This window comes from Euprymna scolopes, chromosome 17 (genome assembly GCF_053919585.1).
Source record: "Euprymna scolopes isolate OS-2025 chromosome 17, ASM5391958v1, whole genome shotgun sequence".
Lineage (NCBI taxonomy): Eukaryota > Metazoa > Mollusca > Cephalopoda > Sepiida > Sepiolidae > Euprymna > Euprymna scolopes.
Genome location: NC_136498.1, coordinates 7,210,879 through 7,282,967, shown reverse-complemented (window position 1 = coordinate 7,282,967; position 72,089 = coordinate 7,210,879).

Genomic DNA, 72,089 nt, shown 5'->3' with positions numbered 1-72,089 from the left:
TCAAATTTTTCATGAAGGCATAATCTACATGGGTCGTCTAGGTCTCTACAGGTGTTTGCTTGTCTTACTATTTTCCATTCGACTACCGGCGAACGTCCGCTTTCCTTGCGTTCCCAGTATTTGTTTGCTAGCGTTGTTTTCATACGGTGTTTTTTTATTGTTTAATATACTTTTGTGGTCATACTATCGAGTTTTGAAATCTAAGGAAGTTATACCTACGTAATATTTGTTGCTATTGGGGTTTCCTTCGCAAATATTGTGGCTTGGTAAACTCTGCTTTTGGTTAGACATTTATTTTGAAGTGGGCAAAGTGTGGGGTATCTACATTTGCATTTTTCTTGTTCGTTATTAGTATGTTTATATTTATTTATAGTGTGGTTATTCTTGTCCGGATTGGTTTATTATTATTATTATTATTATTATTTTATTATTATTATTATTATTATTATTATTATTATTTCTGCTAGCTATATATGTGTCTTTTGTGTTAGTTTTATTTTTGTCATGGTGTCTTTTTTGTTTATGTAGTTGCTGTTGTTTACATTGTCTTTATTTAATAATTTGTTAGTATGTGCTTTAATTATAATCTCTAAATTTTTGCAGCAGCTGTAGGATAAGTTCAGGGTATTTTTATTGAACATTTTGTGTAATGGGTTGGTTGCGGGAAAGTTTTTTTCGATAAGATCTAGTAATTTATTGCCAAGTTGTTTTTTAACATTTGATTGTATGGGGCCGTATACCAGATTATATACTTTTTCTTCTATTTTGGATTTTATTACAGTTATTGGTGTTTCTTGCTCATATTTGATATCGATATTTTTGTATCAACTATTTTTTAGGGCCGTTTCATAGATATTGGTTGACCTGTTAAATACATTTTCATCGTTTGAGTTATTGCTGAATCTACTTACGATCGAGTTAGGAATCTCTTTTATAATTGATGGTGCGTGATTGAACTAAGGGTTTACGTATATTTGAGTAGCGTTATCTTTTAAGTATGGTTCATATGTGTCTTTTTCTGAAATTAACATAACGTCCATGAATTTAGTTATTTTTATGTTAGCTATTACGTCTATTATACGCCTAATTTTTTAATTTCCTTGTGTATGATTTTATTAAAGTTATATCCCTTGACCTTGTTGGAATCTTTTATTATAGCTACTCCATCATCTCTATATAGGCCAATATCCGTAATATCAAATATGTTTTTCAGGGTATATAGAATGAATAATACACTAAGATCTGATGCCTCTGCAGAATCCATATAACTCATCGCCAAATCAAACTAATTTTTCACTGTAGTTTTTATCCATTAGTTATTACTATTTACTAGAACTGATTTTCTACATTTTTTAATGATGTTGACTTCTTCCGAGGATATATCAGTGTATGCCTCGGCAAATTCTAGGGCAATGTTAAACAGTTCTTCGGATATCGACGGATATTATATATATATATATATATATGTATGTATATACATATTATATATTAGATATATACATATTATATATTAGATATATATGTATATATATAATTATATATTAGATATATATATATATTATATATATTAGATTAGATATATATATTATATAAGATAGATATATATATATATTATATATATTAGATTAGATATATATATTATATAAGATATATATATATATATATTAGATATATATATAAGATATATATATATAAGATATATATAAGATATATATATATATAATAGATATAGTATATATATATATTAGATAGAGTATATATATATATATATATATATATATATATATTAGATATATATATATATATATATATATTGGATATATATATTAGAAATATTAGATATATAAATATATTAGATATATAAATATATTAGATATATATTTTAGATATATATATATATATTATATATATATATATATATATATATATTAGATATATATATAAGATATATATATATAAGATATAGTATATATATATATATATATATTGGATATATATATATATATATATATATATATATATATATTGGATATATATATATTGGATATTTATATATATTAGATATATATATATATATATATATATATATATATATATATATTGGATATATATATATATATATATATATATATATATACTTACGGTGATGATCATATTTATTGGCACGGTAAAATAAAAGTTAAATTTTGTCTAATAAATTCTAAAAAAGGGATTAAATTAAAGAAAATAACAAAGTATATTATGTATTTATAACTGGCCTTTCCGATGCAGCAATCGGATTTTAGAAAAAATAAATAACAAAGGAACAACAAACATAATTGCAAAAAACCCTCGTTCAAAATTATTCGCACGGCTTTGTTTTTCTTTTAGTATCAGTATAATATCAATCAACTTCCGGTTTACGTGCTTTCTGAATTTGTTTATAGCCATATTATGCTTGTTTAACGCTAATTCAGTGAATAATTTTTTTCAGATAATTTTTAGATAGCGATTTATTTAAACTATTATAAGTGACTAAATTATAATTTTCAATCGCCATGGTTAAAACTAAGGAACACAGCGAAGACGTCAGGAAGCTTGTTGTAGCATGCCATACCAATGGGGGGGGCTATGATAAGATTTCAAAGAAGCTAAACCTTCCCAAATCCACTGTTAGAGCCATAATAAACAAGTTCAAATCGCAAGGCCACGTTATGAGTTTAGAGGGTAGAGGGAGAAAAAGGATTCTTTCCCCAAGAGATGAACGGAAAATTGTTCGACAAGTAAAACAAAACCCAAGAATCTCTGTTGGGGAGATTGTTGATGAACAGAGCACCTCTGGAGTGAATGTATCTCGACATACAGTTGGTAGAGTTTTGAAGAGAGCTGGTTTAAAAGCATGTCGTCCGAGAAAGACTCCCTTATTGAAGCCTATGCACCTGAAAGCAAGGCTAGCCTTTGCAAAACGTCATATTGATAAAGATGTTGCATTCTGGAAACGTGTTCTATGGACTGACGAAACGAAAATAGAGTTATTTGGCCATAATAAAGTGTCTTATATTTACAGAAAATCTGGCGAAGCTTTCCTGCCTAAGAACACCATACCCACAGTGAAGCACGGTGGAGTCAGTTTGATGTTTTGGGGATCCTTTGCTGCCTCTGGACCAGGGCGACTTGTTAAGGTCACAGGTAGCATAAAAAAGGAAGATTATGTTAAAATATTGGATGAAAACCTGAAAGACTCTGCTAAAGAGCTCTCACTTGGTCGTCGTTGGTGGTTCATGCAAAGCATTCGGCTAAACTGACTAAGAAATGGCTTGAGGACAATCATATTAATGTTTTGGAGTGGCCATCACAAAGCCCAGACCTTAATCCAATTGAAAATTTATGGAGAACATTAAAATTGAGGGTAATACAAAGGAAGCCTAAGAATCTTATTCAATTGGAGGATTATTGTCAGGAAGAGTGGGCTAAAATTACTACTGAAGAGTGCAACAACTTGGTTGTAAACTATGAAAAGCGACTGAGGAAGGTAAACAAGGCCAAAGGCTATACAATTGATTATAAAATAAATCGTGCCAATAATTTTGAACAAGGGTTTTTTGCAATTATGTTTGTTGTTCCTTTGTTATTTATTTTTTCTAAAATCCGATTGCTGCATCGGAAAGGCCAGTTAAAAATACATAATATACTTTGTTATTTTCTTTAATTTAATCCCTTTTTTAGAATTTATTAGAAAAAAATTAACTTTTATTTTACCGTGCCAATAAATATGATCATCACTGTATATATATATATATATATATATATATATATATATATATATATATATATATATATATATTGGATATATATATATATATATTGGATATATATATATTGGATATATATATATATATATATTGGATATATATATATTGGATATATATATATATATATATTGGATATATATATATTGGATATATATATATATATATATTGGATATATATATATTGGATATATATATATTGGATATATATATATTGGATATATATATATATATATATATATTGGATATATATATATATTGGATATATATATATTGGATATATATATATATTGGATATATATATATTGGATATATATATATATATATATTGGATATATATATATTGGATATATATATATATATATTGGATATATATATATATATATTGGATATATATATATATATATTGGATATATATATATATATATTAGATATATATATATATATATTGGATATATATATATATATTGGATATGTATATATATATATATATATTGGATATATATATATATTGGATATGTATATATATATATATATATATTGGATATATATATATATATATTGGATATATATATATATATATATTGGATATATATATATATATATATATTGGATATATATATATATATTGGATATATATATATATTTATATTGGATATATATATATATATTGGATATATATATATATATTTATATTGGATATATATATATATATATTGGATATATATATATATTAGAAATATATATATATTTATTATATATATATATATTAGAAATATATGTATACATTAGATAGATAGATATGTGTATAAGATATATATATATATATTATATATATAAGATATATATATATATATATTAGATATATATATATATATTAGATGTATATATATATATATATTAGACATACATATATAATATATATATTATATAGATGTATATATTATATATATATATATATTTTATACATAGTTTATATATATTATATATATATTATATAGATGTATATATTTTATATATATAATTGTTATACATACTTTCTATATATTATATATATATTATATAGATGTATATATTTTATATATATAATTTTTATACATAGTTTCTATATATTATATATATATTATATATATGTATATATTTTATATATTTATATAATTTTTATACATATTAAATACATTATATATATATTTATATATATATTATATGTATATATATATGGTTTATGTATATATTATATATATATATTATATATATATAGTATATACATATATATGTTTTATATATGCATATATATGTTTTATATATATATGTTTATATATATATATATATGTTATATATATATTATATATATATATTATATATTATATATACATATTATATATATTATATATATGGTATATTTTATTATATACATATATTATATAGGTAAATATTTTCTATATATATATATTATATGTATATAAATTTATATATATTATATTTAGTTTTGATACATTTAATAAATATATTATATATATACATTATATATATTATATATATTACTAGCATTTCAGCCCGGCGTTGCCCGGGTGTTTGAAGGTGTATGCTGAGCAAGAAAAAAAAAGAGTAAATTTTTTTTTGACCCCTATTATGACCCCTTAAATTTCATAGTTTGATCCAGGTTCAAGGAACCTATATCTTAAATTTCAAGTGTCTAGACCCAAAATTGTCGGAGGAGTTGGGTAGAGTTCTTAAAGGTCAAATCGTTGAAATTTGACCGCTTAACAGCAAAATTTCTGGCTGACACCCGTCACATCGATTTTCCCAAATCTCAGTACCCGGTATTTCAAATTTCGAGTCTATAGACTAAAAATTGACAGTTATTGTGTAAGGGAAATGTACACAGACAGACAGACAGACAGACACGTTCACTTTTATAGATATATAGATATATATACATGTTTTATATAGATATTTTATATAGATTTTATAGATATTATATATTCTCTCTATATATAATATATATATATTATATATATATTTTATTTATTATATTTATATATTTTATATAATATATCTACATTATATATATATTATATCAGATATGTATTATATATATATTATATATATATACGTTGTATATGTATTATATATATAGTATATATTTTATAAAGATATATATGTATATATATATATTTATATAGATTTATATTTTATATATTTATTTATATATGTATTGTATATATATAGATTTATATTATATATATATATTTATATATATATTGTATATATATATTTATTTATATATATATTGTATATATATAAATATTTTATATATATATATTTATATATATTGTATATATATGTTATATATATATACATATTATACATATATGTTATATATATTGTATATATTATATATATATTTTATGTATATAATATATATATTTTATATGTATTATATATTTCATGTATTATATATGTATGTTATATATTATATATATATCTGATATATATATTACTTGTATTGTATATTATGTATATCTTTTTATATATATTATACATATATATATATTATATAATGTATATACATAATTTATATGTATGTTATATGTATATATTTTATAAATATATTATATATATTTTTTATATATTATTATATATCGTATATATATATTTGCTGCACTAATTAATGTGTCAATCTTTTCCTGTTTATATAACATTTCAGTTTTTAATAAAAAATATAACTCTACTACTTTATTTGTCATTCACGTGTTATAGTGGTTTGTAAATTTTAGTTGCACAAAGCACTGTGAATTTTACAGTTACTACGAAGTTCTGCCATAACCCAACCGAGATCCGTTCTACTAAAACATTACACGATTGGATCATTTTACCACTCCAGAAAGTATCTAACTCTCGACGCAATTCTCTAGCTATACAGGAACCAAACGCATCGTACGATGAAGTACTGTTGCCACATGTGGGCAGGAGCCGCTGACAGAAACGTTTCCTGCTTTTGTCAGGATACAAAACTGTCTTTGTAATCTAGTGGGTGATGACATTTTCGCCCGCTTCTTAACAGAGAAATAACGTTGAGACTCTATTACTTGTTCCATCGTTAATTGTTAGGAAAGTGCTCGACTGAGCTTCAATCCAGGGTTCACCCAGCAAAATACATGCAACAAATACTCGGCTAGCTATAACAAACGCAAACATTTTACTGACTTTCGATTTATAGCAAAACATAAAGGAAAATCTAACGAGCAATGTTCTAGAATTGTCTCTTATTGGAACACAACACAGTAAGACTGCTTTCCAGTTGACTATAACATTTTCGTCTCCAAGTATAATGTAAATAAATTAATGCTGAACTTATAAGCATTTCACACTCATGTGTCACTATTGTCGATCCTCGTGGGGGTTTGTCAGTCTACTTGATACTCTTTAATGCTTATCCTCAAGCGGCAATTGACCCTGGATTAGCAGTAACTCATATAAAATATTACATTTATAGGTAATAGAAATATTAAGAAATTTTATGGTCAAATATTATATGCGCAGAGTTAGGCAGCATCGTGCCGTATATACTTTGTACCATAGTTTTTAGGAAAATGTTATCACAGCTGCTACCACCGTCATCTGCATACTGTACCATTTGCACGATACACACATCAATTTTACCGAGATCTACACATCCTTAATTATCCTCAGTGGACCACAGACGTACTCTGTTCATAGTTTATATGAAAACATGCAAAGAAAGGTAGTTTTCAAAAACTAAATTAACACAAAATATTTAAAGAATAATGTTATGGAATTTGTGTTATAACCCAGGAGACATTTTGTCTTAGTGTAGTCGTTAAGAAACGTTCTATTAACCTGTTTCCATTGAGGGGTTACTTTGAAATAAAATAGTTTCTATATATAGTTTATTAAATATTTTTAACATATTATTCAATGAGAGCGTACTCTGGAATTATATGAATATAGCTATTAACTTACGGCCGCCTTTTTCGTGTAGCTGGGCGTCCAAGCCTCTGACACTAAGATAGAAGAGGCAAGGTGGTAATCTGAGAGCAACACTCTAACAATATTTTAGTGTAAAACCGGAAGGTATCGGCGGAAGTAAATGCCGTCTTCTGGTTTTCTGGGCTCTGCATGGGATAATAAGATGTGCCAGACGAAAAATCTATCATTCATGGCCTGGAAGTTTCGGTGTTATTTTTCGCTATACCTTTATATATTATGTTAGACCTTCTTCGACTTCGTAACACCGCTGTAGCACTGCATTTGAACGAATAAATGTGGTCACCGCTATTTCGTCCAATCCTTAAGATGAAATTTTTTCAGATTTGCTTATATATACAATTATACAAATTGTTTATGTAACAACGAGTTTTATTCAAATTTGCTTTAAGTCAAATACACGTTTTACACAATTAAACTGGTATTTCGAAAATTAGCGTGCAATGTAAAAGTGAATACTGTATTTAAAATAATTACAAAAATAGCAATTTAACAACAATGTTTTTTATGCAAATGACGAGAATTAATGCAATAATATAGTTTGTTTCTCTAGCATATATTTTTATATATTGCGACATTAGCAGCTGTAAAATATGTCAGATGCATTGCAGAAGAACTTATATATATATATATATATATATATATATATATATATATATATCAAACAGACATGAGTTTGTGTAAAATTCAAATTGAAAGAAGCGTTTAAAACAATGATTGCGTAAGCATGGAACTATTGCGTGTGTAGGTGTAAACTAACTGTAAATACTGACCTAAAACTATTATAAGCAGCGCCATTTTTTAAGCATGTTTCAATAAATAATATAGACTATTGCTGTCTAGATATATGAATATTGTAATAATTGTAAGAATTGGCTAATGTTATTGGCATAGTCAGTATCGATCCAAGTACTCTCAAAACCGACCCAGATCCATCCTCAGGGGTGATTAACAGTGTACAGTTGCGTGTTTTCTTCCATTAAATAACGTTATTTATTATTCATTATTCTATATTACGTTTACACAAATTCTTTTTCCTCTTTTAAACCAGATAGGATTTAATAGAATTTATTTCCGTATCTTTTAATCAGTACGTGAATTAAATATGTTTAACATCATAGCTTCCTAAATTTTAAAGACACGTTTGAAAACAAATCTCCAATAATATTGTTGAAAATGTTATTAATAACGTATTGAACTGATTTCGGGCGGTTTATAATTTCACACAATTTTAGAAATGTAAAAGTTTAGTAATTGTATTATGAATAAAAACAAGTGTTTGCCAGATTGTTTTATCCAGAAATATTAACTTGTGTGTGTGTGTGAGAGAGAGAGAGAGAGAGAGAGAGCGACAAAAATAGATGGAGAGAGGCTTATATCACCTTTGCGTATAAACTCAACTTCCTAACTTAACGAAAATCAGTGACACACACGGGCAAGCATCGGGGTTACATTAGCCTTGGATTTCAAAGAGGTTAATTGGAAGACCTTTGACAGTATTCATCAGAACTTTTTTTTGTCTCCGATCTTTGACCTTTTGACCCATTCTTAAACTTAAACGTCAATTATTTCTAAAAGCGATTCTGTTTTGCAGATTCAAGTAATTTCCATGGACTTATTCAAATTAACACTAGCTAAATTAATCGCTATTGGCTGGCCCATAATAAGTGACATTTATATAGAGTTGTTTTCAATGTTTATATGTGTTTCATATTATAAACTAGGCTATCCTAAACTTACAGTTTTTTCTCATATATATACATATATAGTAGTTTATCTTTTTGGTTACAACTTCCACAGCATTTGACACGTTTGAAAAAATATTGTATTAATAATTATAATAATAATAGTATTAGAGATGAAATTATTGAGAATGTTCAATGGTGTTATACTGTACCAATTATAAATGCATATTATATAATGTTAATTTAATAGACGCTTTCAAACCGTATATATGCAAATAAAACATACTGAGTTTTCGATTGAGACTGGTTATATGTACGGTATTCTTAATTATTTCATTAATTTCGAGCTGTTCTTACTCATTCATTTCGATAAATTAATCAGTATTAAATTATTGTTTTGCATACTCCTGAGAAACGGAGATATTCATTTACCAAAAATTCCAAAATACGGACATGCATACAAACATATGTTTTATAGATTTTTTGCAACTATCTGGCACGTTGTGCTTTCCATATTGAATAGTCACCGTTTAATCAATACATCTTTTTATGTCTTTTGACAACAAAATTAGCGGGAAATTTTTCTCTTCCGTTTTCGTTTTTACAAATCGAATGTCGATTTATAAAGTCATACGACACTGAATGCGCGAACGTATTTTCAAAATCGATAAATATAGCCCGTTGTATAACAACATTATGAGATGAAAAAAGCAGACATTTATGTCTAACGTTATATTGCGAATTCAAAAAGCACATTAATCATAAGTTTATAATATTTTGTAAGGGAATATATTCAATGAAGATTTTCGCCCGTTTAAACCGACAAAATGTTTAGCGATTTGAATTAGAATCAGTATTTTATACCAAATTTATTGCTGAACATTACCAAATATGTTATTTTTTGCATTTAATACGAATCCTAATTAATACCTATTACTCCCCATATATGCATGTAGTGGATTCGATAATATCTACTGCATTCTATAACAATGATTTATAAGAAATTTCAATCTGATTGGGCTTGTACTTTTAGAAAGCTTCTCAAGTAAATGCGTAATTGTGGTAACTAATTATATAAATTACTCATGGTGTATCGAATGGATAATATAATCCAGTGTTCGGTGCATCATAACAACGGACCATAAATTTCAGCCAGATGGACCGTGTAGTTTTCTGGAACATATGGGACGGACAGACATACGTGCACATTAACAGAAAGATATAGTACTTTTAAAACATAAAATAATGTAACTTTTTTAAATATAATTCATAATGAAATATAATATATACTAAATATATGTGTTATGTGCTTTCCGTAAAAAATATATTTAAAAAAAAAACGGTTATTTTCGTAATTTCTTAGTACATTTCATGTATTTATAACTTTTGTAATTGCATTTTTTGTAGATATTAACGGTAGGAGAAAGCTTTATTCACAGTGGAGTATGAAAATCGCAAATTAATCGAGATAACTAGACCAACAAGTCAAACAAGCTGGAACAAAAGAAGCAGCTTTTAGATTAGACAATGTTTTGATAGTATCTGTTGAAAAGACTGAAACTAGTACGGATGGATGTAATGATATATATATATATATATATATATATATATATATAATTTTTTATTTTTTTAAAGTTTGTTTTTGAAATGTCGTTACTTTCAATGTATACCGTTTTCATTTAACTAGGAAATAAACGAAGGTTATAAAAATGAAAACGTAAGTCTTTGAATTTTCAACAAACTTTTGCACTATATATATATATATATATATATATATATATATATATATATATATATGGGTGTGCGTGTGTGTGTATTAATTGAACTACTGTTCTCATCTTGAATAATATTCTAACAAAGTTCTGTTCGATGAATCCTTCGAAGTTCTTTCAGGTGTATTTTGTTGACATCGAGAATCTTTCTGTCGAACTCGAGATCACGTACAGAATTTCGTACGGAACCCTTTATTTAATTCATGGTAGTCACATTTTCTCGTTCCGTCTGCATCATTGAATAGATATATTAAACAATTCGCAATTTTGTGTTGCCGCATTGCGGTTTAAACCTTCAAATGCTTGAAGAGTTAACACTGATTTTTACCAAGTATATTATACACTAGGCCACGCATATCTGGATACAATGTTAACCTCGATAATCTTTTTATCAAATTCGATAATCTTGGCATAATTTCGAACGAAACTCTTTATTTAATCTCCGAGCGTAGGATATTCTTGTTCTGCCAGACATCGTCGACAAAAGAAATCCTGCGTAATTCACAATTTTATCTTGAGTGTCGTCCGTGCTGGAGATTAATTCTTCAACTCCAGAAGATTGTAAATTGCAATCGTATTTAACAAAATATCATCTACGCAACATGTTCGAAAAAGACGAATCCAGTGAAGGTTCGCAAAATTCATTTGAAAATTGCTTAGAACCGAAGAAAAACTCATTATCCAAATAATAAGGTGACTAAGGAATGAGGTTGTTCCTTCAAAAGAGTTTTAAGTTAGATTGTAATTAAGAATTTGAAGGTTCAATTCTCATACCAGGTGGTAATATCTAAGAATAAAGTAAACTTAAATAAGATAAACTAATTTCCACCTGGACACACCTGACGGAATAAAAACAATTTACACTCGAGGATTATATAAAGAGCAAGTTTGCAATTATATCATAGTTCTTCTTCAAAATTTCTTAAATAAAAATTCCGCAACTGCCAATTTCACTTAACAAAATGGGGTGTCTATACTGAAAACCGTTCTTAGCATAGGGAGGTCGGTAGGGAGATCGGTTGTGTTCATTCTGAAAGCCGTTCGTAAAATGACGCGGTTGAGGGTTGAGCAACAACAACAGCGGTACTTTAATTTTTTACGCGGTGGAGGCTATGCTTCCACCGGGCAACGGTTAACTAGTAGTTCTAAAAAATAATAAACTTTATCAATAGTGTTTAATATCCTGAAATGTTTCTTAAGTTACTAAGACAATAAACCAATGAAAGAAATATATACGTCATTAATATATATTATTTCAATCGGTTAGATTAATTTATCTCTAACGATGAATCCAGGAGGATTTAAAAGTATTATAACTTACGATAAATATGCCGATTACATCAGCCAATTCCTGGCAGAATGAAGATGTTTTAGGGGGTTGGAAAGAATCAAAAATAAAATCAAGCCTAAAACAGATCTATTTTGTTTAATATATATATATATATATATATATATATATATATATATATATATATATATATCCCCTAAACCTCTGGCCTTCATGGAGTGGAGACAAAAACCTGCTGCTATGTTTCCAAAAGATCCAAAGCAAAACAGCGAGGGGATGGGTATAATTGTAAAATACAACTTTTAGATTTTTTAAAATTCAATTTTCACTCCAAACAAGGCACAGTGCCACTTTGAAGCACGGGGCTACTATCAGGGACTTAATTAGCAGGGTCATTATGAAGGGAGATGAGTAGAAAGACGTTTGTTAACATTACACTTGAACTTCTGCATATCAGTACAGTTGGGAAAGCAGAATCCCGGAATGGAGTTCCAAAGACCCGCAGTTCTGGGGAAAAAACTATTGGAGTAAAAGGTTTTCTTGCACCTAGGGATCTCTACTGTAAAGGGATGAGACTTAGTAGCTTGTCGGGTTTGTCGGGGGTAGTTACGTCGGGGAGGTACAAGTGTTTGCAGTTCGTCAGAGCATTCACCATTAAAGTATTTGTAGAACAGGCAGAGGGATGCAACATCTCGTCGATGGGACAGAGGCTGAAGCCTAGATGACAATTCAGGACCTATCAGGTTGGCGACCCTCTTCTGAACCCTGTCCAGGAGCGAGAGACAAGCAGCAGATGCACCAGCCCAGATGTGACAACAGTACTCCATACATGGGCGAATGATTGCCTTATAGAGGTATAGGATACTGTCAGGCGTAAGTAGTTTTCTAGCACGGTAGAGGGATCCAACCTTCCTTGGAGCAGCCTTGGCAATGCTCTCAATGTATCTATTCCAGCTCATATTCCCTGTAAACGTTAGGCCGAAGAGTTTAAAAGAAGTACTTTCAGGCAATATGTTCTTGGCCATTGCTATTGGTGGCAGAGAAGGTTTCTTGTAGTTATTGTAGGAAACAAGCTTAGTCTTAGCAGCATTGAATGTGACCATCCATTTTTGTCCCCATTCCACTACGGATTGGAGGTCATCCTCTAGTGTTTCTGCTATTTCCTTGGATATGTGTTCATTAGTTTTCCCCTCATATCTGTTATGATAAAAACCAATAAGGTTATTTTTCGAAAAACCTTGTATCTACTATTCAGTTGTTTCAACAGTTGCACAGGTTAGCGTGTTTCATTTGAGTTAAGTGATTGACTCTGTCTATTTGAATATTTTGAATGGTAGTGCAATTAAAATATATCTTGCTAATAATTCTTCGTAAAAGGAAACCTACATGCGCGAAAAACATTTCTATTTATATAAAGTATATGTATGTGTTTATTTTATTTCTGCTGTTTAGGACGTTCAAAACAGTGTCAAGTGCTGGTTTGGTGAAAGTGTTTCAGGAGAGGAAACTCGACTCGAACTTGGGGATTAGGTTTTCAGTCCATGTGATCAGCTAGTAATCAAATGTCACTTCTCCTTTTGCAGTTAGATCGGAAAATAAACTTACACGTTTCGAAATAATGTATAAGTAAGTTTACTCATGATTAGTGGGCATGATTACTCCTTCCTAAATGGTTCAAAGGTCATATTCTCTGGACATACATCTAATTACTTTGCCTGTTCTGGCCTAAAGCTTAAAGCATGGTATACTTACACCTAACATTGATTAATCCAATCTCGTCTGATAATGAACCACGCCATTACACAATTACTGCTACATAAATTGGACGATACGGGTCGCCTGGAGGAGAATGCTAATTAAAAATTAATGGTTTTTTTTACCCCCCGAAGATGGCCTCTAACCGTATTCAACCGTGACTATGCTGTCTTCGAACAAACTTGGAACAAAAGTTCATAGTGCAATGCAAAGAGAATCACGATCGATCAATCTGATTGAACAGCAACCATATAGTCATTGTCTGCGTAACAAAAGAGCGAAGCCATAAAATGTAACTTTTCAAATAAAGAAGGCAATGTAAAACTAAGAGGTGAGAAAACAAAAGGAGTATTAAATTTCCCATGATCAACAAGGTTTTAACCATATTATTGTTTAACACATCAACAAAAAATCGATATAAGTTTAACAGCGTTAAGAATAACTGGTAAAGTTACCTAACGCGTAGCGTAATGGTTAACGCAGTCAACTATAATACATATGGTTTGAGGTTGTAGATGTGTTCGTTGAATACATATATCTATAATATAAATCTGAATGTCTGTGTGTGTGTGTGTCTGGTCACGAATAGGCTCCTATATGGTTGACTATTTAAAAAAAAACTGATTACATATAATGATAGAAGATGTATCGAGACACAGGAATGGGTATGTTTGATCTGGCAGAATGGTGGTTCCTTAAAATGGTGGGGTCTGCATTCGCGCCTAGTCCACAAAGTATGGAAATAAAAAATAAAAATATTAAAAAAAACATTTACAAGTGTTTTTGATATAGATGTACATGAGAATCCTTTGATAAGTATGTTTTAACTTAAATAGGGATGATATAAAATTGTGGGGTCTGCGTTCGCGCCTGGCATCCGTAGAATGGAAATAGGCACAAGTTTTAATAAAGATTTTTCATATCTATCTGCGTAAGTATACTTTGATAATTATGTTTCAGTTTGAAGAAATATGGTATAATAAAATTATGGGGTGTTTGTTCGCACCTGACCTCCATAGAATGGAAATATGTCACAAAGTTTAACAAGGTTTTTTTTTTATATAGATCCACGGAATATTGTGATAAGTGTGTCGGTGTGAACAGGTATGGTATAATAAATGATGGGGTGTATCTATTTTATTTTTTTTATCATCATATTTTGTTTTGGTACCCCCAAATTTACGACCCTTCCTTAGTCCATTTTCTGTAGGCTGTTTTGAACCCAGTCAACGACGGGTACTTTTGCTAGTAATATATATATATATATATATATATATATATATATTTCTTTTATTTATATATGTTATTTAATAAAAATGCATTACTGAGATGAGTATTATTAATTTATTTATTGCGGACTATTATCCTCATTCGTTTAGTTGCTTCACGACGTTTCGGCCACCTATTTCTTTGGCCTGCGCCAGATGGTAACCGCGACGGGATAGGAACTGAGAATATCCTAACTACATCCTCAGCAATTACTGTATTTCGCAGTTGTTGTCGTCACATCACGTTTTCTTCCACTCTGTTCTCGGTTACCTCCTTACAAAGGCCAGAGGAATAGTTAAATGAACGTCGTGAAACAACAACGAATAAATATAAGGATAATAGTCCGACATAAATAAACAATACTAATCTCACTAATGAATTCAAATTAAATAATAAATATATACCATTTGGTATATAAACATATATATATATATATATATATATATATTTATTCAATTTTCACCCCAAACAAGACACAGTGCCACTTTGAATCAGGGGGCTACTATTAGGGACTTGATTAGCAGGGTCATTATGAAGGGAGATGAGTAGAAAGATGTTTGTTAACATTACACTTGAACTTCTGCATATCAGTACAGTTGGGAAAGAAGAATGCCGGAAGGGAATTCCAAAGATCCACAGTACTGGGGAAGAAACTATTGGAGTAAAAGGCTTTCTTGCACCTAGGGATCTCTACTGTAAAGGGATGAGACTTAGTAGCTTGTCGGGTTTGTCGGGGGTAGTTACGTCGGGGAGGAACAAGTGTTTTCAGTTCGTCAGAGCATTCACCATTAAAGTATTTGTAGAACAGGCAGAGGGATGCAACATCTCGTCGATGGGACAGAGGCTGAAGCCTAGATGACAGTTCAGGACCTATCAGGTTGGCGACCCTCTTCTGAACCCTGTCCAGGAGCGAGAGACAAACAGCAGATGCACCAGCCCAGATGTGACAACAGTACTCCATAAATGGGCGAATGGTTGCCTTATAGAGGTATAGGATACTGTCAGGCGTAAGTAGTTTTCTAGCACGGTAGAGGGATCCAACCTTCCTTGGAGCAGCCTTGGCAATGCTCTCAATGTATCTATTCCAGCTCATATTCCCTGTAAACGTTAGGCCGAAGAGTTTAAAAGAAGTACTTTCAGGCAATATGTTCTTGGCCATTGCTATTGGTGGCAGAGAAGGTTTCTTGTAGTTATTGAAGGAAACAAGCTTAGTCTTAGCAGCATTGAATGTGACCATCCATTTTTGTCCCCATTCCACTACGAATTGGAGGTCATCCTCTAGTTTTTCTGCCATTTCCTTGGATATGTGTTCATTAGTTTTCCCCTCATATCTGTTATAGAGAGTGGTGTCATCGGAAAATATACCCATCTCCGAAACAATTTTATCAGGGAGGTCATTTATGAATATCAGGAATAATAGAGGTCCAAGGATAGACCCCTGAGGTACTCCCGCATTTATGTCATATTGTTTGGATGTACGACCGTCGAGGACAACTTTGATTTTTCTATTACTTAAGAAGGATTTAATTACATTATGAATATATATTAAATATATCAGATAATAAATAAACGTGGATTTATAAAGACCGAAACATCCAACCTTCATCGCCCCTCGAAACCCGTGGTGCAATGGATAGAGACGTTGGGTCTGTACGGTTCAAGGTGGGAATGTCTGATAATAGCGGTTTCAATCCTACCCAAAGCCGGCTAGATGCTTACTTGGCACAAAACGTGGTGAGACGACAACGGCAGTAATTGCTGAGGATAAAGATAGGAGATTCGGAGTTCATATACCGTCGCGGTTACCACCTGACGGAGATCAGGGGAATAGTTGGCTGAAACGTCGTGACACAAAAACTAAAAAAATGTAGATAATAGTCTGCAATCAATAAATAAATAATACTTTTTACTTGTTTCGCTCAGCCAGTTACTAGTAACTTTGATCTCTTAAGGCGATGTTGCTTGCACCAAAGCTTAGTGCTCAGGAATGTGTAGCGACATATTTATGCTTATGTAAAACAAATAAAATCGATAGCTTGCCCTACTTCCGTATTGACCATTCTTGTATTGACTTCGTTATAACTTCATCGGTTACTTTATGGAATATATATATATATATATATATATATATATATATATATATATATATATATATATATATATATATATATATTTCTTCGTTTGTAAATATGAACTAATGAGCATTGCATATAATTCAGAACCCTCTTACACCTTAAATAATCGATTTCTACTGGTTGCTAACACAACGTTTGATGTTAAAAATAGAAGTTATTTATAGGGTAATGATTCAAAAGGGTTCATGGACATTCTTTCATTTAATTAGAAGTAACTGCCAAGTCTTTTTTTTTTCATTTTTAATGTGCAGTCTAAATTTAATTCTGGCAGATGTATGGAATAGAGGGAGTGTCTGTGATGTTTCTTAGATACACAGGCGGTTAATAGAGTCCATATACAAATCACTACTTTCGGAAAGAAAGTCATTAAAAAATGTTATGCAGTGTTTCTCTAGCATCATACTCCTACTACTACTACTACTACTACTACTACATTTAAGTAAATAACACTTATAGGTGCTAATGCACTTACTGATTCGTGCTATTTTTAAAATCGTATTTCCAAGTTTGATTAAAGTTTTAAAGTTTTTTTAATTCAATTTTAAGGTTAACGTACAGAATAGGTACAACACTTTTAATTCAATTGGAATTTCAATGACTCCATCTTTATTTCATCCCGACGAGTGTCCTGTTCTCGTTGTCAGCCATGCCGACACTCAAGATACAATTGTGAATAATATAGTCATGGCTGAGGGAAGGAGAACATGTTACCCCCGTGGATGAAATAAAGTGTTTCGTTCGGCATTCTATGCAGCTTTCTGATTTCGACAGAAAGATTCCCCGGTTCGCCAGATACACCAGAAGGTTCGGGGTTTGCTCGACCGATACATAATGACAATGACTGATATTATTTTAGAAAACAAAATATGTCATACGGATTATAAATAGACATTATAATGACGCATACAGGTATATATAGTCGTATATATCATAATATATAATAATAATATGATATATATATATATATATATATATAATTAACATAATATACATTTTATCTATCATATAGTAACCTAGTACTTACAGGTTCTTAAACTTTATATATATATATATATATATATATATATATATATATATAGTAGAAATGGTAATTAATAAAAACTTAAGAAACTGCTCAATACTGCTGTAGAGCATATATATATATATATATATATATATACCACGTTTTATTTTTTATTACCGTATCTTTCTGTTAAGATACATTATTGTTTCGGCTACACGGCCGTTTTTTTTTTTTGCCGTCTGTAGCGTCCTCAGACTTATATATATATATATATCGCATAAGTAGCCGTGGAAAAGCTGAATTCATACAATTAAACTTCTACTTTCGTTTTAATAACGTTCTACTTCGTCTGCGCACGTAACATATAAACCTTGCGTGTTTTCCCTTACTTTATAATTGACCTGATTTAATCATAAACAGGCATGATTATCTTAAGATCTGTTCACATTCCACTTAAGTTTTTTATTCCTTAGAATGTATGTGCAATAAAAACGTTTAACGGCAATGATAGTTGCATAAATACTAAGCTCACATTTCATTGCTGCAATATCACACATAACTGAACGTCGAGACGACCGACATCTACCGTTATTTTGCTAGCGAAATCTTGTTTAGCTGATATCACTCGAACAAAAAAAATAGCGTTTCTTTCGGTGCACCCGTGATGACAATTCCGTGAAAAAAAGTCGCTTTACAAAACCTATGTGTTCTTTGTACCGAATACCATAGCGATACTTTCTAGCTGACTACAAGCTATTATTTTTTTTCACGCATATATTCAAAAATTGTTGTAAAGCAGTTCTCAAATTATCAAATTCTGAATGATTTAAAGCATCCTCTGCAATTTTCCAAGTGTGTTTCTTTCCATCCATCTGATGAACGTACTAGCTTTCATCCGCCACTGTTTTGTGGGATTTGAATAGCAATTCCTCATTAGTACCAAAAAGTTGTACGTTTGGTTAAACGAAGTGAGAAACATAATTCGCTTAGTGAAATTACTATCACGGCTTTCTATTCTAATACTTATAATTCATTTCTCATTTTCTGTTTTATTTTTGCACGAAAACTACTTAAACGATCTAGCTGAAATCTTGTATTGACATTTTATCATAATGTGTAATAAATTAAGTATTATAGTATCCGTTTATGCGCAATGAAGATTAATAGGGATTAATAGGAGTTAATATTTAATGAAAAATCATCAATTCGACATAGAACACTCGATCGCAGTTTGAACGGCTAAAATAAATAAACTTTGCATTAGTGGACATCATGCGCAAGTTTATTATTATCAAATTTGATACTACAACACAATGTAAGAGCATAATGTGACAAAGATAGTGACATTGCCGAATCTTGCTGGAAAAATTGAAACCGTGGCCACATGAGATACGTAGGGATTCATGGCTAATGCATACATACATCGATTAGTCATATTAAATAATAATAATAATAATAATAATAATAATAATAATAATAATAATAATAATATAGTGCTACGTATAATTTGATTGTATTAGACCCAACTTGGCAACAACGGCTGAGTACATTTCCTTCTATATCGGCGAGCAAAAATAACGTTGGCTAATTAAAATCGCTGCACAATAAGATTCAAATCGTTCTTTTCTCTAATTAATTAATTGTGCATTAATAATATGTAGACACGCATGCATATGTATGGTGGATGAGAGATACAGAAGAGTTTTAAGTGCGTTCATAAGACAACACGAATTAGATTTTAATTTGGATATGCAAATCTTTAAAGATATGATACCTTTAATGACATATTGTTTGACGTAACGAATTTATACAATGTTTTTTTTTCAAATACAATATAACTATGTATGTATACACAAATAAATACATATATCTATCTATAAACCTATAACGTTGAATTTTTCTTGCTCTTACATGGGCACTAAAACCATGCATTTTTATTTAAGAATCATGTGACAAACTTAATATAGTCATGCATATGCGAATGACTTCATGAACGTTAGTTAATTTGCATATACCTTGAAAAACGAACGTTCTTTAATCAATTATTTGTGTTGTATGTTTTCTCGTTAGATTATTTGTTTTATTTACTATCAAGCTTACTTTAGTATATTCATGGTTCTATATCTATAATTGCGTGAGTATAATTGCGAAGAATTTAAGTTGAAAATGTTCTATTACATTAACATGTATATACATATATGTGTATGTGTGTAAAGTGATTTTGTCGGTGTGTGTGTGTGCGAAATATCTTTATCATCTCTTCTATGAATATTTGGTCTACAGACTTGAAACGTTATACATAGGCTATCTAAAACTCGGGAAATGTGTATATTTGGTAATTGCTACGTCGTCAAAATTGAAACAAAAAATAAACGATTAGCGGAAGTAAATTGACTTATGGGCATGCGTACATATGCATTTCTACATTTACGTCGTTTAATTTCAAACTTTTTTACTGCATCTGGTCATAACTCAAACGGTAAAGCGCGAAATAGCAACCATGGCTGAATTATTTAGCTCCAATTTTAGCTTCTATCGTTTCCTATATGGAAATTCACTGAAACTCAGGTGTTCATCAAAACATGCCCAGTAACAAGCAATGAATGACTATAGTATTCTACTTCATGATATATTCTAAATTATATTTATTTTATAATTTGAATATATATTCATAATATATTCTAATTTATATGTATATTATAATGTATATATATTCATAAAATATTCTCATTTATATTTCTTTTATAATTTATATGTATATTCATAATATATTCTAATGTATATTTATTTTATAATTTATATGTATATTCATAATATATTCTAATGTATATTTATTTTATAATTTATATATATTCATAATATATTCTAATTTATATTTATTTTATATTTTATATATATATTCATAATATATTCTAATTTATATTTATTTTATAATTTATATATATATTCATAATATATTCTAATTTACATTTATATTATAATTTATATATATATTTATAATATATTCTCATTTATATTAATTTTATAATTTATATATATTCATAATATATTCTAATTTATATTTATTTTATAACTTATATATATGTATAATATATTCTAATTTATATTTATTTTATAGTTTATATATATTTATAATATATTCTCATTTATATTTATTTTATAATTTAAATATATTCATAATATATTCTAATTTATATTTATTTTATAATTTAAATATATTCATAATATATTCTAATTCATATTTATTTTATCATTTATATATATTTATAATATTTTAATGCATACAAATATTACTGCAGCATACGTGCATATTTCATCTGCATCACATTTAGAGATCCAGCTTCATCAGAGCTACTCTAATTTGACACGAACATAGAAAAATGTACATATTATATTTGTCTTAGTCTGTCTACATCTCTCTCCTATTCGATATTCTTGGAAACTGCAGGCCGATCTCGTTTAAATGTTGTCTGGATCTTATCATCATATAGCTCTGGGCAGAATATAGTATAGTACCCATTCGATGCATGATTAAGAATTAAAAGGCATTAGTCACCACGATACATTTACAGTTAATTTTTGTCGGAAAATGTGAATAGAATATAATGCGCATCAAGTGCGTTTGAAAGCCAAATCTCAACACAATATTAGGTTTTCAAGTTTTATATACCGCATTTTTCACCGCATGAATTTATAATTTTCCTACTTTTCTTGGTCTACGCCGTCATTACCTGACTACTAAATTCATAAATAGCATCACTCTTACCACTTTCATCTCCACAAATAATAATTTCTCCTTTGCTGAAATTCTGGCCCAGCTGCTGGACTGAGGACTAGATATTCTTGAATTCCGCTATTCACTTCTTTCATCATTAAACGAATGATTCGCCACTTAAACAGGCCGCCATTTTTACATATCCATTCGTTTCTTTTTACCTTTTGCTCCACATTTACTACTTCTTTTGTTGATGCTATTATATTCATTTATCATATTACACAGCAGCGTGAAACTACTTCTCTTTCCACTCACTTTCGTCTGTGTCATTTCTACATATTTCTTTTGACTCTTTTCTTCATTTATTTAGCTTAAACGTAAAACACAACGATTAAATTTTACTTTTCCTTTGCTTCGTAATTTTAATATTCCGTTTACTTCATTAAGAAGAGAGACAGGGAGAAGTTGGGAGGGAAGGACGGTAAGAGATACAGAGAGTGGGATTGAGTGATAGAAAGAGATCAGCCGTGTCACACTTTTATTAAGGGCACTAATTCATTCACGTGGACTAAAGGTTAATTCGAAGCAATTTAAAGTGACAACTTATCGTCGCCAATTCGCTAAAAGTGTTTACCTTTTTTCGCCTCCTTTTTCACGTAGCGGTCCGCTTTCTACGTTTGCGCCTTTGAACTACCGGTTACTTCTTTTTTCTTTTTTTGTTTGTTCGTCACGGTACTAGATGCTAATTGCACTTTTCCATAGGTGGTTGCTTGATTTTTAAACATTTTTTTACGCTGTGGTCTCACAAAACAACTAATATAAAATGTTGTGCTTCTATATAGAAACCCATGTAGGTCACAACCAAGATCTAAATGTAGTTTGCTTTCATGTATATATGAATGATACCTGAGTGTAATTTAGATACTTTTAATTATTTGTAAACGCAAATACGTCGCAAACCTTATTAATTTGGTGTGAAATATATTTCTGTCAAAAATACATAAAATGATCACACACTTCTCCACTCACAAAAGAGGGTGTTTTTCCGAAAGCCGTTCTTAACACAGGGAGGTTTGTGGTGTCCATTTTAGAAAGCAGTTCTAAACGTGGGGACGCTGATGGTTGGGCTTCAACAACAACAATACCGACAGAAGTACTTTTGTACGCGGTGAGGCATACTAACATCAGGCAACGCCGGATAACTGATCCTACTAGCAAATAAATAAATGAAAAATAATGATAATATCATTCATCCAATTCCATCTGCTATTGTTTACAATATCACGCCAGCTTATATTTGTGCTTGACGATAAATCCTTTGAAAAATTTACTTCTGATTAAAGTTTACTTTTAAAATATGAAAACGCAGAAATGGTTTGCGGCGATTGTAAATGTTTCCTCTTCTTTTGTAGTAAATCAGACTCCCTAATAATAAAAAAATACAATTGTTAGGTAAACCATAGCTTGAACAGGGGTTCATTCGATCTACAGTCGAATGATCTACCATTATGCTATATCTCCAGATGATAATCTGTTTCTTTAAGAAGAAATGATTTGCCGAGGTTTTATTATTTCCATTGGCCAGTGTAATGTAAAATACTCCCCTGGAAAAAGATTGTTTTTTTTTTTAATTTTTAAGAGAGAAATACCATTTTTAGGTTAGACTTTTTAAATTTACAAAATGATCTGCTGGGGGTGTCTTATTTCTCCTGACCAGTATAACGTAAAATATTTCCCTGTAATTTTTTATCCATAAGAGAGAAAAGAAGTATTTTTAAGATCCGCCTTTGTTGTTTTCGATACCTATCGGATAAATTTCTGTACAAAACATATCTAAGAACACTGCCAGACATATAAGTTACGTTTGTGTGAAATTTGCAAAAGATAGGTACAGCCGCTTCGAAATCTATAAGGAGGAAGTTACACACACAAAGTGGCTTTTATATAATAGTACATACACTCATACATATATACATTTGATTAACGAGGATCTGATTCTTCGAAATAAAATCATTTAAAAAAAACGAAGAAAAACAGTGTAGTAATAGCAAATAAGTTTTCATGTTCAAGTTTATAAGTGGATTTGCATCGTACATTTGGCTTTACTAAACTTGCTTGATAAAATTTAGTAAATGATGCGGCTCGGGGTTGGGAGAGGTAAAAGAAACGGTGGTTGTCAGCGTTTCAGCGAACAATAAAATTGTTATATTATTTACACACAAAATACTATTAGAAACCTAATCAATATAGTTTGCAAAGTGGGTGAAGGTAATATAATCTTATACACTTGTAGTTGCCGAGGATCAATAAATGTAAATTACTATATGTAACATTGTATCTTTGGGTTGTTTTAATTATTAACATAATTTTACCTCATATTATTATATTATCATATTATTATATTATCATATTATTATAATAGCAGGTGAGAGGAACGGAATTACCCGGAAGCAAGCATGCCATTTTTTCAACTCCGTAGTCTCCAGTAGAAAAAATAGGCGATTACAGCATTAGATTTAAAATGCTTAACCATATTACTGACAACATTATTTTTCGGCACATTTAAGGATGAGAGAAATATCAGTTTGACCAGCGATATAAAGAAAGTCTTAAAGAAAATGAAGGGAGAAATAAGAAAGAGAGTAAGAAGCATAAAGAGATGGTTACTGAGACGCAGAAGTTTTAAAATAAACATGTTACACATAGTGAAATTTAATTTACTATTATATGACCTCTTGTAACATTGTGTAACTATTCTTCTCCAAATTTTAGATGCGAAATTGAATAAAAGTAGTGCAGCAAAGCATTTAATCTAAAAATATGTATAACCTATATATATATATATATATATATATATATATATATATATATATATATATATATGTGTGTGTGTGTGTGTGTGTGTGTGTTGGAAAGATAAAGTTTTTATCTTAAAGCTTTATTTCCAAACTTTTATTGGAAAAAAATCAGAACACTTGATTATGTTGTTTGGATGAAATCTATTCAATGTAGCCGCCTTCAGCCTCAAGCACCACCTGGATACGGATCCGGGACTGGGAGCATGCTTTTTCCACAAGCGCCGACTGGAGCTCGGTGAATATATTCGGCGGATGGTGCCGATCAGGCTGGCTTTGGTGCTGTGAGAAGCTATGTTGGTGATGTTCTCGACGTTTAACCAAACGAAGTAGTCTTGCGGGTTCAGATCGAGGAAAAAACAGGGCAGTGAGAGAAGGGTACACAGTCGCAGCACTTCTTTCTGAAGCCAAGCCTGAGTCTCTTTAGATTTGTGGGCTAGTGCCAATTTCTGCTGCCACACCTAGGGTCTGGCAGCGACCACCTGATTGCACCACGTGATTACTACACTTTTCAGCACATCCAGGTACACTTTGGTGTTGACTTTCAAGTCGACTTCGATGATGTGAGGTGGCATGATGTGGCCTTAACTTGAAACCATACCATTTTTTTAAATCAGGTTTTCTTCACGTCACTGTTATTCGTGCCAATCCAGCGATGCATTCTAGGGCTGCTAGCCATGGTCGTGTTGTCATAATTTGAATCGGTAGCGAGCATGAGTTGTACAGCGGCGCATCTCCAATCTCGTTCGTAGAACATTGTGTAACTTTCAAACATGATAGAATTCTCGCACCGCTCTTGGCATTTGTACACAACTGGCCAACTAGTAGATGATATGTAATAAATAAAAAAGTGTTCATCAAAAGGAAATGGAATCATGTCGTCTTTTCTAGGGTGATAAGTTTATTGTTTCACTATATATATATATATATATATATATATATATATATATATATATATATATATATATATATATATATATATATTAGAATATTGGATTTGTTTCATCTTAAAGGTAGATATAAAAAAAGCTAAATAAAGAATAATACTAAAAAAAGATCTCACAAAAATTCCAAAGAATATCACGAAATAAATTAATGCGTGGAAAAAAGTTCTTGATAAAATTGGAATATTTGAATTTTTGCCAAAACGATTCGAATGGAGCTTTGATGAAATATATTTTTTAACAATGATGGTCGTGCAATACTTAAGACATGCCAAGTATAGACAAATAGATTATATATTTTGATATCACCTTATAAAAAGAGAATATATTAAAACGATCGAAATTAGGGGTATGTTCGATTTTTCTAAGATAGGAATTATTAACAATCGATGTCCAACCTCAGAAATCATTAATGTACATAATATCTTTTTTTCAGGAAGCAGCATCCAACGTTAATTGCTTCCTCACAAATGAGTGTTGCACACGCGATCTATTTTAAATACTCAATTCCCCAAAAAGGGCAATACTATTATATCAAACAACATTGCCTATGTGTGTACGAGATCGTTCCCTACTGCCTCGAAAACGGCTGGGCTGATATACACTTTTTTACAGAAAGGTGTTTTATGTGCCTAGAATTTTTCTTAGATCGGTTTTGTATTGAAATGCCCTCGATAAGTGTTGACAATCGAAATAACCCGATGAAAGTAGGAATACGGTATTTTGAATAAAGCTAACACTTTACACAACACCAGGGGTGCCTTTAACATGTTCTATTACCATACAAGCCAAAAAGTTCAGCATATAAATCAACAGTAATTTGATATGAAAGTGGGGCGTTTGAAATGTTTTTGTTTAGATCACAATTGAAGCATAATATTTGACTTTTTCATTATAAACCTTTATGCAAGCCGTTATATATCACACCCGTTTTATAAAATCAACAGTATGTTCTTTACAGTGCAATGTAGATTACACTGTATTGTGGACAAATCACTGCGATAGGCATGTGAAGCTTATTCCCGGTACCTGGCGATGGGTCCCTTACAAAAGCAGGCGATCAATCGAATTAATTGAAAATGTGCTATTTTACCGATTTCGATGTCAATAAAATATTAAAGTGTAAAATCCACACTGATTCTTATTCAATCCCGATCAACGGCAGGTCTTCTTGCGTGTATATATATATATATATATATATATATATATATATATATATATATATATATATATATATATATATATATATATATATACCTGTCAAATAGCATGGTTTCTTCAAATATGAATTATAAACACCGCAATGTTACTTTTATTAGCTAAGTAGTGCAAGTATATTGCTATGAATAGTTTTATTTTTTCTCCTCACTTGTAATGACTATTCATTTTGTTCGCCAACAAGTTCATTTACTAATTTTAGTAGCAAACGTTTGTTACATCATGTAGTAACACACACGAACGCACACGCATTTATATATATATATATATATATATATATATATATATATATATATATATATATATATATTTTAATAAGGGAATAATCCCCAACAATGTGTATTTTTTAACATTATTTTATTATTCCGTGTCTTGGTTTATCATTGAAAATTATGTTTGGATCATTGTAATAATGTTTTTAAGTCATTGAAATCGTTTTTACGCGCGTTTCAGACGTTCTGTGAAGCGTCCTTGTCAGAAATTATTTTCAAATTTTCAAATCAATATTTGCAAATAATTTCTGACGAGGACGCTTCACAGAACGTCTGAAACGTGCGTAAAAACGATTTCAATGACTTAAAAACATTATTACAATGATCCAAACATAATTCTCAATGAAAAACCAAGACCCGGAATAATAAAATAATGTTAAAAAATACACATTGTTGGTGACTATTCCCTTATTTAAATATACATCTTTCTTTCGTTGGAATTTCTTAACCCATTTTATATAAAATATTTAATATACATATATAAATATATGTATATGAGGGCAACTGTATGCTCTGTATGGTGGCAGCCATTATACCGGCGAAGATTGATAGGTGAACCAAAAAAGTGGAGGGTTCTATGCAAAGGCTTCACCACTTTAAACATATAAGCTGTGTTAATTTCCGAACTTAGCTTTTGTGGCAGGAGCTCATACGTGGAAATCGACGGGAGAGTGGGAGAGCACACACACACACACACACACACACACACACACACACACATATATATATATATATATATATATATATATTTCGGGTAGAATATCCAAAAATTAATAATTTAATTTTTACAATACAATACAATGTTGATAGTGCTCAGACAAAGAGAGCAAATTATTTTTATTTATTCTTTCTGAAAATACAGTCATATCTTGCTACGTTGTGCAGACTGTTTTAATCATATTTGATTTAATCAGGCAAGAAAAATTAAAATACAAAAATGTAAAAGATTTCAAACCTTTTCAAATTCAGAGAAGAGAAAGTGGCATGACTGGCAATCGCAAAAATTAAAGTTCTACTGGGTTTAATTAGAAAAATCAGGTTTTTGTTAAAAGAAGAGGATAGGGTTAAAAGGGTACTTTTAGAGAAAAGAAAGTGGTGAGAAGGAGAGGTAATATAAGGATATAGAGAAGGTGTGCAAACACTAAAGTTAGGAAAAATAGCAGAGGAGCGAAAGCAGTTTACATGGTTACAGATGACGACAATAAAATATACGATTCAAGTCATTTAAAAGTTTTTCAAGTATAGAAATTGGGTCGACTAGTTTATCAATAAAAATACGTCTTTCGATCATTTTTTTAATTTAATTATTTTTTTCATTTTTTTTTTCTTTTCATTGTTTTGAAATTAACGTTGAATTTTTCCTATTTGTATCGTATTGGATATTTATTTATTAAATTTATATTCTAAGAAGTTAGAATATTTAAGCTTACTAAATAGTAGTTATTTTAGCTTTTATTTTGTTTCTTTATATATATATATATATATATATATATATATATATATATATATATATATATATATATACAAACATACACGCACATAAACACGCATACAAATACGCATGTTTACAGATATATCCGCGCAGACGCACCCACATAATCAAATGTACTTTTATATAGTGTGTTTTAAATTTATATTTATATTACCTTCTTTTTAACCTAGGCGTGTTAAGCACAAGGATGCTGGGTCTGAGCTTCTCCTCGGTTCGTTCATTTCTATTTTGTTCATGCAAAACTAACCAAAAACATTATGAGAAGTGTTAAATATGACTATTCATTATACGAAGTGTTAAATATAAATATTCAATAGCTGATGAATTCAAGAATTTGCAAACGTTTTACGTCGACAAAATCTACCAGCTTATGTGCGATGACCGATATATATTTGTAAAATAACAGAAGAATATGGATACTACTGTAAAAAATTCGTACATATTAAAGGAATCAAATTATCAATAAAAACGTTCGTATCAGTAATTTGTTTTGCTGCGTCCTATAAATGTTCCAGCGTAAAACCTTCAAGGAATCGAATGAAACGATCCCGCTTGATGCACTGCAACGTTACGAGAAAAAGCAATCATCGAAAATCAGACGCCAATCATATCAACACTTTGCTTTTCTATTGATCCAATTGACCACTCGCCAGTGCATTTATGCGTTTAGATGGTTATAAGGGTCATAGTTTTATATTACTTCAAAAAAGAACATGTATAATTTATACGCTGAAACACACGCATACATACATATAGCTTACCACACAAATACAGAGATCTGTACAAGAAAGTACAGATATAACAAAATAAAAACAGAAAAAAACACTAAGTCTTGTTGTATAAAAAAGTTGCTTAACAACGAAAATCTTATAATAATAGTGTAATACATTAATAAAATTATATTAAAGTATCCATTTTTTCTAAAATTTTCAAATAAAATATAAAATAAAGATTGGTAAAACAAAACTTGTATTCGGGCAATTACTTACCCGTCCATACACGGATATTTTGATTGTATACAATAAATATGTAAGGTGTTTTACTTTTTTAAAAATTCCAACTAGGAATTAATTTTAAAGTCTTTGAACTGGTGGGATAATAAAGTCTGAAGTGATACATCAAGTATGCTGGTTAATTTGTACGTGCAAGTCGAAAATACTACTTCGTTACTTCTTGACATGATGTTGAATAATTAAAAAATTCATTTTCGATGACGTCATCCGTATATGCGTTTCGGTACTCATACAGACTACTAAACGTACGATACTTATTTATAGTCTTCATTTCAAATTAAAGTTTGTCGGTATCTTTTGTTTAGTAAATTGAAAAAGTGCAGAATAATTACCGAACGCTGTCCATTCGCCATGCTCATAACAGATTTTAAATAATAACATTATTTAGTACGATCCGTATTCTGCATAGGTGTCTGTTTCTTTAATCATAAACACATGAGCGTTTCTATGTTTGTCGATGCTTTTCCTGATAGCATTTGAGTTGCATTGTCATTGTCTACAATTTACTTAACATTTGTACTATCCCCCTCCCTTTCCCTCTCTGTCTCTCTCTCTGTCTCTCTCTATCCCTTGCCCACAAGTATTTGGACTAATACGATCAGTACGTGCACGTCTATTCAATTGAAATTCATGAATATGTCTGAATATTCAATAAATGATAGTCTTCTCGGTCATTCCATTGCAATCGGTCCGAAAATGTCCCGCGGGAAGGATTACAGGTTCCAAATTTGTTCCAATGACAAACACTCTCGTGAGAGAAAGAAATTATATTCCGACCCAATGGAGAGGAATCACAAAGAGAAAGTTTATCTACATTTAATGTGAACTATTTAATGAAGTTTTGGGCGGCATTTTAAGAATACATTTCGGAATCAGTTTGATTCTCAATGCAGATAGCTGTCTTTCTTTGTTGGAATCTTAGTATAATGAACATAAAGTGCTTGTGTGTAAAAATAAGATCCGCTTCTCAAAGAAGCAGAATTTGATGCTAGCAGGACAGGTATTCTTCACACCAAACAAACATGTCGTCACTTGAACTTAAAAGGGTAATATTTGACGCTATATAAACAGGAACATTATCTAGGGAGTTGAGCAGCGAGATGCCTGTTCACATTCTATTTTAGTTTTTATTTGTCGTCATCGCCACGTGATACGGAGATCGGGAGGGAATTCCAAAGTTTATCGGGTAAAATCTTTTTTAGGGTAGAAAGATGTCCGGTATTTAGCAGCCTAAGCATTGGGATTTTCCTTTTTTATCGGGGAAGTCGGACGTGTGTACGTCGAAAAAAAACAAAAACAAAATTGCTACGAGTTCGTCAGAGCACATTTCATTCTTATATAAAATGCACCAAACATTGAGGGTATTGCTTTCTCCTCTACTTTTGAAAAACTCAATCATGTTCTACAAAGCCAACAGAAAATGTTCTGTTCTGCAAGATCTTCAGATGTGCTTATATCTCATAGGATTAGCGAGTCTTTCGACGGTGCCTTCTTTTTAGGGAAATTGCTCTTGACATATCAAAGACCTTTTATAGAGTATGGCATAAAGGTCTACTTCACAAGATATCCAGGTATGGTATAGCTGGAAATGTCTTCTTCATTATTAAATCACTTCTCTCTGATGGGTTCATAAGAGTAGTGGTTGATAGGCAGAAATCAGAAGCTCTCAGTATTAATGCTGGAGTCCCTCAGGGGGTTCATCCTGGGTCCAACTCTATTCATAATCTACATCAATGGTCTTCTAAATCACATCCTAAGATCATTCGTAAATATTTTTGCTGACGACACTACCATCTATCGTAACACTTCAAAGGCCGTAAAAACAAAGTTCTCTTTGATTCTCTCTCCTCTGATCTTGAACACATAGTGCAATGAGGAACCAGGTGGCTGGTTAACGTAAATGCATCTAAAACTAAGCTTTTACCTCTGCACCATCAACGCTCAGATACCCATCTGGTATCAATTGAAATGAGTGGCCCTCATCTTGGGGAGGGTTTATGTTTTGATAAGCTTCTGTGTTTGACCTTTGCTCCTTATCTGCAATGGAACACGTACATAAAATATGTTGAGAAGGCTGCTGGAAAAATGGTGGGATCGTTCTACCGCGTCAGTAGATATCTCACTGCTGATGCAATTCTCTATTTGCATAAGAGTCAAGTACGTCCAAGGATGAAGTTCTGTTGCCACATCCGGACAGGAGCTGCTAGAAAAACCTTATCCTGCCTTAACAGAGTTCAAAATGGACTTCGTAGCCTAGTGGGGGATGCCGTTTTCTCTTCCCTGTAACCTCTTCCCCCAGAGAAGAGGCGTTTGCTTTATCGCTATTTCCATGGCAAATGCTCGTCGACGTTTTAATCTATGGCCAACCACCTGGCCTGAGTTTTACGAACAACACTTGTCTTGTTGAAACCATTATCAACAATTTCTCCCACTCTTTATATGTGCCTAAACCGAAAACTATATTCCAGGAACAACGTTTCTTTCTATGAACTGACAAATCCTTACAAATCCTTAGCTTGAGCTATCTCCTTAATCCAACTTACAAAGTTTCCATTACTATTGATTACTACATTATCCCATTGACTACTATACACTCATTAACCATTATCCTCAAATGGGCTCTGTGCCTTGATAAGTGGTGACTCCTTTATAAAAAAAGGCGTAGGAGCGTAATATTGCAGGGCTTGGACAGGAATTTGGATCTTAGCCGATAATGCTTGTTTTATTTGATTATTTTCGGACCTGGATGCAACTTTGTAATGTTTTAGCTATTGCTTTTGATATATGCATATGTTTATTTCCCTTATGTCTATTATAAAGCGTGGTGTCTTCGGAAAATACACTCATCTCGAATAGTTTTATCAGGGAGGGATAATAACAACTAAGGATTAACAATTGATGCTCATCTACTTTATATATCGTTGTTTGGACGTATGCCCATCGAAAACACGTGTAATTTTACCTGCTTAAAATCCTAATTATGTAAGGTAGTTGTCCGATAATACCGTATGATTTGATTTGCATGAAAATATGTTCAAAGGCTTTCGATGTTTCAAGGAATACAATTCAAGATTACACTGCCTTATAAGTAACCGTTTAATAATACCAATAAAAAAAACTTGATTTTGCCGATCGGCTATCGATAAGAGCGGAAATACCCGTACATAAAAATGCGGAGATAATTCACTTAGGCATTTAACTAAATAATAATGAATGGCGGTTCACCAAAATGCGAACGCTTATCTTTAATTAAATTTCTATTCGATATTTTTCCATAATTTTTGGTGGGAATATTATTTTGAAGTAGTAAATAAGGCTATCAACTTGGCATATAGTTTTCAATTTTGCTTAATATCTACTATTATATAAAACAACTTCGCGTTTGCGTTACAGGAAAAAGGGATGTCCCTTTACATGTAAATAAGAACATTAGATAAGTTAAATTGAGATAGGATAAGCAGGGACTCGAACCTTGCAGGCAAAGTTAAGAAATAGAATGTAAGAAATCGGAATGTTAAAAATGTCTATTGTTAAATTCTATTATAAATAGTAATAATGAAAACTGCTGAAATCTTAAGGAAAACCATAGAATGTGGAAACCAACCAACATTAGCTGCGAACACTTACAAGTAAAATGAACATAAATAATACAAAAGATGAACACGGCCACAGACAAAAAAATAACTTCTTTCTCTTCACTAAAATAAATAAAAGTGTAATTTTCACATAAACTGGCACTACACAAAATCGAGAACTGTCGAAATATATGGTGAACATCAAAGGCGGCGAGCACTGATTACGCTGACAATCTGTGGAAACTAGTGGCAACTAGATTTCAAGGAACAATATCAGTTGTTATCAGTGAGTGATTATTACTTGCGGAAGAGATTCTTATGAGCAAACACCAACGATAATAATATAAATAAATAATAAAATAAAATAAATGATAAATAAATAAATAAAAATAAAATATGTATTCGTAAATCTTCATTCTCGGATGATACCACCCAAAATAGCAGTGTGTACAAATAATAATAATAATAATAATAATAATAATAATAATAATAATAATAAATGTAACAGGAAAAAGGGATGTCCCTTTCCATATAAATAAGAACATTACATAAGTGAAAATGAGATTCTGATAAGCCGAGACTCGAACCTTGTAAGCAAGCTTAAGAAATAGAATGTTAGAAATCGGAATGTTAAAAATGTCTATTGTTAAATTCTATTACAAATAGTTGGATATTGTTTATATTGTAAAAAGAATTGAATGTCCATTCTTTTACAAAAACTGAATATTAAAAATGTCAGCTAAAAAGAATGTACAATACAAATTAAAATACATTGTTAAAATAGGTTAGTTGAGAATTCTTTTTCTGTTGAAGTGTTTTTTGAAAAACGTGTGCAGCCACGTGGATTGGTCACGTTTGGGAAGCACACGTCTGACGTCATAGCAAAAGGGGAAATCTCAATATCGGAGCTAGAGTAGTCAGGTCAGTAGGTGAGGGAGAACAGTCTGCAGTCAGTCTGAGAAAGTTGATCGGCCAAGAGTTGACGTGGTCAGAAGAGGGTCCCCTGAGACGCGAAGGGGTAGAACGTTGATTATGTAGATCCCGAATTTGAATTTCTAAAGTCATTATAATTCAACCGGTCCAATGAAATAAAGAATCATCATCGATAATTTTGTAAATGTTTGTCTTCGTGTCGTCATTCCACGAACCAAAAGGTAATGTGTTAATCATGTTAATATGAACATTGTGTAACCCTTAAAAGAATATTGATCTCTCCTCCTCGCTATATGTGTTACACAAGAAATATAAGAACTGTGCATCTATCACCCTATCACCCTCAGTATATATATGAAGTAACAAGTATCTCAGTACTTTAAGACATATAAATATCTTCTATCCTCTCCCCCTCATCATTGTTATATATGCCCCCCATCTACGAACCACCTGCTATCTAACATTTGTGTGTGCGTTCTTTCCTCACACGCTCAGTTGTTTTTAAACCTACATTTTTCGAATTTTACACAAAGGTAATTTATGTCTGGCAATGTGCTCGGATATGTTTCTACAGAAAATCATCCGATAAATATAAAAAATACCCCCCAAGAAAATACGATAAAAAAACAGGTTTCTCTCTTATAGATTAAATAATTGTAATAGGGTGAATAGTTTACGTTACACTGACAAAGAAGGTAATGACATCTCAGAAAATCATTTCTTCTGAAAGAAAACAGATTCATTATAATCTAGATATATATGGTAGGTGTGGAGCATTCGACTACATATCGAATGATCCCCTGTTCAAGCCACGTGCACCGTTCAATCTATTTTAATTTTTGTCTTATTAATCATGGAATTTACGATAAAAGACCGGCACCATTTAAAATCGCTGCAAATCGTTTCTTCGCTTGTATATTTAAAAACTAAACATTAATTAACAGTTACTTATTCAAGGCATTTATGGTCAAGCTAAATATCAGCTGACATGATATGTTAAATAATACAGACTGAATTTGACCTTATTATTATTATTATTATTATTATTATTATTATTATTATTATTATTTGTTCATTTCATTTATTTATTTTTTGCGAATGAATCAATCGGGCAAATTATTCCTCGTAATATTTAAGAGCTAATAGATGATTGGTTCTAAAATAATACACATGCAATCTGCATAAATTAAAATATCCTGTATTGTACGACCGGAAAACATCGGACTGACAGCCAGTACCATATTAGCACCGAAACGCTTCATCGAACAGTGTTATTATACGCATTAATTGAACTGATTATCTTTCATCACATCTGCATTATTATTTGGTTTCCGTACTGAATAATTCTTATTTATTTGTTATTTTTATTGAATAGAGATTGTTTAAATAATAGAGCAATGCCAACGAAATACTATTCGGTTTACTTTTTATAAAATATATCTACTCTCTCATTTCATACTGATATTTTGGCCATACTATCAAAACTATTAAAGAATTGTACTTTACTGCTTGCGAAATAGACAGACGAAACAGCGAAGTAAAATCTAAATCGAATTCGACCTCCGTTTCTTAGTTAATTGCACTGATTTAAGATGGTAAATTGGATTATATTTCGACTGATCTTCGCTATTATTTGATTTACGTGCTGATCGATAGATGCGTTCAAAACATTCGAAGAATGATTTTATTGCAAACGACCATCTACGATAATTTGTTATGAATTCCTTTGATCGTCTTATGTGAAAACGATATTATAAAAGTAGGTCCAATTAAATCCAATTAGGAAAGCGATGAACTGAACACTAGCGAAATTTTCCCCAACACATGGAAATGGTTTGGAAAGAAAATATCATCGATACATTTCGATTTACTATATAAACAGCTAAATGTTGTGATGCGACCGTGATTGTTTTTAATATTAATTATTGCGTAGTTGTCAGAACAATCCTCTTGCTAACTTTTATTGTTGAAACGACACACAGTATAAAAGGAGATTCGTATTATCGTATTGAAAATAATAATATAAAAACTACTTACACATTTTCTATTGATTTGTACTTAGTTAACTAGATCTTTATTTACAAAATAAAAATAATCAATTGATTGTTAGTTTAGCTAAACTAATAACATCTATTTGATTTATATTGTATATTCATATATGTTATCTACAAGTGCTAATGTAGCCTACGAGCAATATTGCGACTCCTGATCCAGTAGTTAGTCATTTATGTGTCTTTATTTCTATTTTGTATTCGGATGTAATGTTAAGAATTTATTTTATATTAGTTACTAAGATAACCTGTTCAATTTTTAAAATAACAATTCACATGTAAGGTTCACGTATAATCGTATAGTTCACAGGAAGTTCAAATCAAAATACGACTGTGGATACCGGATCTCTTAAATCGTCTTAAATCGCCTGCTTATCTAATTATGTTCTTGAGAAACGATTATATTACTTCCAGAAAACATGCGTAACATTTAGGTATACGCAAACGTGTACTTCACAAATACTTGCTATTTTTCTGCAGTTAAATTACTAATTAGTCGTACAATCATTATAAATTATGAGTTACAGTTTTGGTAGGAAATTAGCGATGATAATGATGTTATCGGTATACAAATATAAAATACACAACCAGTTGTGAAATAAAACAGGATAGTTTAGCAATCTATTTATTATGACGTATAATTTAAGAGTGATTTCGTCGTAACGAACTGCTGTAGGTAAATATTTTGGTTTTAATAAACAATTAAAAGGTATTGGATCGTAATTACCTGGTCTTCACAAACTGCTCCGCCCGGAAGAGGAGTAGAGCTACAATCAGATTTAACATTAAACCTTACGTAATCATGTCAGAGGTTTTATCCTTAATCCGACTATAGGTATTCTTATTATCAAAGAGGTTTTAGTTTATTTTAAACGGTGATATACTTTCATCCTGATTCAGGAAATAATAAGAGTTCTCCGTATGAGAATATTCATAAATATTGATTTCTATTAGTTCAATCTGCAATTTTATAATTTAATTAAGAAAAAAGAAAAGTTCATCATATTAGTTGTAACGAATTATGAATGCGAAACCTTTTTAGCTTGTCAGTTGTCCATGACTATTTTTGAATAGTTTTATGCATGATTTTAACTTTCGAAAAAGGTTTAGCGTAGATTTCTGTTTCGATCAAAAAATACGAAAGTGGCGTTCCTTCAATAGAAATAAATTCCAGCTGTCTTTAACTTATTTGTAACTTTTTAAGTCTCGAGAGAGCTAACTGCTGCCTGTATGATTTCAGGCCGTTTACTTAAAGAGTCCGGAAGTAAAATATATTATTCATCATAAAAGGACTACGATTGAAAAACTGAACGAAGAGAAAGCTAGGTTAGCTAAACCTAGAATTTATTTAGTTATTCAAATAAATAAAAATATCTATATATGATTTGTTTGTCATCCTGACGAACTGTGTTTTATGGATTGTTTGATTATCATTCAAATCTTAGACAAGATTCGTCAAATTCCGCGGCAAATGTAACACTTGACCCTCTTCAAATACGCTTCGTTGGAAAACGTCATATGAAAATTAGGATAGGAAACAGAATTGTAATAGAATATATCAAACTTGACCTTCAAGCTTTATTAATTTGTGACTAATAATAATCATATATATTTCCCCGAACGCAGTCCTTCCCATTTCACTCTGTATCAATTAATATACCCATTTATGTTATATATATATATATATATATATATAGTCATCCACATACAGTACTGTTTCGCTGTTTCACAGCTCATCAGTGCGGCTAGACAGGCAACTACCTCAAGCCAGGATTGAAACCCGACCGTTTGTACGGCAGTCAAGGCTTCTAACCATTACGCTATTGGCGGCTGCTTGAACGAGCAGTGAGTTTAACGATGTTTTGATATCGTCTGAAATACCTCCGCTCGATATATATATATATATATACTAGCATGAGTGTCCGGCGTTGCCCGAGTATTTAGAGGTGTATGTTGACTGCAAAAACACGCGGCCAATTTTTTAAAAAATTCAACCCCTATTATGACCTCTTAAAATTTACTGTTTTGGGCTCAACTCAAGTTATTAAATTAGATCCATATCCAACGAACCTATATCTAAAATTTCAAGTGTGTAGACCCAAAATTGTCGGAGGAGTTTGGTAAAGTTCTCAAAGGTCAAATCGTTGAACTTAGACCCCTTAATCGCCACATTGCTGTCCAAAAACCGATCACATCGATTTTCCCAAATCTCAGTACCCTGTATATCAAATTCCGAGTATGTAGATTAAAAATTAACAGAGTTATTGCGTAGAGAAATGTACACAGAGACACAGACACACACAGTCACTTTCTTGCCCGGGTGTTTCGAGGTGTATGCCGAGCAAAAAACAGGTCAATTTCTTTTTAATTTGACACCTATTATGCCACCTTGACATTTATTAGTTTGGGCTCAAATCATATTATTAAGTTAGACCCATCTCCAAGGAATCTATATCTAAAATTTCAAGTGTTTATGCTCAAAATTGTCGGAGGAGTTTGGTAGAGTTCTCAAAGGTCAATTTGTTGAACTTCCACCCCTTAACAGCCAAATTTCTGACCGAAAACCATACATATCGATTTTTCCAAATCTCAGTACTCGGTGTATCAACTTTCGAGTCTGTAGACTAACAAATGACAGAGTTATTGCGTAGGGAAATGTACACAGACACACACATACACTTTCACTTTTATAGATATATAGATATACTAGCTGGGGTAGCCGGCATTGCCGTGTTGTTTGGAGGTGTGTGTAAGAGGGGGGTAAAATAAAGGATAAGCAGAGTACTAAACCTGGTTCTCTATTTTAAAAACAAAAGCAAAAAATAGCGAATAAACGTAAACTTGTGTAAAAAAAGTAAATCGGAAAAACAAAGCGAAAATCAGGGAAAAAACAAAAACAAACACAAACACAGCGGAAAGCTACAAAAAAGAAAAAATGGCATAAATAACCCTTCGATTTGCTTAAGTCATATGGTGCCTTTCACCCAGGAAAAATAAACGTTAAAATTCCATTCTAGTTTTTTTGTTAACTACAAAACAAAATAAAGCGAAAGAAAAAAAGGCATAAATAAACTTCGAATCGGTTAAGTCCATGGTGCGTTTTACCCAGTAGAAAACATGAAACGAAAAGGAAGGTTAAAATGGCATTCCAGTTTTTTAAGCAACTACGAAGTAAAGAAAACCCATACCGGTGTTTCTTCATACTGTCCCTTGTGAACGATTCCGCAACGGTGTAATTAGTAGCGTGGGTAGGAGGCATTTTTAAGAGAAAAGAGATTTTACCACTCCATTGATTCTAACCGATTTTGGCAGTGAACTTTCACCAGGAAAAATATAGAAATCTACGATTATCGAGCTAGTGTAGAGGTAATAGGCCTATAACACACCTCAGATAATGTGCTGCAGTTTGTGCCTATTACATTTGCATGGCATGTTTGATTTTCAATTCTATTAAGGTCAAAATTAGAGGGGGAAAATTAGTTCATTTTATATATATATATACATATATATATATATATATATATATATATATATATATATATATAAACAAGCCGGTGTACCCAATGTTGTGTGTGGGGAGGACTGAAAAATAAGCGAATTAAAAAAACGATGGTAAATTTCTTAGAAAAAATCGGCAAAACGAACACAAAAAGAAAACAGCGGACAAAGGTTAAACTTCTTGCAAAGAAATCGGAAAAAGGAAGAACAAAGATCATAGGAAAACGTGTTCGGAAAACCAAAAACAAAAACACAGCAAAAAGCAAAAAAAAAATGGCATAAGTAACCCTTCGATTCGACGAATTCCAGTTTTTTAAAGCAACTACGAAGTAACACTTCGATTCGGTTAATTTTAGTTTTGTTAACAAACAAAACAAAAAACACAGCGAAAATGAAAAAAATGGCATAAGTAACCGTTCGTATCGGTTAATTCCAGTTTTTTGAAGCAACTACAAAGAAAATAAAACTAAGACAGGTCTTCCTTTTCCTTGTGAACGATCCCGCAACGGTGTTAAGTGGTGGAGGGGAAAGGAGGAATTTATTAGAGAGAAGAGATTATACCACTTCCATTGATTGTAACCGGTTTTGGCCGTGAACTCTCCACAGAAAAAATAAAGGTATCTACGATTATCGAGGGAGTGGAGAGGAAATAGGCCTATCACACACCTCAGATATACTGCTGCAGTTTGTGCGTATTACATTTGCATGAAATGTCTTTAAATTTAATCCAATTAAGGTCAAAATCAAACGAGAAAAATGAGTTCATTCATTTATATATATATATATATGTATATATATATATGAATAAAAGTAGGTATGATATTGTGATGTTATCTGAAAAAGAGAGAAAAACCTGTATCCTTTTAGGGAATTTTCACCGTTTCGTCACCATTTTCGGGGGACGTCTTCAGGAAATGATAGAGACGATTGAAAAACAAAAATATACCATGATGATGAGGTATGTCTGCTCCTCATTGTATATTTTTGTTTATAAATAATCTCTGTAATGTCCGTATGAAGTCCTCCGAAAATGGCGACGAAACGGTGTAAAATTCCCTAAAAGGCTACATGTGTCACCTCCTTTTTGATATATAATCAGAATGTGAGATATTATATAATTATTTACACAACCACACAACGTTGCAACTCAAAAGAGGCATGACAGCTAACAAAGAAGTATATTTTAGTAGGTTGGCTGACATCGCTTTTGTGAGCTGCGACTTTGCTTAGGTGTGGAAAGATATATATATATATATATATATATATATATATATATATATAAAATTGCATATTTAGCTCATGCACAAATGATTTTGAAATTTAGAAAAGAGCTACTAGATGTGAACCTTTGAAACACGAGTTGTATTTAATTTATGCCTATTTCGTTCTGAGGAGAGAGAGGGGGTAGGACGCCGTTTATGAAACTTGGATTGTTCTAATTCAGATTAACTTTTAGCAATCAATAATAGTCCTTAAATTGTAAGTATTACCGAATTGTTCTTTTCCATTTCGGATATAAAAAAGAAGAGTGCACTATATGAGGAGCGTGCAACAAGTAATGCCCCAGATCCACGTCCCATAGCAGTAAAGCAACGAAACTTGGGACAGTTATTAGTCTTTCTCTACATAGGAACAACCCCAGAGTTATGCGTTTCTCCCATCGTGTGATGCAGCTTTGTGGACCGTTTCGGTAGAACACCTCAAGTTGGTCCTCCAACCACGACGTGACTTCAGAAATCAAGGCTGCATCATCTGGGAAACGCTTTCCTTTCAAAAACAACTTCATGGCTGGGAAAAGGTGAAAGTCAGAGGGTGCAAGTTTTTTTTTTCTTTTTTATTACGTTTTCACTCCAAACAAGACGCATTGCCACTTTGGTGTAGGGGGCTAATATCAGGGGCAACAACTACTGGGGCACTATGCAGAGATTTGGGCAGCAATATGGCTGTTCACGTTGCACTTGAACTTCTGCACGTCAGTACAGTTGGGGAAGTAGGGACCTGGAATGGAATTCCAAAGTCTAGCGGTTCTGGGGAAGAAACTACTGGAGTAGAAAGATCTTTTACATCTAGGGACCTCTACAGTTGGGGAGTGGGATTTTGCAGCCTGTCAGGTCTGTCGAGGGTGTTCACGTCCTGGGGGCACAAGTCCTTGCAGTTCGTCAGAGCATTCACCATTAAAATACTTATAGAACAGGCAGAGGAATGCAACGTCTCGTCGATGGGATAGAGGCTGAAGCTTAGATGCCAGTTAAGGGCCTATCAGATTTGCGACTCTCTTTTGAACCTTGTAAAGGAGCGAGAGACTAGTAGCCGATGCACCATGCCAAATATGACAGCAATACTCCATACATGGGCGAATGGTTGCCTTATAGAGGTACAGGATACTTTTGGGTGGTAGTAGGTTTCTAGCACGGTAGAGAGAGCCCACCTTCCTCGAAGCGGCCCTGGCAATGCCCTCGATGTAATTGTTCCAACTCATGTTTCCTGTGAATGTTAGGCCAAGGAGCTTGAAGGACGTTAGGCCAAGGAGCTTGAAGGACGTACTCTCAGAGTCGTTGGCCATTGCTATAGGTGGTAGAGAAGGTTTCTTGTAATTATTGAATGAAACTAGTTTAGTCTTGGCGACATTGAACGTGACCATCCATTTTTGTCCCAATTACACTACAGATTGGAGGTCATCCTCTAGTGTTTCTGCCATTTCTTTAGATATGTGTTCATTTGTTTTCCTGTCGTGCCTATTAAAGAGTGTGGTGTCATCAGCATATATACCCATCTCAGAGGCATTTTTGTCGGGGATGTAATTTATGACTATCAGGAACAGTAGAGGTCCAAGGATAGACGCCTGACGCACTCCCGCATTTATATCATATTGTTTAGATGTACGACGGTCGAGGACAACCTGGATTTTCTCTTATCTAAGAAGGATTTAATTATGTTAAGTATTCTACCAGTGATACCGTAAGATCTAATCTTCCTGAGGAGACCCTCATGCCATACCCTGTCACAAGTCTTAGATATATCCAGATCTTCCGCTTTGCCCTCCCCCGCTTTGTCCAGTGAATGGTGCAAGGTCAGGAGAGTCGGTAGAATGGGGAGGATTTCATAACCACACGCCCATGCCTCTGATCTGGCGACATGCAAGTTATGGACCGGAGCGTTGTCCTGCAGAAGGAGGGTACCTCTTCTGATCTTGCCCCGCCTCTTGATTTAGATAGCTTCCCTTAATTTCCTCAAAAGATAAGCATAATATGCTCCTGTAATTGTGGTACCCTTTGCCAGGAAATCTGTCATCACTACTCCGTCCTGGTTCAGAAGACTGTGAGCAAGATCTTGCCAGCGGAGGGCTGCACCCTTGCATTTTGGGGGGTGGTGAGTCTAAGTGCTTCCACTGCATTGACTGGGCGTTGGTCTCTGGATCATAGTGGTGGATCCAGGTTTAATCGTGTGTAATCAGTCTTTTGAAAAACTGTGACTCATTTTCTTGGCACATCTTCAAATTCATCCTCGAGCACTCGACGCGTTCTCGCTTCTGGAATGGTGTGAGTAACATAGGGATTCATCTGGCAGACACCTTATATATATATATATATATATATATATATATATATATATATATATATATATATATGCAAATGGTCATGAATGATAGTTTCCACAGACCCTGTACTAATCTTGACATCTTCAGCTATTTGGCGAATAGTACTGCGTCGATCTTCCAAAATGGCAGCCTGAATTTGACGGACAGATGCCTCATCAATGGCAGAAGACGGGCGACCGGGTCTGGGAGCTGTTTCCACAGACTTCCGGCCATGTTTGAATTCACGATGCCAGCGTTTTACAAGGTCATATGATAGGGCATTATAACCATAAGTTTCTTTCATTTCATCAAAAGTCTCCTGCCGTGTTCCCCCTTTTAAATACAAAAACCGGATCACTGCTCGACATTCAACAGGCTCCCTTTCACACCTGACTCAGTTCAAACACTTGTAATACAGAAACCACAATTAGTTCAGCACTGTAATTTGCCATATAAGCCGTAGAGGTATAAATCTTTGCACATGCAAAATTTCAGCTAGATCAGACAACTGGAAGTGGGTCAGGGGCATTACTTATTGCACGCATCTCGTATTAAGCCACATTTGAAAGATTTAAAATGCTCATTAACCTTAACTCACGAAAACCACATTCAGAACGAATAAAAAAATCCGAACTCTACTTGCTTCTTAGAAAAGCTTTTCTATTCAGCGTTACATTTAAAAAATTTCCGACCATCAATACGAAATTTAAAGAAGTTAAGTTAAATTATTAACTCTTGAATTTTGTGTAAATATGGCGACATTGAATATGCTTACATGCATGTTTGCGTAATTATTACAAATACCTTTCCAATACAGCGTTACACTTTAATGTTTTTATCATCAAATTTTGTAATAAATCTTACAGCATTTTTAATACAACGTCTAAACAGGAATTTAAGTAAAATTATCATATAAGGCGTGAATATAATGTATTTTAAGTATATAATGAATTTGTGTACAAATGAGTTTCTTTGCATCGTTTAGTATATCATAAATTTTCTTTGTGGATGTGTGTATAACTGCTTACATATATGCATTTCACATATTTATACAGTTCGAGCGGAGATATAACATTTTATTAAGAAACATTTCCCTGACAACAAAGGGACGGAACCCCTTTATAGAGAATTGAATCTTGCTAAACAGGAAAACATTATCTTCATTCATCCGGATCTTGGTTTACGAATTTATTAAAGCTGAAATAAACATCCATCCGAAGAAACGACCAGAAGTCGCCGGTTATGTTTCCAGACAGCTTTTATTCCAACTATTTTCCTGTTGAAAGATTGCACTCGTCTTTAATTTTGCCTCCCCCGTACTAGCCTATCCAGACCTGGTCTTTAACGCCCTAACTTTTTTATTTGTCTCGCTCGCTCTATAACTCTCTGTTCTAACTCTAAATGTTGCTTATAAATTTTCAAATAATTCTTTTGTGTTACATCATTCGATAACACAAATACGCAGCACGTGACTTGCAATCACGTTTTCTGGTCAAATTTTTTGTTACTACACCTATGCTTGAATACCTATTTTATTTATGTCCACCACATGCTTTTCCCGTTATTATTTCAAATGTTCTAAATATTTTACGTAACATTCATTTCTCTCAAAAAATCTTGCATGCATATTTCTATATAACTATTAACCAAGTAATCTCCCTCAAACCAAGACTGTACCCTAATAAACAAAGTCTCAGACAGCATAGATATAGCACTCTCCCTCGATACTAGCACACAAATACATGTATTTGGTGACTTCAATGTACACCACATTAACTGGCTAGGATTCTCTAATCACACAGACGTAGCTGGTAGCGCAACACATAGCTTCTCGATATCCCATTCCCTATCTCAGTTGGTTACATTTCCGACACGTTTCCCAGACCAGCAAGATCAACATACCTCACTTCTAGATCTCTTTCTGACAACGGTTCCCAATGACTGTACAACAAATGCCCACAGCCCACTCGGGAATGCTGATCACGCTGTGATAATGGTAGAAATCAGCCTAAATTCTCGCCCTAAAACTGAAGACCCACTACTCAAAACAACGAGGTATTACAAAAAGGCTGATTGGGAAGCCATCAGGGAGCTCATCAGAGATGCCCCATGGCAAAATATCTTTACTCTTCCAGCGGAACAGTGTGCAAATGAGACCACTGAATGGTTCAAAACTGCTATTGAAGCTCATGTTCCCGCACGGAAATTCTATAGCAATCCCCACTCCCCCCAATCAAAGTTGTCCTCGACGGTCGTACATCCAAACAATACGACATAAATGTGGGAGTACCTCAGGGGTCTATCCTTGGACCTCTATTATTCCTGATATTCATAAACGACCTCCCTGATAATATTGTTTCGGAGATGGGTATGTTTGCCGATGACACCACTCTCTATAACAAATATGAGGGGAAAACTAATGAACACATATCCAAGGAAATGGCAGAAACACTAGAGGATGACCTCCAATCCGTAGTGGAATGGGGACAAAAATGGTTGGTCACATTCAATGCTGCTAAGACTAAGCTTGTTTCCTTCAATAACTACAAGAAACCTTCTCTACCACCAATAGCAATGGCCAAGAACACATTACCTGAAAGTACTTCTTTTAAACTCCTCGGCCTAACGTTTACAGGGAATATGAACTGGAATAGATACATTGAGAGCATTGCCAAGGCTGCTGCAAGGAAGGTTGGCTCCCTCTACCGTGCTAGAAAACTACTTACGCCTGACAGTATCCTATACTTCTATAAGGCAATCATTTGCCCATGTATGGAGTACTGTTGTCACATCTAGTCTGGCGCATCTGCTGCTTGTCTCTCGCTCCTGGATGGGGTTCAAAAGAGAGTCGCCAACCTGATAGGTCCTGAACTGTCATCTAGGCTTCAGCCTCTGTCCCATCGACGAGATGTTGCATCCCTCTGCCTGTTCTACAAATGCTTCAATGGTGAATGCTCTGACGAACTGCAAACACTTGTACCTCCCCGACGTAACTACCCCAGACAAACCCGACAAGCTACTAAGTCTCATCCCTTTACAGTAGAGATCCCTAAGTGCAAGGAAGCCTTTTACTCCAATAGTTTCTTCCCCAGAACTGCGGGTCTTTGGAACTCCCTTCCGGGATTCTGCTTTCCCAACTGCAATGATATGCAGAAGTTCAAGTGTAATGTTAACAAACATCTTTCTACTCATCTCCCTTCATAATGACCCCGCTAATTAAGTCCCTGATTGTAGCCCCCTGCTTCAAAGTGGCACTGTGCCTTGTTTGGGGTGAAAATTGAATTAAAAAAAATTATCGTTATCTAATATTTTAAGTTTTTAGAATAAAAGGTGATTATCAGCAATATAACCATGCGTGGCCCTTGTATAGTCCAACAATTGTGCTGGTGAAATACATATATATATATATATATATATATATATATATATATATATATATATATATATATATATATATGCATATATACACATATATATGCATATATACACACATATATATATGCATATATACACACATATATATATGCATATATGCACACATATATATACACATATACATATATATGCATATATACACACATATATATGCACATATATATACACATATATATGCATATATACACATATATATATATGTATATATATGCACATATATATACACATATATATGCATATATACACATATATATATATATATATGTATATATATACACATATATATACACATATATATATGCATATATATACATATATATATCCACATATATATATACATATATATATATCTACATATATATACATATATATACATACACATATATATACACACATACATATATATATATATATATATATATACGATAAAGGGTAATCACTATGAGTAATAGAGTATACAATCTTATGAAATATACAAAGAATATGAATATATATGTGTGTGTGTGTATGTGTGGGTGTGTACATGTATGACCATGTATGTGCGGTAAATTTTTATCAAAGTACTTACGTAATTGTTCGTCTAGAGACTAGGAACAGAATATAGGGGGGATTTTGAGCCTTGATACCAATTCTCCTTTAGCGGAAATAAACCTGCTAAGGAGTTACAATTGAATAATTCTAATTTTATGGTGTAAGTCGACTAAATTGTCTATCTTCCCCGCATGCGTACATATGAATTTCCTGCGTTACTTAGATATTCGTGTGTTTTTAGGTTATATGACACCGAAAACAGCTATTATTTTTTTTATTTAAGATGAAATATTTTAATTTTTTTACCCGTCTCACGTTCTTCTAACACTCTCTCTCTCTCTCTCTGCCCCTTTCTAAATGTCTATCTGTCTCTGGTTTGATATGTAAAAACCCTTATTACCTCTAAATGATTTTACATTAGTTTCTGCTAATTTTCGATTGGTATTTTGTACTTTTTCTCATTATAATATTCATTTCTTTGAAGTCTGACGAAAAAATCGTATTAGTAACACGATTCGGTAATTGAAACGAGTGTAACCAAGCAGATTTAAAGTGGTAATAGAAATATATATATATATATATATATATATATATATATATATATATATATATATATATAATTATGGGTGTTTAAATTTACAAAAAGATGTCAACAATCTGTTCTTCCTTCTTGTCCTTCTTCTACATGGTGATACCTGAAATCAAAATTTTGATCTTCAGTAACTGATCAATATTTTCAATTAATTCTTGCAATTCCTATCTGTTGGATCTATGCAGCCCAAAATAACTTGTACTTTCTATTTTAAAAATGAACTCAGTAATATGTGTTGACGCTGATCATCTTTCTTGCTTAAATATTTTTCGGTGTAAACATTGAAATATCTTCTCCTACCTTTATGTCATATATATATATATATATATATATATATATATATATATATATATATATATATTAAGTAATGTGATTTATAATTTAAAAGTTTTAAAATTTTTAAAAAATTTAAAAATCAAAATTTAATTAAATTAAAAATCAGTTTCATAAGAAGGAACAACAACAAAGTCAATTATCTGTACGATCGTTTCGGAAATCCGTGCTTTTTATTTGTGGTATACATGAAGTCACGTAGAATAATTATACATAGTTTTTTTGGTAAGCACGGTCTCCTCATCAGCAAATTTAGGAGGATTTCTATTGAATTGAAAAGACACCAAAAATAAACCTAGCATTAAAAGTAAGGCAGATGAATCTGAAAAATTGAAGTAAAAGGTTTGGATATAAAATTTATAAGAAAATTAATAAGGAAATTGGTATAGGTTAGAGATAGAAATGAGTAGAAAAAATATATATATTTTTGAATTTACATAATAAATTTGATTTAAAAATATATAGATATATAATTACCTTTTGGTTTTTCTTTTTTTGAAATCAGGAACTGTATTTAAAGTATATATATATATATATATATATATATATATATATATATATATATATATATTTGAATGTTTTTTTATATCCCCACTCAAATAATGCGCCTAATTTGTGCTATATATATATATATATATATATATATATATATATATATATATATGCATACACAAGGTGTCCGAAAAGAAGCTGACGTATTTTAAATTTGATTATATTCCTCAATATTCAGGGTATGCTTACCAATTTTCATATGAAGGTAGAAAAGCCTCTCCGTAACTTTTTGAGATATAGTAAGATATCATAGTCTTCTTAATCTAATTTTATTTACACAACTTTAGCTAGGGTATTTTTCTACAATGTCTAATTTTGGTTATGGAAAATGATGTTACTCAAATGTCCACCATTTTCATTTTCACACTCTTGTGCTCTCTGCAGGGCATTGTCCACCACATAACTAAATGTTTCAGGGCTTATGGGCTTAATTTCCGTCACTATATTGTTTTTAAAGATATTTATTGTTGCTGGTAAGTTTGCGTATACCCGCTCCTTGAGGTACCCCAAATAAAGAAATATACGCATGTGAGATTTGGCAAGCGGGGTAGCCAATTTATTTCACAGCACGAGAAATTATTCGGTTGCCGAATATGTCCAGGAGCAGATTTAATATTTCTCGTGCCGTATGCGCCATTGCACCGTCCTGCTGGAACCACATTGATCGAAAGACCCCAATTTGACTTGATCTCCTTCTTACCGATGTGGATTGATCCTCGGCCACACTCTTCCTAATCTCTGACGATTCCTATCACTTCCTGCCGTACGGGTTCTACCAGATTTAGGGAGGTCACATACAGACCCTTGCTCATGAAATCGAATCACTATAGCTTTTATCGCATTGTGAGTAGGGGAATTTCTTGAGTTGAAGTTTCGTCGAAATTCTCTTTGAGTTTCTGATATTGACTCATTCGACAGAAAATACGACTCTACAATAAATATCCGCTCCTCGGTAAGGTAACGACTCCTGATGACCTTGGAAGGGTTACTCAAGATGACCTGAAAAATAAAAGAAAAATATGAAAAATTAAGAAATTTATGATTTTTTTTTACGATCAGCTTCTTTTGGGACACGCTGTATATATATATATATATATATATATATATATATATATATATATATATATATATATATATATATATATAAAATGTATGTGTGGGTGTGTGAGTGTGTTTTGCTTTTCTTGTGTATTGATATTCAAATTAAACAAGGTTTTTTTAATATTTATTTAAAAATAAAATAAACTTTGTTATATATGAACCGTGGAATTGTATTTATCTGTAAAAGAGCTAATTTACATGTTATTTTAAACATTATTTTATTTAATATATTTATGCATGCGTATATATATATTGGTGAAAAAAATTGTCTAATAAATTCCTCTGTCATTTTTTTCTATAGACATGAAATTTCATACATAGGGTATTCGAACCAATGCAAAACTTTGTATTTGGATTTTAGCCACGGAAAATCGATGCAAAAGTGGGAAAATTAAAAAAAACTGGAATTTGATAGTTAAAGGTCTAATGATGGCATTACAAACATGCATGTGTAACATAATAGCTAATGATTATTATTTTTATTTTTTGCCTTGCAGCAAACACTTCTTCATAACTCAGGCATTAATATCAAAGGAAAAAGTAAATCGTAAACTAAACGTTTTAGTTTCAATTCTCGGTTTTGGCCAACGAGTCATTTTATTTTTAAATGATTACTATATACGGCGTCCCATATGATATAATAATGAATACGAAATGCGCATTAATCAAAATAGTATATTAAAGCGTATTTTATTATCTGGCAATGCCGGGCGGCCTGCTTATATATATGGTGGCAAACCACAGGGGATACATTCAAGTAAAAAGGAAAAAAAAACGTAGGAAAATTCACCCCAAAGTCGCAAAACTGAAGCTAGTTTGCCAGGACACTATTATATATATTTATTTATTATTACATTTTAACTCCAAACAAAACACCGTGCAACTTTTATGTAGGGGGCTACTATCAGGGACAGATGTTCTTTTTTTAAATGTAGGGAGTTGAGTAGCAAGATGCCTGTTCACATGAAACTTGAACTTTTGCATGTAAGTACAGTTGGGGAAGCAGGAACACAGAAGGGAGTTCAAAGTCTAGCAGTTCTAAAGAAGAAACTATGAGAGTAGAAGGCTTTCTTGCATTTAGGGATCTCTACTTAGAATGGGTGGGACTATGCTGCTTGTCTGATCTGTCGCGGGTAATTACTTCGGGGGGAGTACAAGGGCTTATCGTTCGTCGGAACATCCACCATTAAAATATTTGTAAAAGAGGCAGAGGGATACAACATTTCATCGACGAGACAGATGTTGAAGCTTAGATGAGAGTTAAGGACCTGTCAGGTTGGCGACATTTTGGAACCGTGTCGAGAAGTGAGAGACTAGTAGCAGATGCATCAATTAAAATGTGACAACAATACTCTATACAGGGTGAAATTGTGGCCTTGTCAGGGTACAGGATACTTTCAGGCGTAAGTAACTTTTAAGCATAGTAGAAAGAGCCCTTCTCGATGTATCTATTCCAACTCTTGTTCCCTGTGAACGTTGAGCCGAGGAGTTTCAAAAAGTAGTTTCAGCTAATGTACTTTTCGCCATAGCTATAGTTGTTGAGAAGATTACTTAAAAAGAAACGAGACAATAGAAAGTAACCACTAATTTTTGATCCCGTTTCACTACATCCTTCTTTGCATTAAACGTTCTAAAACGAAGATATGAGTGTTTTCAAACGACTGTAATTTAAACGATTACATGAAATAACAACGCTCTTTAACATAATATATTTATATAAAAATATATGTGAAGTGTATAAATATATATGATATATTAATATAAAATAATAAAGTAGTATTATTAAGAAAACTTATTCGGAAATACGCTATTTCAACTTATATTTATAAATTCCGCAAGTACCTTTTTGGTCAACTTCATAGAATCAAGCATCTATAATAATAATAATGTACTTGCTGGACTAATTCGCAAAAATCATTAAAAAAATAATGACAATATCGTTCATCAATTCTATCTGTTTTTCTTTACAATATAACGTCAGCTGATATTTTATCTTGGCGATCTTAAACCTTAAAAATCTTTCTTTTCTCATAATCATTATAGAAGTATTTTTACAGCGGAATATTTTACGTTACACTGCCAATGAAATACTTATATTATTTATTTTGGCTGGTGTTACGTAAACATTTTTCCCATGTAACAAATTCTCCTTTTTTCCCCGATCGCTAATAAAAGAAAACTATTTTTACTAAGCGATTTTTTTTTTCAATTTGGGATTATCATCGGATAAATTTCAGTACATAACTATGTCTCTGAACACTGCAAGAAATATTAAATACTTTTCTGTGAACCTTGGAAAATACAGACTCAATAGTTTAGGAACCTATGAGCGAGAAACTCTTCATGTCTCTCTCTCTCTCACACACACACAGTGGCTTTTTTTATAATAGCAGAGATATGTACACGTGCACTTTACAAGATTCTAAAAAGGTTTTAAACTATATATACATGCATATATATATATATATATATATATATATATATATATATACATATATATATATATATATATATATATATATATATAATATCCTTTGTTGGAAAGTAATTTTGTCAGTGTCAATTAATTTACTGCATCGCTGAATAGTTTTACTTTTATGAACAAACAATATAACCAATGTTCTTAAAATGATCATTATTTTTTATCATGGAACACTGTTTCGAAAGTATTTATTTACTGCATTCTAAATAAGCAAGTGTATTTACTTTGTTCTAAATATGCAAATGCAGGTATATATATATATATATATATATATATATATATATATATATATATATATATATAGTGTGTGTGTATGTGTGTATATATGTGTGTGTATATATATATATGCATATATATATGTGTGTGTATATATATGTGAGTATATATATGTGTGTATATATACGTGTATATATACATGTGTGTATATATATATATATGTGTATATATATGTGTATATATATATATGCGAAAAGGGCGAATGAACTCTTTTTCTGGGTCGACGGCCAACTAGCACCGTGTATATTTGTGTGTTGGGGTAGAGAGGGCTCCCATAAGCCGTGGTGAAGGCAACCTTTCTAGGAGAAGTAAATCTCTGATTAAAAAAAAAACATAAAGCGGAACCCCAGTACCCGCATTAAGCTGGTCTGCAGTTTAATTTGTTGCTGGCTATCTTGCTCTTGCTTGTTGCTGGATCTCAACATTTTGCACCGAGAGAGAGACTTAGCTGTCGTACAAAGCTAAGACTCTGTAACATCATATTTGTATTGATACTCCCTCAGAAATTTGGGCTCATGGATTTTAAATGTCTGAGGGAGTGGCACTCGTCTGACAAGACGTTGCAAACATCATCATATATATGTGTATATATATGTATATATATATGTGCATATATATGTGTATATATGTATATATGTGCATATATATGTGTATATATATGTACATATATGTATGTATGTATATGTATGTATATATATATGCATGTATATATATGTACATATATGTGTATATATGTATGTATATATATATATATGTATATATATGTATATGTCAGGTCGTTTTCATAAAGATAAATTAAGTACCCAAACATTAGAGCAAACAATACACTATAAGCTTTTAGCAAAGAGTGTCGGACTGTAGAAATTAAAGGTGACCTTAAGTGAATTTTAAAATTCTTTGGAAAACCCTTGGAAATGTATTTTAAATACACTCTTTATATATTCAAACTTTAATATCTTGAAAAGAAATAAGGAAATAATAATACCTATGAATTAAAATAAATTAATAGGTAAAATCAATAAAAAAATGAATACATTCATGCTTATATAAATAAATAAAAATTTAAAGCACAATATATGTGCCTGCATATGCTTGTGTGCGTGTGGTCCTGCGGGCATATATGTATATATACATATATATTTGTGTGCGTGTCTGTAGCTGTGTGTTTATGTATGCATATGTATATATATAGAAACAAAATAAAAGCTAAAGTAAAAACTATTTGATAAGCTAAAATATATTAACTTATTAAGATATAAAATAAAGAAATAAATATTCAATGTGGTATAACTGGAAAATACGTATAAAAAAGTGGAGTCCAACCCAGGCTAATTGAGAAGCCAGATCTGATCTCATATTAAAAATCAGTGTTAATTTCAAAACAAAATATATAATTCTAAAAGAAACAAACAAAATAAATAAATAAATAATTGACAGGCGTCGTGTTTCATAGACAGACAATGACTCAATTCTGTTAACCCTCCTCAATGGCCGATACATGTTTAAATGACTTTAATTATTAAATAGTATATATCGCCTCCTGAAATCCTCGTCGTTACGTGTCAAATGTTTTCATCTCTATGCCTTTCTCCCATCTCCTCCTTTCTCCCAATTAGTGAATTCAAAAACCCCTCTCTATATTTTTGTGTTACCCTTTCCTTTCTTATCACTCTCTCCAAACCATTCTCTAAAACTATCCTTTTACATCACCTTCTTTTACTGAAATTTTATTTTTGTCATTAGATTTAAATCAAACATTAACCTTGGCTCACGCCAGTCATGGCAAAGTTATTTTCTCTTCTCTAAAATTAAAAATGGTCTTGAACCTTTTATAATTTTTACATTTCCTGCCTGATGAGATCAATTATTTTCGAAACCTGATGCACATCATAGCAAGATATGACTGCATTTCCATAAAGAATAATAAAAACTATATATATACAGAGAGAGAGAGAGAGAGAGAGAGAGAGAGAGAGAGAGAGAGAGAGAGAGAATATATCATACATAACGTATATCTTATATTATGAATATACGTACTTTCATTGATGTCGGAGAACAAGAGGGAAAAAAGAGAGAAAGAATGATAGACATGTTAACTAAATATATAGTGCTCCTAAAAAGGAAGACCCTACTTGTAATTTTTTTCCAAAACCGCAAATTTTTGCTATATTGAATGTAACTGTTAAAACAACCTCTCCCTCTTTTGATTCGCCTTTTATTCCTCAATAAGTTGACCTGTTAATATTTGACTTTTAATTGAAGTACGCCAGTGTTCACGTATATAGTAAAGGTTGTTTAAACAGTTACATTCAATTAGCTTAAATATACGGGTTTTGAAAGAATGAAAAGTGAGAACAAGTGCGGACTTTCTCTTTGCCGACACTATATATATAACTACTTCATTTATCCACATAAAATTAATATACGAAACTATAGATTTATGCGTAAACTTTAAGTATTTACTGCAAAAGTGCTCAATACGTAGGTAGAGCTAGTTAGTAATTTATAAAATATATATGGCGATTAAGCTACACTGAATATTCGGCGTTTCAACCAGTCTAGGATTCGTCAGGCGCATAAGCCTGACGAATCCTAGAGTGAATGAAACGCCGAATGTTCAGTGTAGCTTAATCGCCATATATATATATATATATATATATATATATATATATATATATATACAGGGTATCCACAAAGTCTGGCTACATTATGTAGCCAGACTTTGTGGAAGCATCCTCTAGATTATGTAGCCAGACTTTGTGGGCACCCAGTATATATATATATATATATATATATGAACTTGCGTACAATTTTTTCGACCCAATGTTAGCATATACAGTTGGATCAAAAGACTATATTCGATTTTTCATGGTTCAATAGTGTTTTCTTTCCTTATTATAACACTCAGTGTTTTTGCGAAAACTATTTATAATATATTATCATACTATTAGACAATGTCCTATACTTGACTATTACTATGCTCTTTCACACACACACACACTCTCTCTCTCTCTTTCTCTCTCTCTGTGATATATATTTATATATATATATATATTAATGAAAACGAAGGGATGTAGTGTTTACCTGATATACGCAATGCTAAACTTCAAACTAATGTGAATAACAATATTTATATATAGAAAATCTAATCCCAACCGAACTAAACATGCTCAATACGCAATAGAGAGTAGAGCCTATAAGAGAAAGAAAATTAAAACTGTAAGTTTAACTTTACAATCAAAATTTATTGTTTAACTGAATATTCAAGAAAAATTTACAAAGTCCTTATTCTGTTGGGTTGTAAAGAAAGATATCCTTGTAATTCTTCTTATAAGAGGATATAAAGAAATCAGCAAATTATATTAGGAGCAATGCTAGAATTTGTTAGTTCAGGCATTCAGTGAAACCGCAATTTATTGTAGTTAAAAATTTCCGAAAAAAAGTGAAATAATGTTGGATATATATATATATATATATATATATATATATATATATATATATATATATATGTAATGTGTGTGTGGGAGGTCATTATTTTGGTGCGGATACAAGGCTTTATAACTGCTATTAGAAAGAGAAGACTGTTTTTTCTATCACTGGTAAAAAACAGGACGGAAGTAAAACATTCGATAAAGGTTTTAAAAAAAAAGTTACATAAAGAAGGAGTAACAGTTAGCTGACTTGGTTTCGATCTGACGTTCCAAGGGCGAATCGATTTCTTTTGGTATAGGTAAGGAATTTAAAGTGGGTAACGACTAAAATAAAATTCAACTAATGGTAAGAAAAAAAAACTGAGGGAACGACTAAAAGAAATCGATCTTTATTATAGTTATACAATGGAGAGGAAACGCTTTCGTAAGTAAGCGTTTGTTGACAGGAGAGGTCCCTAGTAACTAAACACTAGAAGACCGAAACATGCTCATGACTGTGTAGCAAAAAATCACTGTTTATGTAAAGACAAATTGAATATATATATATATATGAATATTTATACATTTATATAACCAATATATATATATTTATATATATTTTAATATTTATATATTATATATACATATTTATATTTATCTATACATTTATATAAATATTTATATGTATATATATATTTATATATTATATAAATATATTTATATGTATATTTATATATATATATATATTTATATATATTTATATATATAAATTTATATGTATATTTATATATATATATTTATGTATATAAATAGATATTTATACATATATGTATATATATATGTATATATATAATTATATATATATATATATGTATATGCATACATAAATTTATATATATATATTTATATATATATATTTAGATATATATATTTATATATATGTATATGCATATATAAACTTATATATATAATATATATATTTAGATATATTTACATATATATATATATATATTTATATATATATATATATATTTATATAGTTATATATTTATTTTATATATATATATTTATATAGTTATATATTTATATATATATATATTATATATATATATAGATATATATTTATTTTATATATATATGTATTTATATATATTTATTTATATATATGTATATATCGTATTTTTTATATATATATTTGTATATATATCTATATATGTATTTATATATATATTTATATATGTATTTATATATATATATTTATATATATATTTATATATTTATTGATATATTTATATATATATATATATACGTTTATATATATACAGATATATATTTATATATATATACATTTATATATTTATATATATATATACATTTAAATATTTATATATATACATTTAAATGTTTATATATATATACATTTTTATATTTATATATATATATATACATGTATATATACACATTTATATATTTGTATATATACAATTAAATATTTATATAAATACATTTAAATATTTTTATGTATACATGTATATATACACATTTATATATTTATTTACATATATATTTATATATATACATTTATATGTTTATATATATACATGTATATTAATACATATATATGCATATATATTTGATGTCAATATATATTTATATGCATATATATTTTATGTCAATATATATTTATATACATATATATTGTTATATCGATATATATTCACATACATATATATTTTTATATTCATATATATATTTATGTACATATATGTTTCTATATATTTATATATATATATATTTATCTATACATATAAATTTATACATATATATATATTTATCTATATATATATATTTGTATACATATATATATATATATATTTATATATATATACATTTATATATACATATCAATATATATATATATATAATGTATGTGCTTGTATATTGATACTATATCATTGTTACCTTCTATGTACTTAAATTAAAATACAATAATATGTTCAGGATAATAACAGTGGAAGATAATAAGCGTATCAATCCATAGATTATAATAGTAATTATAATGACGGTAATAATAATGATAATTGAAAAGATGTCAATTCATGACTACGCTTTTTTTTTAAATTAAAAAAATCTATATAAAAATTATATTCCTCTCTATATATGATCTTTTTTTAAATTATAAAACAATATAACCAAGTTAAAATCGTAAACACGCAACCATGTCATTTTTTTATTCTTGGAAACGAAGCGTTTTTATGCTTTTTAACTTAGAGTTATTCGTCTCACTTATTAATGTTTGCGATGATGATATTTTTGTGACTCCCGAAAACAAGTAAATTAATATTTAGATTATTAATAATAGTACACCATGAGCTTAAGATATTAGAAATAATTATTAATTCAGAAAATAAAATAGATATTTTTAAAAAAATAATCAAAGCGATCACTGAACGATATTTTTTAAAAATATGCAAACAAAACACTGAAAGTAAAATCGTTAATCAAATTGTTTCAGACGGTAGATTAGAAAAAAAGCTAAAATTTAACATCGCTAACTGTAAGCACACGTTTTCGATATTGTAGCTTTCAGAAAGTGAAGGTTCTTATTACTTTTACACGTGGTTAAATCATTAGTGAATCCAGTTTTTAATGCGCTGAAGAGGTGCGCCCAATAGTACAACTTATAGTTAAGGAATATTATATACTTAGATACCAACACTAGGCCGACAAAACTGTACGTAATTGTTTCCAAGAAAAGACCAACATTTTTAAAATTAGCAGTAATGTGATCGTCAGTTCTTTAAGTGGTATTTTACAGAAATATTCATAACTCTAGTATTAGACTATTGAGCTATATACATGTCAATTGTGCTACTTTTATATGTAAAATGAAAAGTATATATATATATATATATATATATATATATATATAGAAAACTGGATCAAATGTTTGAAACATGTCTTCTTCCTAAGATTAAGGGTGGTGGTGTTTGATCAACACGGCTGGGGAGCCATGATGTAATATACTGTTTTGTTTTTTAAATCCCCGAAACAGTGTTTCATGGTAAACAACTGATGATCCCTTGAAAAATAAATTATTGGTATTATAGTAAATTCGAGAGCGAGTTGATGCAGTGATTGCAAGTGATTAAATGACTTACTGGCTAGATGGTTTTCTAACGAATGATAAAAAATATTTTTTGTATAGTTTTAAAGGTTAAAAACTTCCAAGACTATATATATATATATATATATATATATATATATATATTGTAATGCGATTGATAATTTAAAATTCAAATTAGAATTAAAAATTAAAAAGGTGTTTCATAAGAAGGAACAAAATCAATAATTTGTACGATCGTTTCGGAAACGATGTTTTTATTGTGATAGACATTAAGCCACGGACAATAGTTTTGGAATATAGTTTAGTAAAGTCTCCTTTTCAGAAAAAAGTATTGTGTGGGTTTTTTATAGGTAACAGACACCATAAATAAACCTAGCAATTTTTAAGTAAGGCAGATATATCTTGAAAAAATTAAAATAAAAAGGAAAATATTTACTTGATAAGAAAAGTAATATGGGTTGAGAATAAAAATAGAATAAAATTATAAATCTGAATTTGGTTTAAACATAAGGTTATAATAATATGTTTTTAATAAAAGTTCAGAATTATATATATATATATATATATATATATATATATATATATATACTTGCCTTTTCATTGTTCGCCTTTTGAAACCAGTAATTATCATCAAAGCATTCATTTGGATGTTGATTGTAGCTTATAAATGTACGAAATGTTGAATTTTCAAAAAGAACGCCAATGGAACATTTTTAACGGTTAGAATATGTTAGTAAACGCCTTATTTAAAATTTAGCAAATATTTGAAAAAAAAAAGCGAGATAATCTTATTTTTCTAATTAAATAATCAAAGGGAGATAATTAGTGGTCATTCCATTTAGATTATAATATATTTGGAACTTATTGAATTAAGTATTTTTAATACTTTATTTATTTATTGAAATTAATAAATATAGTATAGGTTAAGCTTAAATATATATTTAAATAATATACAATAATTGTAAATATATCAGATAAACTAATATTAATAATAATATTGATGATCAAAATGTTATTAATAAGTGTATCAAGTTAAACTTAAATTTCAAGATTGAATATTAATAAGTAACATTTTTAATGACTTATGGTGATTTATATTTGTTAAATTTAAAACAACGTTTATGACCGCATGGGGATATAAGCTCCTCTCTTGAATTTAGGAGGGTGGTTCTATTTTTGATATCGTCATATTTTAATATCTTTAGGGTATCCTGTGTACAAAGTGCACAGAATCTATCTCCTGGTGTATATCCTTTATATGATCCTATTATTTGCCATTTCAAATTAAAGGAAATATTCTTTGGATAGAGTGGTTTGATTCAACAGGGGAGGTTTTTAAAAGAATGCTTATGGGTTGAAATAAGATGTGGAACCAAAGTAGATTGCATCTTGTTTAATTATATTTATTTTCAGGTAGATAAGGGGTGGCATTGGTATGTGATGGGTTGGTCTGTATTTGATTGGTAGATTTGTTAAAGTTGTTGTAGTTATTTAATCGGGTGGTCGAATTATGCTTACTGTAAACCTCATTTACATTTGGGGTTTGTGATACTGTGCAGCTATAAACTACATTTTTATTTTGCCTAAACCTTTTAGACGGCATCTATTTTTTCTTCTACAGTTACAGGCTGCTATATTTTCTGTATTTGTATTTTGTATATTACTATTTTTTATTGTTAGAACTAATTATTTTTTTCATGAAGGTTTGGCATAGTTGAGTAAGACACTTTGATTGTGTTCTTATTAAAGATTTTACTGTATCTATCTCTCTCTCATTATATATATATATGTGTGTGTGTGTGTGTGTGTGTGTGTGTGTGTGTAATTATTTACCTGCACATATATGATAAATAGAGGGAAAAGAGAATGCTGTATTTGTTTTTCAATGTATTGTATTTGGTTGACATGATTCCAAAACAAGAACAAAAAACGGAAAAGCTACATAACTGTGTTCGCTGTTAATACTGCTTGTATTTGACTGTACACAATTCTCTCGTACAAAATCCTTCTCTCGTCATTTCGGAACAAAAATCTGTTTTATTCCTTTAAAGAGAAAGAATCAATACAGACAATTTGTTGGCGGGTGAACATTTTGGTTGTGTCCAAAAAAGGTAAAAAGAAAGCAAAAAAAAATATCATATTGGTAATGTTAGTTAATCGATCTGTATAGCGATGTAGACGCTCAGATAAACTGCACAGTTGGTTGGATACAAGAGGTTTCGATTAGCAAACTGCAAAAGAGTAGATATCGAACCGTAGAAACGCTACGCTTTACGGGGAAAGAGTCGGTCGCTGTGACGTTAGTGCATTAGCTGATGTCCTCAAAATGATGTTGTTCAACCAAAACAAAAAAAAAGGTTTGATCGTCATTAAATTGTTCGCAAAATCTTCAAATGTTTCTGCATATCCTCTTTGTCATGAAAACAAAATGTCATCGATCTCTTTTCTCATCGAGCGTTTGTAGACGGCAACCAATATATAATTTAATTGCTGTCGTTATATGCATATTTATGCTCTGAAACTATTCGATCACAGGTCATGTATTTTATCCGGATATTACACGAGAGGCACACAAGATGCATTTTAAAAAGATAAAGGGTATAATTAAGAAATTATTTTCTGGTTCTAACAATGTGTGATATTACACCATACGTACACGCATATACATACAGCGGGGCAGGAAGGTGTGCTTATATTACAGACGATCCCGTCCCCATGTTGGTTGTATGAACTTAATGGTAGAGTGATTGAAAAGTAAAAGGTCGCATAATTATGACGAAAACATACCGGTATATATCGGCGAAAGAATGCTAATTTATTATTACATTAATTCACATAAGAAATAATAACGATGTAGATAATAAGACTAAGATTTTGTTGAGAAGCAGTAACGTTACTTGTGGTTGATTAGAGTTTGACAGGAGAGTCAGGAGCGTTGTTGTGTGGCAAATGCTACTAGAGCGGTTCTTTGTTTCATGTTGACTGGTCGAGGATTCAGGAGAAAGGAGGAAAAAAGATAGAAAGAAATAAGGAGTCATGTGGCCGTGTCGCTCTCCGGTTATCAGAGTTAAAGAGCGACAATCGAATTAGCCTGGGTGTTTTAATTCCCACAATAAATCTTTAAAATGTTGATGCATACAAACACGAATGTTTTATTTTGTTGCAACGGCGAGAATAAGAAATGATGCAAGATTCAATCCCTGTCTACAAAACACATTGCGTCTTTCCTCAAGAGCACCGGAAGTAACCGCATAATCGAGGGCTCTATTAAGTACTTATGAAGACCATGTCGACGAGCTTGTACAACAATCGTCATGGCAGTCATCTACAACATATGTGAATATTTTATACGTTTCAAAAGAACCACCTTCGAACCATCCCCTTTTTGATAAAACTACATTAGTCGAAATAAATAAATTAGAATGTCATTAGTTTATATAGCGGACACAGACACAATGCATAGATGTTCATATTTGCAGATGATTCCAAGTAAGAATATAGCTGTTTTTTATTTTCTTTTTTTTTTAAATTGTAAACGTTCGTTTTTACTGCAAACAACAAATCTAACTCTACTATTATATAAAAGTCAGTGTGTTCGTGTGAGTTCCTTATAGGTTCCGAAACGGCCGAACCTATATTTTGCATATTTCACACAAATGGTAATTAATATTTTTGGCAGTATTCTTTGATATGTTTTGTACATGGATAACTCCGATAGTTATCGCGAATCGAAAGAATGTGATCTTAACAATAGTTTTTCTTTTATAGATCTTGAAGACTTTTTGCAGGAGAATATTTTACATTATCTGAGTATAACTTGACCTGTATTACGTAAAATATCCCCATGTAAAAATGATGTGTTATTTATAAGAGAATAAAGATTATTATAAAGATCACCAATCCAAATATCAGCTGACGTTATATTGTAAACAAACACAGATGGAATTTAATGAATGTATTATTATTGTTGTTATTATTATTATTATTATTATTATTATTATTATTATTAATGTTATTATTATTATTACTATTTGCGAATCAGTTCACTAAGCAAATTATTTCTCGTAAGATATAATAATCAATATAGGATTCATTCAGTAATTATACATACACAATCTGCATAAATCAAAATATAATGTTTAAGCGTATTGTACGACCTGACAACACCGTGCGTCTTACTAGTAACATTATATTCAACAGCTTCAATGTATTACTTTGCTTACGCATCGGGTAGCACATCTGGTAAGTGAGTTAACAATTAATCCAACAGTGTTCATCAAATGACTCCAATAAGTTTCACTCTCCTTTATATGCGTGAAACGTCATCTCGTGGTCAACCGATGTCACAACAGTTACAACTTTGAATTGTATTTTTCTTAACTACTGATACCAAATAAAATGGTTGATGGCTGTTTAATATTCCGAGACTTTCATTATGTGAAATATTTTAGTAAATCTACTAAATCAAAAGTTATTTTTGAATTTAATTTAAAAGTGAAAGAAAAATGTTAAATCTTAGTCTATTTTTTAAAAATTTAGATCAAAAGAGAAATGCTTGATAAACTTATTTATTACAAAAACCTAGGGTAAATTTTCAGATTAGGTCCACCTCCACAATTATTTTTTAAATGACGACTTTTATAAGTTTTCGGCCATGCTGAATACGAAAATCGTCTTGAAATTTTGCAGAAATAATAAGTTATCGAGATATAAAAAGTTGTATTATGCATTGTATTATTTGGCCGTCATCTTTGTTACGTGCGTAAATTTGTTTATGGAACGCGCGCATGCGCGTAAACCGATGGCTGCCAAAGAATACAATGCATAATACAACTTTCTATATATCGGTAACTACTTATTTCTGCAAAATTTCAATGCGATTTCCGTATTCAGCATAGTAGAAAACTTATAAAAGTAGTCATTTAAAAGAAAATTGCGGAGGTAGACCTAATCTAAAAAATACCAAACCGAGATTTGTGTAAAACTTGAGCTAGCATTTTTTATACATATATTACTAGCATGGATACCCGGCGTTGTTTGGTTGAAAATTAAGTTAAGTTTGGACACAGTGCTATACTACGGATATTGAGAAATCCCACAAAAGAATGCAATCTACTCTCCAAAAGAGTAAAAGGTAACAACTTCACCACCAGAAATTTCGGCAATCTGTGTCTGGATCCCCACCTAAAATTAAATGAAACAAAACAATTTTTAACTCCATATTGCACCCAGCGAACCACACCCTCCATGACATTTCTGTGCGGATCGATGCCACACAAGATGATCTAAATATCAACCCTTTTCAGGTGCATGATATTATAAAAATACCTAGACACCACTAAAGCATGTGGACTCGATTTCATCCCGGATGTGCTATTAAAACAATGATTCGCTTAGGTTGCTCTAGTCCTCTGTAAACTTTACAACAAATGCCTTAACGAATCTTGCTTTTGTGACTGCTGGAAAACTGCTTCTGTGGTACAAGTTTACAAAAATTGTGGCGAAAGAACTGGCCCATTAAATTTTTTCCTCATTAGTCTCCTCCCGCTTTAACCAAAATATTTGAGTCCTTGATTAATCCAGCTCTAGTCTATCACTTTACCACTGCTAAACTTCTGACCGACCAACAATATGGATCTAGGCAAGCTCGTTCTACAGCCTATATCTTAACTGTAATCTCCGAACGTATATACCATAGACTGGACAAAGCCGGGGAGGGTAGAGCGGTAGCCCTAGATATATTTAAGGCTGTTAGAGAGGGTTTGGAACGATGGTCTTCTCAGAGATCTGATCACTCTTAATAAAACTTAATGTTGATGAGACTTTAGGTAGTACGAGTCTAGGTTATAATAGAAATGGAATCGCGTGTAAATAAAATCAAATACTGCATGGAGTCTCATTACAAGATCTAGTTGAAAGCTGGTCAAGAAAAATATCACAAAGCTTATACAAGACTGGAGAATAGCAAATGCGTCTTGGGTTTATTTTCGGCAGTCTTGTAACTTGCGATTGCTTTATTCTGTTAGTCCTCAACGTCTTTTACCTAGCTTCGTTCAAAGGCGGGAGAGGTGATATTTTTGTTTTCTGAGTCAAAACCTATTCAGTCTACATTTATTCTGATCTTGATTTTGATCTAAAGTAATATTGTATTTTTTTTTTAGGTTTGAAACGCTTTTATTGGATCTTGTCTAAGAGGGAGAGACGTATCTTAGATACTCCAGCCCATATTTGACCATGAATGTAAACTACAATGATTGGTTTAAAATAAATCTATGAAGACACGCATTCGGAATCTTATTTGGAAGCAAAACAACATATAAATAGAGCAGCAAGACTCAGAAGTAATAAATGATGTGTTTTGTCTAAATATTATAATTGTGTTCGCGTTTCTAATATCATTAGATCAATCGTTAAATTAATTAGCGGGACTGGAAATAAACGAAGTAAAACTCCGTTTATTATTAACCGTTCATGTAGGAAGATTACGCACCAAAGGTTCATCTCGAATAAATGCCTGATAAATAATATAAGGTCGGAATAAAATCCATTATTACTATATTGTATATTCACTGTACTTGCAGGATGACGCTAATTCGATTAAACTAATATTTACAGTGATTAATAAAATATAATAACATATTAACGGACAAACTATATAAATGAGTTGTACGAAATGGGCTTTAACTGATCGGTGGACTTGTAAACAGCCAAGTTATAGATAAAAGCATGTTCGACATTCTTATTGGGATAAATATCAAATAAGAATGTACGAGTTTATTTTTCGGTGTTTATACATTTAGTCTTGTAAAAGAAAGTAAACTTGTTTAAACGTATGACCCAACCACAAGTCGATTCTTTCCGTATCACTTCCACATTATTGTTTAATTAAACATTATAATTTATTCTCTTCACTTCACTCTCCCATACGTAATCCTACAGATGTAGTAGCGTTATTTTAACTTATTAAATGAACTCTGCTAGCGGAAACTGAAATTACCGGGTCCTTTGTTCATAGCTATACATACGTACATGTTGCAGAAATACTTATTCGAAACTTATTTTATTAAATATCGTAATTTTTCTATTTCTAATTTATTTTTTACAATATAAAGCCATATCAGTGTGTTTTTGCGTAATACGTGTGTTGCTTTTTTGATAATGACACGGAAGAAATCATTTCGTGTCATTATTAAAAAAAAACGAACACGCATCTTACGCCATTTCCCCACCCTTTTCTTCATTCTAATAGGAAAGACGAGTCCGAAGAGAATGAATCTATTTTTCTCGTTTAGTTACTTTCATTACGGAAAACGTTACAACGGCATCTTCTGTCTATTTTCATTCGTACAAAACGTAACCAAATGAATGTTTTACAATGATAAAGGCACATGATTTTATATTTTGCTTTTTACTTTCAGAACTATTCTAATGAGAAAAGGCCAAATTAGAAAAACTTTTCTACGTTTTAATAATCAAAATTCTCTTTAATGAAGTCAAGTATCATGTAGTCTTTGACGTATTCAAAAAAACTTTCTTAAAGACTTGAAATTGCTTAAAATATTAGACACTTTCTTTGTGCAAAGAATCTAGTGTACTGCTTTATTCATGTAATTTGAATGTGAACAACATTTTACGGTAATATTTTTTATCTAAATAATTGATAATACTTTCTGCATTTTTACATCGTTCATTTCCGTATTACGTTTTAGTTATTTTAACGCCATTTTCTACAAATAAATCTACTTAAACCCGTTGACAACGATAATAGCATTTTACAACATATTGTTATATTGTGTACATTTTAAGCGTCTCGATTGTTTTTTTTTTCGCGTTTAAATTAAACGATATATCGAAATTTGAATAGTGCAGTATGACAAACCACATATAATACAATAGCTGTGATTTTTTTTTATATCAGCGATTATAAACAGAACGACTCATAGAAGTAAATCTATATTTTTTTATTTTCAGTATATTTTCATAGAAATGTCACAAAAACTATTTTCTTTACATCACAAGTGTCACGCTCATACATTAATTCCATAGCTAATATAACATACTGACCCAAAGGGTCACGGGTAGTCGAGTATATATATATATATATATATATATATATACATATATATATACATATATATATACATATACATACATACATATATATACATATATATACATATACATATATATATACATATACATATATACATATATATACATATATATATACATACATATATATATACATACATATATACATACATATATATACATATATACATACATATATATACATATATATACATACATATATATACATACATATATATACATACATATATATATACATATATATACATACATATATATATACATATATATACATACATCTATATATACATACATATATATATACATACATATATATATACATATATATGTGTATATGTATATATATATACATATACATATACATATATATACATATACATACATATACATATATATACATACATATATATATACATATATATACACATACATATATATACATATATATACACATACATATATATATACATATATATACATACATATATATATACATATATATACATACATACATATATATACATATATATATATACATACATATATATACACATATACATGCATATATATACATACATATATATATACATACATATATATACATATATATACATACATATATATATACATAAATATTCATATATGGATATATACATATATATATACATATATATATATATATATATACAAATAAATGTTTAGAGGTACAGAATTTGTATATAGTTTTAACTAAAGTACTAGGTGGAAGTTTTTCGAGAGCTCTTTCGGCTATCATCTCGTCAGGAGTAAATCGATAGCAATCTAAATAATAAATAATAACTAAATAATATTGTAACAAAAATAAAGAGTTCTATTGGGGAACTTATTAAATGTGCCAAACGTACGGGGACATTAATTAAATTTATTTACGTTTAAAAACGATTAAAATATAGGCACGACGAGGGAGAAAAAAAAAAGCGGGAGAAAGAATTCAAAGTTCGCCAAAGAGAAACAATGCGTTTGATGTTTCTTTTTGCCGGCACAAAAAAGGTTGACGCACCTTTTGACTCGTATAAACCAACATGTTCCATCGAAGATCAGACAAGGGAGGATGGGGTCTGGTGGTCTCCATCCTTCTGCAGCCTTGGACTCTGCCATTGGCCAGCATTTGGTTAGCAACCCATGCTGTGCCGATAGATATAAAATAGATTGGTTCGAGGTGCTACATAGAGCGGACTCCAAAAACCATTTAAAGATTTTGGAGTGCGTCTATCGCCTATATATATAAATATATATATATACATATATATATATAAAGATATATACATATATATATACATATATACATATATATACATATATATATACATATATATATACATATATATATAAATATACATATATATATACATATATATATAAATACATATATACATATATATAAATACATATATATATATACATATATACATATATATATACATATATACATATATATACATATATATATACATATACAAATATACACATATATATACATATATATATATATACATATATATATATACGTATACATATATATACATATATATATATACATATACATATATATATGCATATATATACATATATATAATATTCATATATATATCTATACATATATAATATATATATATATATACATATATATAGTGTAATATATAGTTTTATAAGTTTTCTCATTTCGTAGTTAGAACACTATACAGCTATTTGTAGCCAGTCTGAGAAATTATTTTCAAATAGGATTACTGGACAAATAGTTAAATGGAAAAATTACAGAGAAATAAAAGTCGCATAAAGCGAGATATTTAAGGTGTTTAAACAGTTACATTTAATTAAGCTAAATTGGCGGTTTTGGAAAAAATGACAAGTGCTTTCTTTTTAGCCCCCATTGTATATAGAGAAAGTTTAATGTATGTACTAACAAACACACACACACACACACACATATATATATATATATATATGTATATATATATATATATGCGTATGTGCGTATGAATATATGGGGCTCCTTCAATCTTTAGCAGACTATGGATACTCATGAAGGGGTGCTGCGCGTGAAATTTTTGTGTCAGGAATTCGCAATTTTCAACTGCGCCTCTCCTGAATCGACATTTGGTAAATACTAGTGGCAAATAAAGTGTATATACAGGACGACTGGAAACAAATGTCGAGATAAGCGGAGAGCACCTACAGCGTCTAGAATTCCCAAATGGTCACCCATATAATACTGATCAGGTTGCACTTTGCTTAACTTCAGTTATCTGACGAGAACCGGTATGTCAACGCGATTATGCCGCATATAGTGAAGCATGAAAATATATTGACGGTAATTAAACTACATTGAGGCGTTCTTGTTTCAACCATGCATGAAAATGTCAGCTTGTAGCTTAATTGCCATAAATCGATGTTTATGCAATACTACTAAGCTCTACTTACGTGCTTAGCAGTGTGGAAATAAACACTAAAATATAAACTCAATTTATTATATTACTGTAGGTATATATTGCATATGTATTCATGAAATTAATCGTTTCTCTCTTACTCTGTGTCTGTCTGTCTGTCTCTCTCTCAATATATATATATCACTCTGCATGTGTATATAGCTTTGTACTACATATACAACAAGAAAAATAGTGAGAAATGTAGACGGGGAAAGGGAGTAGAGTACCGTTGCCTGTGAACATTTTCAGTTTAAATCTAGTAAAAAAAAATGTTTTACCTTGTTCACTTCTGTCTTTGAAATTATTTTTGTACAAAAAAATGCTTTCCTTTACTGTCGAATAACAAAATGTATCAGCTATCCGAAACGCAATTCAACATTTTTGTTAAAAAATTACTCACAAAAATAGACATTTCTTGTTCTAGAGAAAAAAATATATATAACACTTGATTTTGTTTTCTAATTCACTTTTCTTAAAGATAAAAAATTTAACATATAAAGAATATGTCAAAAGAGGTATTTGTAAATCCTATATATTTCGTTGTCACGTATCAAGAATTACTTTGCTAAAGGAATACAGCCTATCGACAAATGTGTGTCAGCTTGCCCTGCTGTGTTAGGAAAATACAATTTTGAAAATTATACAAATTCGTACCGGCGTTTTTATAGCGGAATTTTATATTTTGTTTTTAATAATGTTTTCGTCGGTATGTAGCGCTTTGGTGCGAATAGTATTTTTATTAGTTTTAACGCACAAGTTTTAAGTAACATTTTCATCAGCCTTTCGTTGTTGTCTTAAAAATAACTTTGTCATCGGTCTATAATGCGTCACTTTGAAATGGATTTTGCATTGGTCTATCAACTTTGAATCGATTTCCCCTAAATCAACCACTATGAAACATATTTTTAATCGGTCTATCAATTTTGAAATAGCTTTTTCATCGGCATATCAACTTTGAAATAGCTTTTGCAATGAAAAAGTAGTTTGTGTCAGTTTGTTACGCTCAAGTTCGAAACGCCAATATTTGTTGGAAAAAGTATATGCCAATTAAAAAATATATGTATATCACCTGGGTGAATTGACTCTGGCCACTGATATTTTGAGTTATCGTTTCTCCTCTTCTGTCGACAAAGACGCAAACGACTGATACGTCTGTCATTCACATTTACTAGTAAAATATCGTGCATCATAAATGTTTACTCTTCTGAGGTCTTTCTTCAATGCGTTAAAGTTTAAAGATTATATAATCGCAGACTAAGGGGGGAAACGTTCTGAATGTTTTTCTGTCAGCACCTTTTTGGTGCAGAAATATTTCCTGATCAAGATGATGAATATCTAAGAACCCCCGTTCGCCAAACAATAGTCGTGAAATACATTTTTTGATGCCTCAAAATTGATCTTGATTTTTGCACTGCTCTTATTGCTGATTGCATCTTGCATCATATCGACTCTGACAACATCAACCTGACTCCGATCGCGCGAGAACAAAAAACTTAAAAGCATAATCTACGTGTACCATCATTGCATAAAATCGTATTATGACAATCTGCAGCCTTTCTCTTTAACATTACGTCATCAGGCACCAATCAATGAGCTTAAGTAAACATGCCGTCTAAAGTGTACAAAAAACAATCAAAGCTACTTGTGTGTTTGTCCTTTGATTAATTTCTTGGTAATTTCTTTTAAACCGCTCTGATTATTTTAGCCACATCAATTTAGCCGCATCATTTTAGCCACATCAATTTAGACGCATCATTTCAGCCACGTCAATTTAGACGCAGCCAGCAATTTATCCATTATTTCCTTTAATGTACATGACATTGC